At 32.9% G+C, this 70170-nt stretch overlaps 1 protein-coding gene and 1 long non-coding RNA gene across 2 annotated transcripts; one reads left to right on the top strand and one right to left on the bottom strand.

The window, feature by feature from the left end:
* Positions 1-6: 6 nt before the first annotated feature.
* Positions 7-1486, bottom strand: LOC119637627. The gene is made up of 3 exons (XR_005247302.1): positions 1095-1486; positions 827-1035; positions 7-766 (listed from the first exon to the last, which is right to left on the bottom strand). It is a non-coding gene; the product is annotated as an uncharacterized LOC119637627 (long non-coding RNA).
* A 10116-nt stretch (positions 1487-11602) lies between these two features.
* Positions 11603-65184, top strand: LOC119637531 (protein singed). The gene is made up of 7 exons (XM_038033597.1): positions 11603-12079; positions 49711-50153; positions 61509-61929; positions 62037-62132; positions 62205-62678; positions 62752-63000; positions 64312-65184. The coding sequence occupies exons 2-7, from the start codon at positions 49949-49951 to the stop codon at positions 64403-64405; spliced, it is 1539 nt and encodes a 512-aa protein (XP_037889525.1). The 5' UTR covers positions 11603-12079; positions 49711-49948; the 3' UTR covers positions 64406-65184.
* Positions 65185-70170: the final 4986 nt, after the last annotated feature.

Genomic DNA, 70170 nt, shown 5'->3' with positions numbered 1-70170 from the left:
GATAATCTTGTTGTTTTGTGAACCATGATGCATTTTCATAAAATTATGTAAGACGGCAACGGCCTCTTACCATTGCTGCAGCGGGCGTTTTCGAAATTCATGTGGATAGGGCTTAACAGAAGCCTTTGACGAGAGGTCAATGCATCGAATACATTTTCGATTGTCCTTTTTTTTCGGGATAGCCTTTTATAGGAAGTTTCCTTGTGTTGTGCTAATAGAATTCCAGGGTAAGGCCTCATTAGGTTGTCCCGTAGAGGAAATACCGCGTCGCCCCGCACAAGTTCGGTATTAATGTCTGTGATGACTTGAGACGTTTGTTCGTCTACTCTATTTCGGAGTAAGCGCCTCCTGAATTCCGAATGGCATTTAATGTCACGGTCACGATCGGACTTGTATGCCCCAATATCGATTGCAATAAAAGTGTAGTCCGCATCGCACAGATCGCTGACAGAACTATTAAGTGCGTGCTTGAAGGAATGAATATATTATAAAATGCTTGTCATGTTTTAGCGCAGCAACAGATTATCTTTGTAGCTATAATATTGTGAGCCAGAAACAGGAGGACGCACAATACTTATGTGTTTTCTATGTATAGTGCTTACGCAATGTGAAAGATTCCAAATTTTATCGAATTCAGTCCCGACATGTTTGCCAAAACAAATAAAACGGGAACATTGCATAAGATGCGTGATGTTTCCTAAATAAATTAAGGATCGCACTGTAGACGATCTCATCATGAGTGATAAGTATCTGATGAGCTAATTATCTACAAACAATACGAGATAAATGTTTTTTAAAGTGCATTGATAACAAATGAAAAACTTACAGCAGTGCTAGGAACAATCTACAGTTAGCAGATGGTCCATACGAAGATTTCAATAACATCTTCGTGAAATTTAGATCTTAAGATAAGGCATAGTTTTTGTATTGACGGCAACAGAGATAACGCTCCTACACCGTTGCTACTTTTATAATCCAAACAATTAAATTGTCCCTATCCATTTGAGTTTGTCGTTCAAATAGTTTTTTGCAAGCCTATTAAAGATGACCAATTAATTACAAATATTATATTAATAATTGTAGTGTGAAATTACCAGGAACAATTGAAAACGTTTTCTGTTCGAAAAAATATATTTTTTTTTGTGTTTTGCTTCAAGAAAATTTTATTTCAAAAAAATTTTTCACTTTACTAATTTTAAACCTCTTTATAAACGTTTATTTAAACAAACACCAAGACGTTTTTGTAGAAAAGCTGTTTTTAGAGTATTAAATGACTTTTAACGAAAGCCGTTTAACGAAATTATTTTGATTAAAGAAATTTTGTCTGAATTCATTTTTTTATCATTTTATTTTCTGCGACAAATTTAAGTTTTTTATAACGTCTCTGTGGTGTTATTGATCGACGATTTAGTTGCAATTAGAAGTCATTAACACTACACTCGGCAATTTACACTAGTTTTTTTTCTATTAAAATCGTTTCAATTTTTCCGCCTCTCAACCACAAATGCAATTTTATAATTTTAATCCGAAAATGTTCTTCAAATTACAGCTGATTACTATTATGAATTGTTTACATATATAAATAGTAAACAAAAATAATAGAGCTTACGACAAAAATAACAGAGCTTACGGCAAAAATAATAAGCTTGCGACTAAAGATGATGAGAATGATAGCGATTTGGAGGCAGAGTTGGCTGCTATAGCTAGGGATGATGGAAAAGTTAGATCTAAACCGAAGCCTAGATTATTTGATAATTAATAATCGTGTTCGCATTGAACCCATTGCTACTAAACATAGTGAACTGTTAATTCTAGAAAGGAAGAAGAAGAATACGATAAGCCTGTATTTTCTCTTCTACGGTCTTTTTACGTGATCTATCTCTGAAACAATACTCGCCAGTGTGTGGCATTTACGCTTAAAAAACCACATTCGCGATCGCTACATGTTTTTTGTATAACCCAAAAAAAGAAGAAAAAAAGGTTTCGACAAACACAAAAAACGCATAAAGCAGTGATTTTAAACGGCGACTGAAAAAAAGTATTTGTTACACTCTGTTTTCCAAAAAAACATTTGTTTTTGCTTATTATTCATACACTACATCAGGCGAAGTTATAGAAATTTAAACGTATATTGGGTTTATATGGGTGATGCTGCAGTAACGGTATAAAAAAAACGCCTATCCAATATTATAGTACATGAAAATTTCATTTTTTTGCCAAAACTCCGTATTAAGCTCAGAAGCAAGCTTAAAAAATTCTATCAAATAAACACATTGTTACCTTTTGGCAAATTCGGAATGCATCTAAGCATGTCCGTCTGACCTTTTGCAGTAAACATACTTCTGTTCGGAAAAATGAAGATATTACTTGCAAATTTGCGGAAGGATTTGGAAATGAAATTGGTCAAGGGCATGCCTACAACGCCTACACGCCTGTTCTACTGAAAACATTTTTGTGTTCTGAACTTTGTGCGCTTGATTATGTTATACAGTACGAAGGTTTTCTTTTCCCCCTTTGTTTTTGGTCCACTTTAGAACACATTTGAACAATAGTTATGGGCACAAACGAATAAAATTTTCTTGTTACTTTTGGATTAGTACATTTAACTTAATTTGTTTTGGTGTTCTACACTTATTTACGGTTTTATATTATTTATTTTATAAGTTATGTTAACAGTTGAATATCACATCAGAATTTTTATTAAATTGTAATAATTTTTGTTGTTATTTGAATGTGTATTTAATGAATATTCGTTTTTTTTTGGTGATAGGTACAGAGGGCATTGGGAAAGATGTGATATAAAAATAGTGCACGTTAAGAGGAACACTTAATAGATGTGAAGACAAAAAGTCTGCTTCAATTTATATTTATATAGATACAAAACTTATTATCAGTCTTTCGTTGGTGTATGTAGTTATATCCGAACAAATTTAATTTTTTTAAATTGTTAATTTAATTAACTCCCAGGAGATGTATTTAATTTTCATAAGATTCGAAGCGCATGAACACATGCGTTGAAAAAATCACTTAATATATATAATAGATGTTTCAATAAATTCTATATATGTTTTTCTCTGTATAAAATCCAAATTAATTTAAAATGTCTGCAATTGTGGACAAATTCTTACTATAAAGCACATTCTTTCTGACTGCTTTAACTTTTCCTAGAAATATTCCATTTGGATCAACTAATCCTATGGACATTCTAAAATCAGCTACAGAACGCAATATCAATACAATATATTACTTTATCAAAATAATGAGTCTTAATATCTAATGTTCTTTTCTAAAATAGAGCCGATAGCCTGTGTTGCCCAATGCCTTTTTTCTTTTTAGTCTAAGAATTTATTTCATTAGTCTAAAATTATAATAATAATACTTTAAAATGTATCTATATATAAAAAGTATCTGTATATAAAAAGTATAATAATACTTTAAAATGTATCTGTTACAAAGCTTAATAATCAAAACGTCATGTCATTAGCTATGGCGGTTAGTCTTTTATCGGGCAGCTCCCAGATGATCCCGCGGTGGAATCGTCGTGGTTTCGAGATGAAACATTCATTGACACGTTTTGAAATAAGGCAATAATCCGCTTGCAGTGTAAGTTTCCAATTTTCACATCTTGCTGAATGGCTAGGTTCGTTGTTATGAGGCAAAATCCGTTTCGCCATTTTTTACAGTTTTTAGCAGACTACCCTCCAGTACCGTAAACGCTGTGTGTTACAGTTTATGCTTCGACAGCTTATAAAGAACTGAAGCCCATATCATGCAAACACGAATGTTCGATACGTTTTATGAAAGAGTAAATTCCAATCCGCAGAACTTATTAACGTATGTATTAGCATACGTCATAAAGGTGATTATCGAAACTCGTTTATTCATTGGCTATCCCAGCTCTAGGAATGCCTCTAACTGTTCAACTTAAAAAAAGAAATTGGATTTAAATGGTTTCTATTTATTGCGGGTTAAATAACTTTAAAAGTCAATTAGATCCGCATGTTTGAATTCGATCACACTCGGGAAAATTGTTGAAAATTAAAGCTCTACGATTTAATTTTCTGGTTTTCATATTATTTCCACCCTAATCATTTGTGTTACAGAATATAATAATTCTGCGCGGACATTTTATTATATCGACTTAAACTCGCCTACCTGACTGCTTGCGTGTCAGCTCATTTTTGCGTTCGACTTACAGATCACATTTTTTAAGATTATTTCAAGTAAATTGGCGGAAAGTTGCTCAAGGACAAAAGCTATTGTAAATGCATTGAATGAAACAATTTTAACGACAAGTCCTCAAATAATGCCTGAAATTGCAAAACTTTTTATATGAAAAAAGTTTCAAATATCGCAAGTGCCTCGACCGAAACATTCGGCATGTTAAGTTGATTTAAAAATTTGGATTGGTTGACCCGGTTTTTCGAACCTCTTCTCATATAAACGTCCTTACTAAAAATAATGTTTTATATGACAAAACTGTATAATTTTTAATAGTTGACGATGAACATTAACCCATAATAGCAATTTGCTATTGAAAGTAACTGTACCAAATGTAGATCACATAAATCAGTTTTTGGAATACCAGCCCATATAGTCTCTCTTACTAAAAGTAAGCCTTTATATCGAAACAACCTCTAGATTTTAATATTGTATGATGAAAATGTGTGAGGAATAGTAAGACCTTTGACAAGAAAATTAATTTTACGAAATTTGGCACGCGTTAGAATATGTTTTGGACCATTTTCCATAAAAATGTTGCCACTTAGGTTATGTAGTGCAGGTTAGATACGGTCGGTCTAGTCCGTTTATAATATTGTCACTAGCTATAATTAAACAAGAAAGAAAATTAAATTCGGTCGGGACCGAATCATTTATACGTATCACCGTTTACCCCGAAAAATAACAAAAGAAGTTAAACGAGTAAGAAATCTAAATTCGGTGACGACCGAGTCTTTTATAATCATCACTGTTCTCCTAAAAAAGACAAAAGAAGTAAAGAAACATATTGTTCATGCTTTATAGTATGGAGTGGACGCAGCTGGTTTTTCTATTTTCAAAATAAAACTTTTTGTCGTATAGGCGTGTCCTTTGAGAGGTTTATGTCAATTCCAAAAATACTAAAACGTTAAGCAAATAGACAGATGAACAGGCGAACAGGCGGACATGTCTAGGTGCTTTCAAGGGTTGTAACTGGTCAAGAATTTGTATGCTTTATTGGGGTTTTGAAGCGTGTTTCTACATGTTATAAAGGTATCGAAAAAATTTAACTTTGGTACATTATAATATTAGGTCGGCGTGGTCAATTTTTTTCATTTTTGTGTACAGATGCTACAGCATCGGCCATAGAATATGCGTTTAAATTTTTGTACATTTATTTGCTTTAGTTTACGAGCAATGCGCAAAAATGCAATTTTTCTTCTCCTCTGAAAAACAGTGATGTTCTCAGTTTACGTGGTGTTCTGGACGTGTCCTTCGACCGATTTGGCTCATTTTCAATGCCAACTTGCGGACAGACGGATATGCTTAAGTCGATTTAGAATTTGATGCTGATCAAGAATGTATACCCCTTGTGGAGTCTCTGATCCTTCCTTCGGTGAAGGGTATAAAAATAATAAAATAATAAAATTTAGATATTCTCAAAACATTTTCTCTTTCATCGTTGAAAATAAGTGCACAATATAAGTGTCATAATTCTTTAGTTTCAGCTTTCATCAACTGTACCGTATATTTCACGTGTTGAGTAAATAAATACTATACATAAATTGTTCATGCTTGCATAGCAAGTGACGTTTAGTTTAGTGCAAGTCGGGAAAAACCGCAAAACCGACCGGTTTTTAATATCAAAAAATGAATTCAGACCGTATTTGATTTCTTTTCAATCGACTGTTATAAGATTAAACAGAAAAAAAGTTTTAGAAAATTTGTTTTTTTTTTATTCTGTTGACTTTAATATTTTTTAAACGAGGTTTATCAAATTTCTCTTTTTTCGTTCGATAATATGTTAAAACGTCTATTGAAAAAACAGCTCGACAGGTAACAAATAAATTTTTTTCGATGTATGAAATTGAGAAAAAAAAATTTACGAATACCGTTTGTTCTTCGAATAATTTCACATAATTATTGAAGAGGAGACGAAAACAAAAAAGAAATAAAAATCATGAAAATTTATTTTTAAAATTACTGTAATTAGCTAAAATTTGTAAAACTAATTCAAGTTTATAGCGATGTGTATATTTATATATATAAAACATAATGCAATAAATGCCAATTTCTTGCTTGTTGGTTTGGCAAAGAAATGCAAGCCGTAATGCAGAGTTGGCCAGTCAGTCAACCAGCCTGACTGCTAGTCACCAAATGTTCTTAATAAATTTTAAATATTTCTTTAGAGCAGACGAAAATTAAAAAACTAAGAAATAAAAACAACAGACATCACAAAACGCATATAAAAACACGCTCTGATTAACACAATTATAACAGCAACAATAACAACGTATAAAGCATTAAAAGTCAACTCAGCCTAGCTAACTGATCACTTATCAGTCCAACGAGTTTTAGTGCGTGCTGAAAAAAATGAAATACAAAAGAAAAAGAGGTCTCAAGCTGAAAGCTTCATGAAAACTGTAAAACTTTGCCAAGCCACCATCATTGCGGATAATAATAATGATGATAATGCTGATGATGACGGTGATAGTGACTTGCTTAAGCTTACCTAAATGTTATATTCAAAAAAGAAAGAAAGAAGGAAAAACGCTTGACTGCATTAGATATGTTAGTCATGTTAGGCATGTCAGCATATTTAAAAAAGTGTTAATGCTGGTAATGAGAGTGTAAAAAGAGAATAATGCAACATTTGTTATTTTATTTATTTATTTATTTTTTTAATTTTCTTTTCTTCTAAGATGACACGAAACAATGATTTTCACCATTATGCTATAAAAGAAGACTATAAATTTTATTTTAGATCATGTACATAGGATTTTTATGTACAGGTTTCCGGTCACTAGACATTTACAGTTTCTAATTTGGAGTCATGATTAATAATATCTTCTTTCCTTTTTTCTGTTGAAAATTTTTCTCTTTTTGCATATTTGTATATTATTTTATTTTCATATATCCTGTTGCTGCGTTTTAATAAGCGTTGAGGAGGGTTTCGATTGTTTTTCTTTTACACCTAAGTTCTCATTTTATGCCAGCAATCTTAAGAAAATATAGGCAGCTTAAGGCGACTCTTGAACACCTAACACACGAATCAATCTCACAATGTCTGTCGAGAATTCATCATCATCATCAATATGCTTTTATGTATAATAAAATATACGTATATATAAAGATTTGTTTAGTACCTGATTATCCCAAATTAGTACGTAGAACATTGAATCTAAGCTTAATTTTAAATAGAAACGCATCGTTGTCTCTGTTTTCGTAAATGCTTCGGAAAAGTCAACTAGCCAATGCCGAAGTTGTACCCAGTATTGAGATTCCTCGAACGTTTTTGTAAGTCTTGATTTCAATTACTCCTTGACTTCTACAAATCTACTGCATTAATATAATACTTGAAAAATAAATAATGGCTCATATTATATTACGCAATATGAAAATTCATGAAACAATTATTTTTAGCGCTTAAAAAGAAAGGAGCATTGCATTTGCTACATGACGCTAGTGTAATTTTACATCTTAGTCTGTTTGAAATAGGGCAGCGAATCACCTCGTATTTTCGTGCAGCAATAAACGACAAAGGATGAGGGGATCATCTAGGGTTTATCCATTGTAAACTTTGCTCCAATGAGACATTACTTGGCCGATCGCTTTTATTGCTGTTTATGTGAGAGCCACATTGCAAAGAGCGTCAGCCAAATCATTGCGAAACAGGCCAAGATTTGATAATTGGTTGTTTGAGGGCCGTTTACAATAGAATGTTTTTAATAAGTACGAATTTATCACGACAAGGTCCAATAGATGATAAAATAGGCGGAGGTACCAATTGCACTTTTTGGCTTTTATAGGATATCGATCTAAGTAGCTATCCATCTAAACCAATCCTTCCATGTGCATATTATACTTTGTGCTATTTTTGGATAAGAGATATTGAACTTTTGCTTTAATGACTTATCATATTGACAGATATTGTCTACGGGTTGCGAATCAATATAAGTAGACGATTAAGTCACAGCCTAGTTGTCTTTTCATACCGTCGCTGAAGGGTCAACAAATTTATTTCCTCTGAAATTGCCTTAGTCGTCTTTATTAGATCCTTCTTGTCTGCGAGTCTATAATTAGGCGGTCTATTCTGTTGTACAGTTCCGACAGAATGGATCCGCTGTTTCGATAAATAGTATGTCAGCGACAATGGCATTCAAAAAGGATCGAAAAACACTATATAATTCCTCATTTTTAGTGTCAATTTGACATTATTGGTGGATCTTAAATCTAGCTCAACTGCCAGTCTTTTATCTTCTTGTCCACAGTACACTTCGCACAAGACAGTATGCGTATCCCATGAGCCTACATAAAATAATTAGCTTGTAGCTCCATTTAATGGGTTTATTTGGCAAATTCTTTCAGAAAACAACCTATTTTTGTTGAAAACATTTGTGCGTCTATTGAGAGGCATTGGTCTATGGAAATAGATGAAAATATTTCATTTAGATGGGCCGTTACAGGTCAGATCTGGTGTAAGCGATAGTGATTTGGATGATCTCTCGGAAGATGTGTTTCATAATATATATAAAAACGTTAACTCGTAATTAGCTACTGTGAAAATTATTCAGCTAAATTCATAATCACAACATTATTAAAACAATGATGCAATTACTTAAAAAAGATTACAAAAATATGAATTTAGTAATAAATGTTTTACAAAATATCTTTAAGAGTAGAATCGATTTTGCATATTGATGTATTTCTACATCAAAAAAACTAGATTTTTCTTGTATAACTTTATCAGTATATATCAAAATGTAAATATGATTCTTACCTTGTTTCGATTCAAAAACAATTTTTCAAGGAGGAAAATGTTTACTTTTAAGATTTTTGTCCAAATTTTTTTTTGATTGAGTGTATAAGCCACAATCCTTATTGGCTTAATCCGTTAAAATCAATAACCCAAAAAAAGAAAAGAATTTGTAAAAGGCAATTAAAGGTTTCTTAAATATTGATAAATAATTATTTTGTATTAATCAATATATAAATATTAGGCAGAATGCTTCGACACAACATTTTATGGAAGGGGGTCGAATTTCACGATAGATAATTATTTAACACTTTCACTATAAATTTCATATCATTTCTGTTTCATTAATACCTATTTTATTATTTCGTTAATACATTTCATAACAGATGTTGTATACGTACATATTAAGCGTATAAATAATACACATATATAAAAATAAAAAGGTATAAAGTCCAAGTTTGTTAACATAAAGAACTAAAATGATATTCTTTTATATCCAATTAGGGTAGAAAAACAAGGGATTTAATTAAATTCCCCGTCATTATTCTCGAAATCACTTAGGATCCGACCTTTTCCTTTTTCAGCTTCGATACCATGGCATTGAACGACTTACCGTTCTCGAATTTCTCCCTTAATAATTGATTTTAGTCCTTTCATATTGGATGGTTTGTTTTGTGTGTATCAAATGGCGCCTTCCTTTCTTGGTCCTTATTTTTCCAGCTGCACATAACGAAAAGAATGTTAAACTTTTTAAGCAATAAACTCCACACGTGTACTCACCGCGTTTCTCTACTGGTGAAAAGAAAGGCATCATTATCGAAAGATTTGACCGGAGCGTGTAATTTCAGTGTCCCTTTAATCTCCTCGACTGCTGGCTCTACATTTGCTAATAGAGTGACTAATTATTGCGTCGATAATAATTTTTCGGCCTTTGATAGTCACAATTAAATATAAAAAAATGTCGTTGCTTTCTTCTCCTTTTTCATTTACAGATGAAAGATAGTAACGGTTATCAGTTTGGTCCCGAATGAAAGGTAACTTTCAGATACGTGATTACCCCCAGATTCCCTTTAACTACAATCGTCTCTTCAATTGCCGCATTCTATACCCCGATTAGCTTCCTCTTACAGTATATTCAATTCGACATTTACAGACGGTAATTATAACGGCAACTCAGTTCAGTCAACATACGAGCACAAGAATCTAAGTTGAGCTTCTAATTCCGACCACGACGATTTTAGAAATGCTATTAACGAAAAGTCTCACATGGCAAAATTAATTAATAACGAATTTATGCCTGCATATATACTTTACATTTCTTCTCCCTTTTCCTACTGCACACGAAACAACAGTTAAATGATGAATATTTATGACCAAACAAATTCGATTACAACTTACTGTAAGAAATCAAGGGGGAACACAAAAGTTATTATAAAAGAATCTTTACAACTTTAATTTAATTTCCACAAAAATTTTTCTTTTTTGAGTAAAATTAATTTAATGAATTATGTAACAATTTTCCTTAAATTTAACTTTAAATTAAACATTTAAACTTACTCATTTTCCGGTCCACCTTATTTTTTAATTAGGACTTCTCGAAAATCAAGTGTAACGACTTCTTTAAGTAAATTGCTCATTGTTGAGTCAAATAGTGCATTAGGTGGCAATAAATCATTACCTTGTAGTGAAGTAAAACTACTATTATTGAAAATTTTAGGGAAAACTTAGTAATAAATATATAAACGAAATCTGTAATTGAATTCGAAGCTTTACATCTGCCAATTGTTGCAAAAGGTGATAAAAATTGAAAAATTTCTTATACGACCCTTATCTAAATTGGTTCAATGACTCATCTATATTTATAATTTATAATGAATATTTATAATTTTATTTACAATTCAAACAAACGGAAACCTGCTTCTTATGTATTCTGTTAGTCATTCTGAGTCAATGATAACATAGAAAGCCACAGCGAAAGTCTTAAATGAAGGAAGTGGAAAAGAATATCAATTTTCGTTTTCGTTAAAGACGTAAGTAGTTTAAGAAATACGAATAATTTTTTTTAAAGAATTATTAACGTATATTTTAGCCTTACTTTAATTGAAAGAGTCTCATTTGCAGCTAGTTCTATGTTTGCTTCGTTTGTGTCCCAATTCCCCCTTTAAGTGCTTGGTCATATCCAAAATCCCCAATAAAAGATTGAACATCAAATTTCATATTATATACGTTCGACATTAAACCGGCAGACAACATAACAACGCAATATGTTTGATAAGAACACGAATCAAATTAAACCTTGATAAAAATAGAAGCCGGCTTTAGTGGAAAGAAAAGTGCAAGCATGTTCATTGTTTTCTTTCTGGTTGGCAATACTTTGGTTTTGATTAAATTTATTTAGTTATGTACAGCAAGTAAATTTTACTCTCGGAAATTTTATTCTCAGCATTTTTTTACATCTGTATAAGAAATGTACAGTAAAGTAAATTTTACTCTCAGAAATTTGTTCTCAGCATTTTTTTGTGTCTGTATACGAAATGTGCAGAAAATGAAATTTTGCTCTGAGAAACATTGAAAAGTGTTGAATTTGTCTATAAATAAGTGAGTGGTTGTCTACAGTCAATCATTCATTCAAATCATCATTCACTCAAAACTTCAAAACTTTAAACTAGCTTTTAAATAGTGAGTGCGACTAAAGTAAAAAAGTGATTGAGACTTGGAGAAATTATTTAAGAAAAATTCCGAAAAAATATTTTTCCGTAAGCCTTTCTTTTCTTTATCATATCAAAATATATATTTGAATATAATTCAATTCACCTACGCAAAGGGCAAGAAAAATATCAATAATAATAATAATAATAACGATAAGTAAGCATTAATAATAAATAATAACAATAACAAGAAACAAAAGAAAATGGTGTAGCAGAAAACCACACGTAATATATATAAAAGAAACAAGATAAAATAAAGCCGCTACACAATAGTAGAATTAGGGCTGAACGAGCAAGAATAAACAAAAATTGTTAAAAAGGAACACGAACAAAGGATTTTCTTTTAATAAAAGCAAAACAAACCAGGTGGATTTTTTTTTTTAATATTCGACCAAGTGCTCAAGAAGTATTCAAAGTAAGTTATTTGCGACTTTTTCATATGCACATGAACATAAAAAGAATTTATAGACAATTTTAATAAATCATAAATGCACGTATATCTACAAGTGCACATATAGATAGAAATATACATGCGCGTGCAATAAGCATAGTGGCGTAAGTCTATGTACAAAATACATAAAATTACACTCCCAACATAGAGTAGAAAAGTTCAAAATGAACTCATACTTTTACCAACGGAAAATTTTTAGAAATGCAAGTTTTAATGCAAGGAATTGATGATATTATTTTTGAAGTTATAATATAACGTATATATATAACGTAAATATATATATGTATTTATACATATATTATATGTATATATATCTACATATACATATATACATACATATATATATATATAACGTATATATATAACGTATATATATATATATATATATATATATATGTATATATGTATATATATGCATGTTATATATATATATATAGAAAAAGTAATATAATTAAGAAATTAGCTTGCTTTATTCAATTAAGGCTTGTCTACGAAAGAAAATAAATAATCGGAGTTTCATGGTATTATAATGTTTCCGTTTTACGTCTGAAAAATCGTTTTGTTAAAGGAAAAGAGGTGAAAGGAAAAGATGGATTTAAGAAGCATCATAAAGAAAGACGCAGTGTTAAAAAAAGCATTCAGCAATAACACCTTCTGCTTAGCTCGCTTAAGTGTAGGGTTGCCCAGTTTTATATCAAGAAAATGAACCTCAAAGGTTTACATTATTTTTAAGCGCCTGTGTTTGTAATCCAATTACTTTTCTTTCAGTCTTTGCATTCATTCATACAATTTTAGCATTTTTTCTTTTATTACGCCTATTTCTGGCTCTCCTCGCTATATGTACAAAAGGGCGTTCTTATTCGTGTCGATGTGTACGTAATGTTTGTTTATTGCATTCTTTATCGTGTGTATCTATCTGTTGAGAGTCCTTTTATTGTTGTTGTTGTTTTCGTTATCACCGTCATCCTTTCATACCTTCGTCCTTATATTATATATATATATGTATATATACATATATTCATATTTATATATATATATGTATATATACATATATTTATATTTATATATATATGTATATATAATATTTTATAATATATGATATATTATATATATATTTTATATATTATATATATTATATGTATATTATATATTATATATATATGTCTATACATGTTATATTTTCCGATTTACTTTATGCAGGATTTTTCGTGTTTTTGGGGCGTATGCCTGTCGTCGTTGTTGCGTCGCGGTTTTTGTTGTTAATAAACTCCGACAATTTTTCCTTTGTTTGCATTTGCCTAGTAGTTGATAGTTTCGTTAGACTTTCTTTTTTTTCTTTCCAATTTAAAAATCAGTCTATCGTCATTAATGTTATTATCAAAGTGTATTTATACTGTTTGTGTTTAATTTAAGTTATTTAGGTAAGGTGCTAACGCATAACAGTAAGTAGTCAATAATCCATTTGTCGCTTATTCGAGATATAATGCTCGTCCAGAAGACTTATTATATTAGTGTGTGTGCTGGTGAATGGTTATAACCATAGTGAAATTTCAGTGGATGTCATTCGTAGTTATTTCTTTTCTGGGCTGCATGCTGGACATACTTAGTGTCTCGCTTGAAGTCAACTTGACATGATAAAAGAGAATTCATCGCAATCTGCGATATACGCAAAATTTGATTACATGGAAGAAAAAAATTTCTTTTCAATGCATTCACCGTTTTTGTTTTCGGAAAAGAAGAAGTGCCTTGCAAACGCCTATCGCTATGCTTAATTTTTTGAGAAATTAACGTTTAAAGGCAGCCACTTTGACGTGTAAGCTAAAGCATTTTACGGATATATGTTCGGCGTTGTGAACTTGTTTAGCAAAAAAATCTTTTGTAAAATAAAATTTCAATCGTCGGTTTTTAAATACAGGCACACTTATAGAATGGCGAGTATTTGCAATTTGAAAACAACGGAACAACAAATAATTAGAAGTTAGTTGATTTGGTTAGACAAATTTTTCAAGCCGTTGACGTGATTTTAACTGTCAAACAGGCAGATAAAACAATCCCGCTACTCATGTTAAAGCTTAGTGCAGTTACATAGCTCACACATCCCATGTAAAGAGTCAAAAGAAAAAATGTAAATAAACAGTTTAGTTTTTTAAAAGATAGACGCATTTATTTACGCCATTTTTACCGTATAAATCGCGTAAAACCTGCGATAAGAAATCTTTACCAAAAAAAAAAAATGTTAACGAAAGTTTGGCAAATTTTGTGTAGTGAAATTTCCAATGGACATCGGATTTTGTTTTTTCTTTGTACGAAGGAATTTGAAGGATATTTATTCTCTTGACCAGCATGAGATGTGAAGTTGACTTGGCTGTGACCGTCCGTTCACAAGGCTAAGATTGGAAAAGTTTGAGATCGACCAAGAAAACTAACTATTTAAAAAACATGGAGAAGAAAACTTTGAAAAAAAAATGTTAAATATAATAAAAGATTATTCTTGTCAATGACCTTTAACAAACTTAGATGACCCAAACAGCTTCATTAGCCTTTGAAACGTGAACGGTTAGAAATATGGTAGAAATTCGTTTTTCTTTAAATAGAATACTTTGTAACCCCTTTTAAAGTCCTTGCGCATGTGCCGAAATTCAACTTCCTGGCACAACGTTGGTCCCTTAACGGCCTCTTCAAGTCTCTTCACTGCTGAGCTGTTTGTTTAGTGTTTTTACCTCTTGAAGACAAATTGCTCTCCACCCGGAAATCCTTTTAAGATGTATGTGTCTTTCTGCTGCCTACCTTTTATTACTTATTGAATTGTTTAATATATGTGAAAATTAAAATCAAAGCTGAAACATGGCGTATATATTGTTACCTGGTGGCAGAGGCTTAAGTAGATGTCAGAACGCTTATAATAAAAAGAAAATTACAACACTAATTTAACAAATATTTAGCAGGGCCATCTTAAAATTTATTGCATATACAAGCGTGACCAGCTCTTAATCCGCAATAAGCAAAAGTTCTAATATTTGCTGACATTAAGCTTTGGACAAGTCAATCTGAATCGTGACGGCTGATACGCCCACAAATAACAATATACTTTCAAATTTTCCTCAATTGATGTATGATTTATGGATAAAAGTGAGGCGCAAAGATTAGCCCTAAGTCCACTCTAAATTTCTGTGTTTTGTTTAAATTTATCGCGGCGTGCGACAGGACTAATTTTGCAAAGAATTATTTGGAGTCTGCCAAATTTTAGATAGATGATTGCTTTTTATCCACTTAAATTTGGATCGATATTATCTTTGAAAATTTGAGCCATGCTTATTGATAAACTCTGCCTTGTTTAAAAGTTGCTTTATGCTTGTTTGGTTTACCTTTGTCGCCACGGCGTCAGTTATCTAAATGAAGGATTAAGCCACAACACCTATGATCTTCGGTGGTGGGTATAACAACCCCTGATGGAGTTTCATTTAATTGAGATTTAAAAAAAAATTTGCCGAAAACAGCAAATATTCATATTTTGCCAAGCAATAGTATCCTCCAAGAGAGGGTGATATCAATAATCTTAACTTAAACTTACGTTGCACAAAACCACAACTGCGTGCAGAGCTAAATTAAATTAAAAACCTTAATGTATAATACAGGTATATATGCAATAGTATGACATAGGTATGTCATGCTGCCACCCCCTTTAGTTTTTATGAAGTGCTTTATATACTCAATTAAGGGTTGAATAAAAAAAAAATTACTAGAAAAAAGGCAAAAACGCAGTCGAGAGAGCGCAATTACGTCTGGAACAAACACAATAACCACATGAGGAAATCCCTTAAATACTAAAATTAATACTTTCTCTAATATATCTGCACACATGCCGTTCTAAAGATGAACAAAATTTTGGCTTTAAAATACGATTAAGAGCATTTGAAATGCATTCATTTTTGTTGGGTTTAGGATTTAGGGAAATTATTTATTAATACGTATATATACTATGGAAAACTTATAAAAAATGTTATTTTAGAAATTTCCGCTCAATGCCGGAAATCAGAACAATCACACGCAAATGCGTACGAGTCGATACATGTATGTTAATAAATTTATGCAATCATCATCGCGACATCATTACCATCGTCATTGTTATAATCATTTATAATGGGTTTCAGATTATCGACAACTTCGTACCTAGCATTTTGAAGGTTTCTGACGGCTATAATGCATAAGCCTTATGCATGTTATGCATTTTTAATGCATCAAGAAAATGTCAAAGAAGTGTTTTTTATAAAAACAGAAAACATGTTTAAGTATAAACCAGAAATACCATAAAAGTAAATATTATATATTAATATGTATATACATAGCTGTACGCGAATAGCAACACATTTCGTTCATTGTGTGTACTTTAATAAAAAGTGAACAAGTGCGTCTTATAAACAGGCCTGTTTGCTTTCTTGCATTTATGGTATGTCGTCCAAGGGTTTGTACATTCATGTGTGCTGTGTTCAAACGCCCTTGAAAAATGTTTCTATTTTAATATCAACTCCAATTCAAGCACTCATTCAACACCGCAATATTTTATGCTCAGTACAAGCGCGTAAAAGTTTACGATTATTTTTATTTTGTTAGTAACATTCAGAACATTTATGACACATTTATATTTACTGTGTGTCCCATTAATATTCGGATTTTTCGCTCGACAAAAAGCAAAAGTTTGTTAGGCCTAGTCCATTGTCCAAACATAAACATTTTTTTTACTACTTTGTACTACCAGGGAATACATATTAAAATATTAAAAAAAAAAAAGAAACAAAATATTATTCCAGTAGACAAGAAAATTAAGTAACTTCAAAATATTAAACAATAGAAAAAAAAAAATGTTTGACGGGGTTGCCTTTTTGCTTAACAATGTTATTTAAAAGTTTTAGCATATTTTGTATCAATTTTCTTGCATGGGAAACGGATCTCACTCCGTTGGTCTTGTACTCTATTTTTCATATCATGGACGGAAGAAATTGACTGTTTTCGCAAACACGGCCTTCTAATTGATCTCTCATATTTTTGATGGGGTTCATACCTGGTGACTGAGGAAGAAAGTGGAGCACTTTGGGGCAATTATGTAAGAGACATTCCTGCATTAAGCGAGATTTACGTTTGAGGTCGTTATATTCGTAGAGTTTAAAGTTTCCAAAACACGAAGTTTGTCCGCTCTTTCTTTCAGATTTTTCTTCGATATCCCTCTTTGTTTACGATGCCATTCATAAACAGCAATTTTCCGACTTCATTGGCCCAATGTATACCAAACTATAACATGACCATTGCCATGCTTGCCGTAACCCGTTGGTAGAAGAACGTAGTAGGTACCTCGGTCAATAAATCCTGAAACTGAAGACGAAAAATGAATATTTGGTCTTTTGCAATATTCAACTTCATTCACCAACATAGTTTCCTCCAGAGTCATAATTCGAGATGGTTTTTAATTTTCGTTGTGCTATCGTTCGCTTTAATTTTTTTTCAGTTTGTCTGCACATGTGAATGAATAAAAATTACTCGGGACGGTTTTTGTTTCTACAGTATATGTGAAACATTCGACCATATGCTAATGGTAATGTATTTACATATTACATATTTCCACACATTTTCTAATATACGATATACGATAGATATCATTTTATACACTGCCTTGTAGGATGAAATACTAAATTGTTGTGGTCTTTGTAACACAACATCAATAGCCACAGGACCAGGAAAAAGGGATTCTGGATCAGTGGTGTTACTGAAACAGACTAGTCATAATTGGTTGTCAAAAGTATAACAATGAAGACAGCAAAATAAGACCTTCACTACGAATTCTGTTACGAAAATTTTTGGGAACACATAAATTAGTCTACTAGTATGAAGTTCTTGAAATAGATATATTTGTTATCACTGCAAGTAATAGTGTGAACATTTTTAAAACTATTTCGTCTGCAATGAATAGATGAACACTTAATGCTCTGAAATTGTTCCGTCAGCCTGATTTTGTTAAATCAAATGGTAACCATTGTTATAGGATATTTCCCTGTTTGGTTAATACATTAACATTCGATTCCATAACAATATCTCAGTAAAAGCTACCGCAAATGAACTGAAATCACATCATTAAGCCATTTGCTGTGCTTCTGTAAAGGTCTAATCCGGATACTGAGCAAATGGAGATAATGAATATAAAGATAATAAAAAGATAATAAAAAAAGATATAAATGAATTCATTAGAGAATCGGAATAAGTAATCAGGTATATTGTCATTACAATCCTTATCCTTATTTCAATCTAGTCATTTTTATGTGCAAAAAAATTAACAATACGGTCTTATTGAATAACGGAGCTCGGATTGAAAATATATGATATAAGCCTTTATATCTGTATAATATAATATATCTTCCATGAGACCTTTGTTGATATAAAAAAAGTGGAGAATTCGTAATTACTTTTAATTCTGTTATAATCATAAATGGAAAATCATGATTTTTTAAATATATTTTAAGTAAAGTGTATCTAAAATTCGTTCCAAATTGAATATTTCTTACTTTATACACAATGTACATATATGTACCATCTATGCATTAATGGCGCTAATATATCAGCGCAGTAGTAAGTTAATTAATTTACTGTGTCTTATAGTTTTAGTGAAGCGTTCATCGTATGAAACTTTTATAAAACAATTAAGTAGGAAGTTAATTTCAAAAAAATGCATAGTTGGTGGCGTCCTTGGCAGTAAGTGGGGATATAACAGGCAGTTCTGAAAATAACATAAAATGGATATTAAATATCGCGAACAAAAAAATCAAAAATTAATTTAAGAATGCATTGATGGATATAATGTACCAACCGTGCGAAGCATGACACCTGCATTAAACTAAACTGAATTGAAAAGTTTACAAAAAAGGAAAAACATTAAAACTTCTTCAAAAAGCTGTTAGACTTCAAATTGGGAAGATCGAGAAAAAGAAGAAAAACCACTATGAAGTATGCCAAGAAATAAATAGAGCTAAACCGTGGCTCATCAGCAACTAGTAAATCGGGTATACTTACGGGTATATGTCATTCTGATTTGCACATAGATGCTAACATATGTTGCCAACGAACTTAAAGCCAAAGACGATAAAAACCTGCAATAAAAAATTTGTGAAAACAAAAAATTAAAAGCTAAAAATAAAGGGGAAAAAAGCGTGAATAGTGCAATAAAATGAACACAAACAGGCGCCAATGGTTGTTTTCATACTTAAGATCGCTCTGTTGGACATTTTGTATAACGTGTGGCTGTGTACGTAAGCAATATTTATATAGTTGGGTTTCTGCGCTGTTTTTATTGTTTTAGTTGTTGTTTGGCGGAAACATTTGTAATTGTGAGTCATCATCAGAAAACCACAATTTGAAATAAACAAAAGAGAGGGAGTTACGAAGTTAAGAGTTAAATACTTTGTATAAATATAAGCGTGCATATACCATTTTGTACATTATGTACTTGGATGGTATTATATATCGGCAAATCTGTCAAAAAGAGATGCGTGAATTAATAGCAACCAAGTTTATGAAAAGTGACACATGGTGCTTTACTTGGTGCAGCGTATTTTTAAAGTGCTGATGCAACCCTGTTTTTGCCAATAATTGAAATTTGCTCGAATATGTTACTAAAAAGAGAACAATTAATAGTAATAATAATCAAATGAAAGTCTACTTCATGGCTTCTCCGTCTATTTTCTCAATAATACTGAGCATATAGGGCTGAAAAATGTTTACTTCAATAACCAACAACAAAACTTATAGTGTATATATGTGCCCATAATTATGAGAGTGTTTCTCGTTTCGATATATTTAATGAATTACAGTTGAATAAATCAAAAATTATTTTTACATTATGCAACATTTTAATTTAGAATTTTATTAATTGAATATGAATTTGGAAATTTGTACGTATGTGTTGTTTTTAACGCTTGAACTGACTTAGACCATTTTCGAAATTAACTGAATGTCCTACAAATGATTGAAAGAAGTAAAAAACTGTGACTTATTATTATATTAGAAGCAGTAATTTTAATAAAATAATTCACGAACATTTATTTATTGATTATTTTTTAAAAAGCAATCCGTTTTTATCATTTTAGGCTTTTATCATTACCAGTTTTTAGTATTCTTAAAATGTTTCCGAAAAACTGGATGGATGTATGTTAGCAAACACGTGATAGCTTTACGTTTTTTTTCCGTTAGCGCTCTAGTGGCAGAGTATAATGGAAGTAATTTAATATTTCCGTATAATTTTGGTGTTCTTCTTTTAGGTGAAAGATCCAAAACGTAAATTTTCAAATCATCTAAACAAGTTTTGTAGAATACCTTATACCGTTCACTTTTGAAGAATTTCATCCATCGAATTTGCAGTCAAGGGATGGATTCGCTCGCGGTATTTTTTAATCGTCTTGTCGGTGACAGCTCTAGTGATTACGTCGAAATAAAATCTGGCTGCGACATTCGTTTTATCGAAAATGTATTTTTTCTTCTATACTTTTTCATAAATTCATAATAATGCTCAGAGTTATCGATATAATTCGTGTTTTTTGTTGTCATTTCTATTAACCGAAAATCACGATCATTCGACAGAAAAGAATGACCACACAACCAAAAATTTGTTTTTGGCTTGAACAAGCATCAATGTAAGCAATTATGTGTTTTTGAGTAGTTATATCCTCCATATGTATTAAAATTCATGATGCTACATCCTGTGCATCTCTTGAAGCTGTGGTTTCATCTCATATATACATCTTAACATTTTCATCGTTGAAATTATGGAAATTCAAGTTGTATACTTACATATAATATTTCGCTTATAATAAGCTACCGGAACAGAAAGTTTTGGATACAAGAATGCTTTTTGCAAATCAAATGAAACTTCATGATATTCTCTGGGATTTTCGTTTGCTTTTCTCTGGTCCTCTGGAAGACAATTCCTAACTTTTTCGGAATTTTGCAAACGTAAATTATGCCTTTGTCTAAGATGTAATTTCTTTTCTTAAATTAAAGCAAGTATTAAATACTTTCTTGTTGATCCACTACTTAACAAATGGATGGTTATTTTCCTCACATTTCTCTACATATAAGCTATACATTTTACGAATAGCTAAATCAGGACTCAAATATTTTCGACCAGGAGTGTGACGAGCTCTGGTGTGTTTGACTTAGACCACTTTCATAATTAACACCAAACGAATTCCATATCATGTTGAAATTACAACCACTATCTCATGGTTCAGTTTTGACGACATCGTAAAAGTTACATTGAATTAATTTAGTTTAAAATAATGTGATGTGAAATAATTGACACACTCATTTTTTTTAAATTTTGACGCAGACCGCTTCCATAATTATGAGCACATATATAGATAGCAGTTTTTCGTGTGCTTGTATTTGACAGCTGTTATTTCAACCACAAATCATATTAAAATTTTCTCTTGCTTCTAACAATACTCAGGATAAGACCTTAGATTGTATTTTTGGAGACTTAAACGTCAATGCTTCAGGTGGTGAAATTTTACTGCGAAATTTATTAGTAAAGATGTCTCGCCACAGAATTCTTTTGTACATACATCCTTGGTCAGCGTCAAATTCGCTGCCGATTTAGCCAGATTTATCCGTCGTTTTGCCTGTATGGATGTGTAGACGTATTTTGTTGATACTCTCCCGATTATAAAAATTAAAATGTCGACTTCAAATTGGACAGAAAAATCGCAAGTTCTTGCATTTAGGTTGATATTAAAAATTGTGCACGTCCATCGTAAAGCGTAAGCTAATAGAATCTCTGTTTTTTGAAGTAGAAGTTCTGGGGTTTGCCCATTACTCATAAATCATGAAAATAAAAGTCTGAAATTTTCTAAATTTATTTTGTGAACGATCTGTTCATTTTTAGAAATGGAAAAAATCAGCCGTACCCACAGAAATTTGTAAGTTATAAAATATTAATTCCTTTTCTCATTTTTTGGGCATTTTCTGCATATTACTATTATTACTAAAAAGGTAAGCAAGCCGGTATATTGAAAGTAATTTTGTAAATTCTCCACATAAAGATAAATTGTGTATTTTAAAATGAAAAAGATCGGCCACGTTCATTTATTATTTTAAAATACCAAAATGCAATATCTATGTTCAAATAATGATAACGGCATGTAACAGATGATTTATGTATAGCCGTAACATTCATTTCAATTCCCTAAGTCTTATCGACGTGTGTATATACGTAGGTTAATCCTAGGTGTTTCATTCTTAGTTAAGCTAATATACGGTGCTATACACTATCCGATCTTATTAGAAGAAATAAATTTTAACGTTCCTAACAGTTTTTCTAGATATGTTAATCTCATAAAACTTTGTAAGTGCAGATAAGACGTTCAAGGCCCTCTCTGAAAACCTAAATGATGTCTATAATTAAAGCTCCATATCGGATTCTCTCTCTTCTCTTGGCAACTCTCTTTAACATGTTCGTCTTGCCTACGTCATGTCCACATTACCTTCCAATTTTTAAAGTTTGATATGGCGTGTAAGTCGAAATAAATATATTCATTATCGGTTGCCTGCTTTTGCATGTTTGCATTGTTTGAGTGGTTCACTCCCAAACTTGGATCTATACTGGCTGCGAGCGTGTCGCTATGCTAGAAGTGAACGTGCTTATTGTTTTCTTTTTTTTCTTATTCAGTCATAAATGAATTTGATCTTTTCTTTTTTTCTCTATTTTCTTATACATTATAAAAGTTAGTTTTAATGTTTAGTTTAAGATTTATTATTAAGCGTCTGCTCTATTCGGTTAATATTTTATTGCAGCTGAAAGCATATGTAAATAAATATATAAATAAATACATTCATAAAATTTTGTCAAAAAGTCAGTAATTGCATCTCTCTGAGAAGCTGAGGCTAAAGCACATCAACTTAACCTAAGCGGAACGTCCGTTTTGATTAAGGGCGTCGTAATTGATTTATGAAAGTTTTTGAAGCTTGTAGAGCTCCATAATAGTTTGGTGAACTTCGAAAATAAATTAAATGTTATCGTTATTCATCGGCTTTTTCCCAGCTTTTACGAATTATGAATTTACGATCATCTCGAAGAGAAATGTGCTCTCACACAAAAATTCAATTTCAATTAAAGTTAATTTTGTTTGGATTGAATTAAACATAATTTTTCAGCTAAAAAGTGAGGACTCTAATGTATCGTACGGCGTAAGGAAGATCGACCATTTTTATAATTACCACCGAAGGATTGAAACACATTCATTTTGTTGTAACGTTTGCAACTCCCAGAAGGAAGCTTTAGAGATTATAAAGGATATATATTCTTACCGCCATAAAATTTTTAATTGATTTAAACATGTTCGTCGGTCCGTCTCTTCACCTGTACAATGTCTGCGATCAACATTCTCCTGGCCGCAAAAATGAAGTTAAAATGGTTGATATAGGCGCCTACAGTACAACGTAAGCTAAGAACATTTCTGTTTCCAAAACTAAAAAAAAATTGGCGGCTTGCTCATTACTCACAAATCGACGATCTTATACTATATATACAAAAACGTAAAAGATCGCTTACGCAATATCATAGAGTATTAAAACTTAAATTTTTTTTTTTTTAATCTTTCTAACGTGGAGACCGAAGCTTCAGAGACCACATAAAATATATATACTCGCCACCTGTGTCAAATTCGGAATTCATCAAAGCATCTGAGTAATGTCTGTTATAAAAGTGCTCTTCTTCGCAAATATGAAGATATCGAGTCCAAGACTGAGAACCCTTCCGTTTTCTGTTTTTTTTTTTGCTTATTGCTCATAAACCACAATAGATACGCGATAAATATTTCTGCATTTTTTTTGTTTTTATTTTTTTTATAAGTGATCAGTCACTCAGAGGATGTCCCCTATTCGTGGCATACGGTAATCGTCAAAAAGAAGTGATGAAATGGAATGAGATAAGGAATCTGTCGCAGCTTACTGGCAATCGGCTAAGCAGTCAGTACAACTACGATTAAAGTAAACTCTACCGCATTGACATGGTAGCGGGTACGTTATAATTTATTATTAGCTATCCTCTTTTGCAATTCGTTAAGGTAGTTTCAGACTATCAATGCAAATATAATTCATGAATTTGTCAAGACGGAAAGCTTGAAAGCTCTGGGCCTTGACACAGAAATTTATTTAACAAACTGTCGGCTCATATCGTCATAGATGAAAGTTGTTGAATAAATCATAGTACGAACAGACTTTAATAATCTAATATGTGTTTGCATGGATTCTGATCATTTTTTATTTGAAAAGGGATTTATTGAGACAAATTGGTACAATATGTGTTAATCAAAATATTTTCATATTCTACAACTTTTTCCCATCTTTCTGGCATCAACGATGCCACGTCAAAAAAAAACGATATTGGTTTCGTAGTTGCGACTTTTACCTATTCGGCTAGTCCTGCCAATAATTTGAAATAAGAAAAAAGTGAAATATGTATGCTACCAAAAATTGAAGAAATTATCCATGCCCATCCAATATTGTATAACAAGAAAATATAGTTGTTTCGTTTTTTAGCCTTTTTAGAGTAAACGTCGTAGGTGTGTAAAATATTTGGTCTCTATTGTAGACGCTAACTAATAGTTAAGTTGATTGAGAACATTTACCGTACCTTCGATAGGTATTACTTTAGAAGCCGTTCGAGCTTTTGATATTTTTCCTGAAGATTCCATAAAACCACGTTTGAAAAATAATTCAACTCGAATATTTTTTTTAATAATAAGAGTGTTTAAGTTATTAACTTAATATGAGCAGACCCCTTACTAAATGCATTTTCGTTTAGGAACTGCTTGCGCAAGAAAAAGGTCAGTGGCAGTTAGAATAAGTTTATTTGATTTAAAATAAAACGGGATATAGCTAACCTTTCCACCGTAGTTCAATTTAAAACCTGGATCTTTAATTACCTTTCTACTGAAACAGTTGTCTTATTAATTTTTAACTCTGCGTTTGTGAATTATCTCGTTAATGCTATTTTTACTTGAACCTTTTACTAACTCGTGCCTGATTTTAGACTAAACTCCATCAACGGAAATGTATTGAAATTTACATTTTACTTTATACCTAGCACTGAAGGGTGTGGGTTTATTCATTTTATGAAAATGCTTGCAACACCTAAAAGTACGCTTCATAGAGTCTATAAAATGTATATACTCTTGACCAGTATCAAATTCTTAATCTATTTCAGAATGTCTGTCTGTTCCCATAAGTGTTGATTGTGATGAATATTGTCCTGGTCGCAAAAATGAAGATATTATCCTCATATTTAACTGAAAAATTTGGATTTCATTTGTTTATTTATTTATTTATTCCACTTATACAAGAAACTCAACTAAAACAGATTGGCAGTTGGGTTCAATTGACTCTGAAAGTAAATCTTAAACTAATTAATACTAAAACTTAGTATAAGTACAATAAAACAAATAAGAAGAAGAAAAAAAGAAGAAAGCATGTACACAACTAGCATTGAGCCACACCCAATGAACGAACTTAAAAAAATATGTAGGATTAGCAAACAAGGAGGATTTAACAAACTGAAGGTATATGCAATAGTATTGGCGGTTGAGGGAATTAAATTTATGCCTCGCCACTGAGTAAATGAAATAGTCAAAAGAAGAACCACTTTTCGAAAATTTTTTGAAAAGCTTGTTTTTCCTATTCTTGTAATATTTAATTGTTTTATTAAACCACGGGGGACGCTTGTTCCGAGGACGGGATTGCTTGATCGGAACGGATGCAGAAGTAGCTTGATTTTATATATTGTAGAACGACGACAGTAAGCTATCAATACTTCCCACTGAGAAATCAAGCACAATATGAGAAAGGTGTGATTTTAGCATGGAAACATTGATTTTATGGAAATCATAAAATTTATATGAAAAATTTGAATTTGGAACGTTATAGAAATTCACCGAACCAACGTGCTTGTGATGAAAGGAAATACCCAATGCTGGATGATATGGTTCCTCAGGTAAACTAAACGGAAGACCACGATTAACGCAAATCTCAGGAAAATTGGCAAAGCAAAGATCAAGCAATCTACCAATGCAATTAGGGGTACCATTGTATTGAACTAAATTATGATCAAATAATTCATTAAAGAATACAACGGCTCTATCAGATGTTGAGGTGGGAATCAAACAGCCAGAACTGTCGCTGTAACACCAAGTGACTTGAGGCAAATTGAAGTCACCCAACACAATGACTATATCTGTAGGCTTAGAGTAGTTGGCCAATGAGTACTTGGTACTTCGCAAATGAGGGTGGCCTGTTTCTTATATATAGAGATATCCGAATTTGGGGGAATATAGAAGCAGGTCACATATAAGTGTTTATTAGGAAATTTCACTCGAATGGCGATAAATTCAACATCGGGAGTAGTTGGAAATTCAAATGAATAAGAGGGGACTGCCGAAGAAATGGCAATTAAAACATTACCACAATTGCGATACAATCGATCGTTTCTGAAAACTTGAAACGAATTATGGAAGAGTTCCGACGAATGTAGATGCGGCTTTAACCATGTTTCAGTGAAGACCAGACAGGAAAACTCCGTGCTCACTGAATTTAGGAAGGTAGAACGAATTTTTAAATTTAGGCGCCTAACAAATGATAAATGAGATTTTGAGAAAATGAGCCTGAAGAAGTATTTAGCTTTTTGAAGGGGAAAAAGCTACTGAATTAGCATTACGGGGTCGATCCCGAGGGATAAATTCGTTAATTAAGGATCCAACCGGCCACAATGGTTTATTTAACATCAAATCCATATTTTCAGTTGGAACTAGAATTTTAAAACATGAGATAGCTCTAGATTGAGAAGGAGCCAATTTGAAAATACTAACGCGCTTTAAATTGACAGAAGGAGCTTTCGCTGCCAGATAACCTTTTATGTTATCAACAGATGTATCTGGTGCCAGTCTTGACACAAATATTGCCTTTCTGGGAGGAAAGCATATGTCATCTGTACTAGGAGCAGCAGGGTTCACGGATGGGGAGTTATGAGTTGGGGAAAATATAGAAGGGGTAACCACAATTGCAAGAGCAGGTTGTGCGACGTGCCCAGTTTGGCGACCGGATTTCACACTCGAACAGCCAGAAGGAGAGGACGATTTACTATTATCATTATTAATTTTAGGCGATGACGCCTAAGAAGATTGAGTGACATCAATGGGAGATACCCTTGCCCCTTCAGCATAGCTCAAGCCAGAAAGACTTCTCGGCTTCTTTGTAACTTTTATGTTACCGACCGACTGAGCCGTAGCAGAAATGCTAACATTCTTTGTAGACTTTAAGGAATCGTTAACTTGTACCGACGAAACGGACTTAGGAGAACTCAGAGTTGAAACTTTGTTAGCTGGAGAGGAAGATGACTGCGCAATATAACGACACTCATCAAACCTAGTCTTGATTAATTCAAATTTCTGCCACAAGGCGCCGAGAGCAGCACGGCCGATAATAATAGCACACTTTGCATGTCCAAAACGATCACACAGCCAACAAGAAATGAATCGTTAAAGTTCAGGGCCTGTTTTCAAACGACATGGTGTAAATAAGCAATCCATGTCCGTTGAAAACAACAAAAGTAGCTTATGAAGGAAAAAAAGAAGCAGAAAAACTAAAAAATTCCATGGCACAAATTTTCAGCAAATTAAAGCAAATTTCTCACTTCCCTGCCCACTGTAAATATAGAGCGAAAGCTAAAAAAACTGTAAACAGAGATTAACAGGCAAAAAAGAGAGACTTTTACCAAGAGCTCAATTGTTGATTACACTAAACCAAAATGATTTTTTCGCATAAATTGTTAATAAATTCATATACGTTAAATTCACACTTTATTCTTTTAGAGAATTTTTAAAATTAAACACGAATAAAGCAAAAAAGCTAAGAAATACACTAAAAAAATTGAAATATTTGGTGCACAGAATAAAAAGGCGACTACAACACGCACGCAGAATTGCCAAACTTTTGTTTGAAGGTTCATATTTAAAGTCGGCCTAATTGATCGAAAGACACGCCTGCTGAGAAAATTTCCATTTTACAAAAGAATCAGAAAAAAGTAGAATTTTTATTGACAAGAATATGCTTAGTTCAGCTGCTGTCATTCAGTTTTAAGTATTTTATTTAAAAATAGTATAGGACATTGATAATCAAAAACAGCGACCTAAACCTAGACTAATTCTAGCGACAGTAAATGAAAATTAAAAGACTTGTGTAGAAAAAAGACAATGGAAAAATAAGTAAAATAAAAAAAGACTTAAGATCTTGTTACGAGCCGGCGTACGACTTGCAAACGGAAGCGTAAAAAAGCACATCACCAGCCGGAATCTCGACCAAGCACATTAACTATTACTTGAAAGAATATGGTGAAGAAAAGACTTCTGCTAAGAATGCGGTACATATACATTTTTTTTTCTATTTTACTTCTCATTCTTCGTCTTTTAAGTATTGTAATGAAAAAACGGGTATACACATATACAGATGCCTCTCATTTTCTAACCTGCTTTTCTGGGCAAACATTTTTCAAAAGTTACGAGGCCATCAATAAAGGCAGCAACGCAATAACAAAAAACCACTATTTTATGATTTTATAAAATGTGGTCGTGTAAATATATCAAACTTGAACACCTTTGTACCTTCGAATAGATCTCTAAACATGTGTTGCCAATAACAGTTTTTCTATTTGTTCTATATCTCTAAACATTATTTATTTGATCATATGACAAGAGTGAAAAAATGTTGTTCTAGTATATTATTTACTCTCTTTAGGACATCAAAGTTTTGTATTCAGCCATGCTGTAATATCTATCTTCCCATGACTATTTATAGTTACAAGAGAATTATATAAGCTATAAATACTGTAGGCCTGTGCAAATTGTAGGAAATATTTAACTATATCTTTCTTACTCTTCATTTGTTTTTCGTTTCTTGCAATGTATTACTATGTTCAAGAAGTAAAAGAAAAAGTAATGATGAGTGTCAGCAGATTCGTTTTAAACCGAATGCAATGTTCTTTTTGGCATTTGTTTATTGAAAAATATACTTAGAACTAATCATGGCGTTTAGTGCTGCTTCGCTGCATTTCTTATATGAAAGTTGCATGAAAACTAGCTTTACAACAATAAGCATTTTTAACAATTACAATCTGATTGAAATTATTCTTAGATCTGTGCTTAAATTTATATATGTATACACGATGATAGATACTATCGAGGTGCATATATGTATCCAAGAATTTGCTATACACCGTTAAAAAAAAAGAAAAAAACACATTTTAAATTTAGTTTAGTAGTGTATAGTAACTGATATAGAGAAAAGAAAAGAACTGGCAAGCAACTGCATGAATTCAAGAAATTAATTTTATGTATAAGATAATAAATAAGTTACTATTTATAGAAGTAAAGAAAATTTACACATAATTTCTGTTTTTCTAGAAAGCTCTTTGATTAAAACACTTTTAGATTCAAATCTTAACAAAAATTTGAGTAATCACATAAAGGGATCAAGTGGGTTTAGTACATTAACATTAGCAATTCATTGCGGAAAGCAATGTACGGCAACCAACTATTGAGGAAAAACGTTAAGCATAGAACGAACGCAATGCACGTTGATATCGTTATTTTTCAGTGCAATGGCTTTGCGATCTATATTGAAAAATCCGTTCACAAGTATAGAACTGAAAGGTGGTACGTTGTAATTTATTATCAGCTATCTTCTTTTGCAACTCATTAAGGTAATTTCAGACTATCAATGCAAATATAATTCATTAATTTCCCAAAACGGATTTGAAAGGTCTGGACTTTGACATAGAACCTTATTTAACAAATTGTCGACTCAAGTAATTCTTTTAAGAAAACATGAAATAAGATTTTCATGTCGTCATAGATGAAAGTTGTTGATTAATTGATAATACGAACAGACTCTAATAATCTAATAGGTGTTCGCATGGATTCTGATCATTTTTTATTTGAAAAGGGATTTATTGAGACAAATTGGTATAATATGTGTTAATCAAAATATTTTCATATTTTACAACTTTTTCTCATCTTTCTGGCATCAACGATGCCATGCGAAAAAAAAACGATATTGGTTTCGTAGCGATTCAATCATCGATCCATTTTCGCACTTCTTCAGCATATCGCAACTCCTTGTCAGCTGTATCGATCCGAATGGTAATCAAAAGGCGCTATATATTGTGAGTACGCTGGGTGCGACAGAACTTTCCATTCGAGCTGCAATAATGTGTTCTTGACAACCCTTACAACGTGTGGCCTCGCTATTGCTGGTCTTTCTTCCAACAAGACCTGGTTGTTAGATGTCTGCGGTAATAGTCTCATTCGGGTTTAGCAGGTCATATTACATTACACCATGCTGATACCATCATATGTACAACAACTCTTTACGGCATATGCACAGCAACTCATGGTTTTTTGCGGTTGGGATTGTCGTAGTAGATCCATTTCTCATCGCCACTCATTATATGCCACAGAAAACTCATTTTTTTTTTTGCCAAGAAAATAATGTCAAAAATGCAATTTTGAGTTTTCCATGATTAGCGCCTTTATACACTAAATAACATAATAACACTAAATGGAAAATAGTTATTTTATGTAGAGAAAGGGAAAAATCATCGAATTGGACCATTTTCACCAACAGTTGTTGCTGATCAAAATGCATGTAAGCGCCTATTATATATATGGAAACTATATATGCATATAGATAATACAAACTAAAAACAGATTGTGTTATTTTGTTCCAAGTTCCTCTATACTATATATGAGGATTAACAGTTAATACATTCACGTTTCTCGGACAATTAGATGTAAGACTTTTATCCATTTTACCCACTGCGAGGTCTTGTTCAAGACCAATCTCTGTTTAACCCATTAAAAAAGCACTTTTCTCGATGTGTCTCTATGTTTTTTTGCCTACTTAAGACGATCTTCTCGGAATGCGTTTCGAATATATAAGATTAGCCAGAAATAAACCGAAGCAGGTCAATTGTGAAAAGACGTAAGTTGAATTTCTTCTAAAGGACTCCCGAAGGAGCGATGCAGCATGATCGTTTCATCCCAACGGTCAAAAACGCTTAAATAATATGTCTTGTTAACAGTTTAGCGCAGAGGTAAAAACTCATAATGCGCCATACCATGATAATCTAAAAAAACTTTAGGTATTCGAGGTTCGCTTTAAAAGGTATTTACGTAGGAAATAAATATTCCCTCAAAGTTGGGATGCCAACAATCACACCTTTGCTTAAATTTAAGATGGTTGTTGTTATTTTTCTTTGCACAACGGCAGAGCTTTACATTTTTTTCGCATCTGGGAGAAATTAACGAATAATCATTAACGCGAAATATCATAAAAGAAAAAAAAAAACCAAAGAGTGAAGAGTAAATGCATGCCTACAAATAGTTATTGCCTTGAAATACATTTTTATCGGAAGCAATTTTTCAAATTAAAAAAAATGTATTCTAAATTAAGGAACAGCGTACACAATTATAGAAAAATCTGAATTTATGCTAAGCTTAAACCAAGCGTTACATGAATAAATTTTATGGAATACTGAATGAATCATGTACACACGTTTTTTAACGGACTTGCTGATGTTGCTGTTCTTCTTGTTTTCCTGTCTGGAAAATTATACAGTGTGAAGAAGAAGAAAGAAACAAAATGTGCCAAATGCACTTTTAAAATTTGATGTTATTACAGGTTAGAGAAGGTAAGGCATATAATTGCAAGATAGACCGATTTAGCGAAGCAAGATAAAAGCAGTGTAAAGCAATTTAAAGCAATTCGATAGTAGGCAATGAGAGCAACAACATAACACGCGAAGACATAGTACGGCTTATTAGATGTTGCTGCTTTTAAACGCCTCTCTAAACCCAAAAGAAATAAAAGTTTAGAAAAAATACAGAAAAAAGAAAAACGTCAATTCTCTTTTATGGTTGAAAGCTTTATCTCTCTTCACATGTAAACGTGTAATTTTATGCATTCATATATAAAAAAACTCCAGTTATTTCCATTGCATGTGTATGTTTATATATACAAATAACGTTAACTAAAAGCTAGATAAACTTGTCGGTTTTTATGTATGTATCAAAATCTAAGCTCATTTTGTAAATTTCAGGGCATATGTTTCGGGCGTACGTGTAACTACTATTGGCTTTTCGAAAGTAGTTCGTTACAAACTAAAACCCAATTTTTTATTCGTTATGGCAGTATTGATCGACAGCTTGTTTTGAAAGTTGCATTTACGAAGATGATCTTTAATTTTTAATTCAAGCCGAGGTAATTGAAATTCGAAAGGGGCGGATAAAGGACTAATATTATCGAAAGGTAATAAGTAGGTTTTATACTCAATGTATAAATATTCATATATTACAAAACTTTTCGAATTTTTCCTGAAATTTTTGTCGCGCAACGATTTATTTTATATTTGAATCCCGTGAAAAATTTTCATTACAGCTTCTCTCTTTAATTGAATCACAAACCATCAAAGTGCAAATAATGCAATTGATGAGTGTTTGAATGAAAAAGTTCAATTTTGAATTAAGGAAAGAAAAAAGAAGCTTTACTAAGTAATGTTTAAACTAATATATCAAAAATGTCCTATATATATATTTCCCTTTTTCTAGGATATTGTTAACATTTCGAATGAAAAAAACGAATATTCTTGAAGTTGGGGCGCGTATCATTTGCAAAATTCATATTTCGAAAAAAAGTTTAAAGTTTTGAAGTATTTTATATTCTGTTCTCTTATCAAAATAATGTTTTTTTAACTTTCGCCATTGCTTTTTAAACCCAGAATCATAGAACTTCATGTCATGTTTAAATATCGTGCCTTAGTCCGTTTTCGCGAAGATTTAATGTTAAAGATAAGATGGTCGCGGCAGAAGCGCATATTTTACGTTTTGCACGCTATACTCTAGAAGTTTCAAAGCATCTAGAAATATAATAAAATTTAATTTTCTGAGAAATGTATAAAGCTCCCCTCCTTACAAAAGGTGAATACACCTTTTTCTTACATATACTCACCACTAAATTACAGTGAAAATTTACTATTTTTACCGTTTGGTCTTTGAATTTTTAAATATTATAAAATTTCTGGGAAAATTTGATTAGTACGATTGCGCCAACAGTCCAGTGATTGTGGCTTCTCAGCCGTCAGTAACTAAATAAGACGAGTATTAAGCTATAATAAGCAATAATGGAGAATTTTAATTTGGACTTGGTTTTAAATAATTCATAAACTCTTTGTATAAAAGCGTATGTATGGGGAAGTGGGCCCAAAACGCAACCTAATGTAGTACAATTTGATTCCTTATATATGACAGAAACGAAGAATAGGCGTAGATAGTTCAAATTTTGTAGAGTTCATGTGTGTATGAAATTATTATTATGGGTCAATTATGAGTACGGTTAATTTTTTTATATTAAATCGCTATTATTATATAATTTTCATCATGAAGCATTGAAAATGATACCATTTTGTCCTATTATATGAGAGGGTGTTCAAAAATCACACCAACTGGACCAAAGTTTTCATAGCAATTTAAAATATTGAAATACTGCTATTTAGCCACTTTTCCCGAGAAATTTTGAAAATTACATTTTTTTCCATAGAACGACGTTTCAGAGTTGGACGTTATATGGGGAGTGCTCGCAAAAGTGGACCAATCCGAACCATCTTCGAAAGCGTTCGCCCTTTGGTCAAAACACGTCATGTACCAAATTTCATCAAAATATCTTAAGAATTTCGACATATAGCTTGAACACACATTTATATGAGCATATATCAGACAGACAGACAGACAGGCTTAGATCAATTTAGATTACGATTCGAAATCGATCGGTATAATAAAAGGTGGGTCTACCTTAAGCCCTTCTGCGCGTTATATATGTCCGCCCTAACTTAATATACCCTGTATCACAAGTGGTATAGAATATAATGACAAGTGTATGGTAAATACGATGTATTTGTGGCCCATGCAAATTATTTTCATAATTGCATCCAGAATCACAAAATCCAAACAACAAGTATTCTGTGTATTTTAAAGTCCGTGTGCTTTATTGATAGCATTTAAATTCAATTAAGAATCATCCATTACAAAGCTTGACATTGGAAAATTACTAACTAAACGAAATTACTATCTATGTGGTCTTTCCCTCTACGGTTAGCTTATAGACGCTGGCGCGGTAAAAATTTCGTAGTTTCGTCGCATCGATCTGAACCAGTCGTAATCAGAAGGAGACAGGTCTTAAGAATACGCCGCAATTGGCATATTTTCCAGGACAAAGTTGAACATCACTTGTTGGGTTGCTTTTGTTGGAGAATGACATATCAGAATTATGAGAATATGAATATGAGAATTTTACAATTTTTGGCACATAAATCGCAAATCACTTTTCACCTGTAACTGCAGTGTTTTCACTACAAGCCAGTTAAATCATTTCCTTAGATTCAGCTGCCTTTTTTTCCAGTTAAGTCCAGTTAAAAGCAGAAAAAATGCAGCACCCTAAATGACATCTATCACCTTACGTTTTAATATAAACTGAAGGACAGCTTCCAAAAAGAACTGAAACTTATAGCGTACAAACACAAATATCTAAGGTATGTAAACCCAAAGTTTCGAACAAAATGACTGCGTCATGTAGGTTGTATGAAGCAAGCAATTTTAATACACAGACTATGAGTATATTTAATAAAAGCCTTTCTTCTTAAATTATTTTGTTACATGTAGATAACATCACAGATGACAACAACAGTGATTGGATCTAAGGCGACTTAATAAACCAACTTAGCCTTGCATGTATACAGTTAGGCAGTTGTTAATTGTGGGCATATTGTTAAACCAATCAAGACTGATCATGGCTATTTCAATTTGTTGTTCATTATGGGCGGTTTTTAACATTATCTTTTTGATCGAGTCGTGAATATATGTGCCAACTTTTCTCAGTATGCTATTTTCATATAATTCCACGAAAAAGTTAGTCGATTTGACTTGCTTCGATAGAAATAGATGTATAGGAAAGCACGATACTAGACGGTTGTAGTTCTAGCTAAAAAAAAAAAAAAAATCAGGAAGAGAGGACACCTATAAACTTTTAAAACGGATTAATGGCTGTAACTTGCAAGTCAAAACAGATGTTGGACTGAAAGGTGGTGTAAATATTTTCCAGAGATAGTACTTTATAAATTTTATATGCATGCGAATTTGCGGTGATGGGTATGAAAAACTTGTCCCACTAATTTTTGTCATATACGTTTTCGTAAATTTTATCATCCCCAAGGTACTATGAGGAAGAAACAAAGCGAAAAAAAACGGATTACATTTTTGTAGTCTTTGGCAGGTATACAGGCTGCACTTTTCTCGTCTCACCGCCCCCTTCCCTCAGTCAATTTACTTTCAAATAATTATGTGCAATTACATGACATTAAATATTAAAACATGTTTAACAGTTTAATTTCTTGGCTTTTCTTATCTTATATTTATTATTTATCTTTGACAAAATGCCATTATGGGTGTGTGTTTATGGAAAATTTGAAATACCTATTATTCAGGTAAAACAACTTCTTAAAATAAGTGAATTGTCTTCATGAGCGTATAACAGCAAATTAACAGCATAAAGGCATACAGACGTAACGACTTCCATTTCCCAAAACGATACAGTTTAAAATTTAATATTAAATTTGAAATGGCACAGTGACTAAGTTACTCTCTCACTCAGCAACTGAAAGCAAATAAAAACGTTACAGTCGGGCAAAACTGACGCTGATTTTTTTGCACCTTTGCACAATGGCCATGGAAATTTTTATTGCGTGTTATTATTATATATGTTATCTTCGGCCTATTTTCAAAACTAAATTTGAAAGGGATATTTTTATCTCCGTTTGGATGGGCAAACGGACAGACAGGTTTTAGATGGTTCCACTGCCATAATAAAAGATAAAACTATTTCAATTGTTCCTGTTTGCTGCATACATCCATACGAGCTTAGTATACCCTCAGCGCAAATGGTGAAGGATTTCAAAAGTTTTAAGTTATCACCAAAACAAACTGACCAGCTTTATTAAGTAATTTTTTAACGCTTACAATTGAAAAATATGTGGGTATACTAGATTAGCTCTCACGTGTAGAGATGACAGACGCAGAAAACAGGCATTCTGAGTCAGTCCTCATGTCATTTAAATATTGTTGGGACACTGCCGCTGAAGATATAAAATCAAAACTTGACACATACAATTTTATTTAAACGTAAGCTTTAATAACAAATTTTTAACCACGTTATATATGCTTAGTTGACCACATTGTTAATTCTAAATTGACTAATGGTCACAGGTAAAGTTTGCAAATGGCCTTACGGTAGTCACAAACTGTAATTTGGAATTTGTAGCAACTACATTCGAAGGTTGAAGTAAATACCCGACTACTTAAGCTTCAGTGTAAGAAGAGGTGTTACAATACCGCAAGAGCGTCCATTATAAATTATAAAAGTTCAACTTGGCATTGGGTCGACATTGAAATGAAATATTCCCACTTCTAATCTAAAATTCCTTTTTCATCTTTTCAGCAGATTTTTGTACGATATTGGGCAACGTCACTCGAAATTGATTCATACTACAGAATGAATTAAGACAGCTTTGAATAATATAACATTTAGCTTTAGCTTTACTTATCGGGATTTTCGGTAAGGTATAATTAATGTAATTAATGTAATTAAAAGGCGAATCTAAGTGCACGTTATTTATACAAACGATCGGTCCGTCTTCTGACGAAATAGATTACCTAAAATTTCCCAAAATTATAATAGGCGTCAAAATCGAGTAGACCTTGTTGAAGATTTCGAAAAATGTCGTTTCAATAAATGTCATGAGAGAGTATAGCGGTGTTGTTCACGCGGACCGATTAGATGTATATGAATTGAACATGCTTTTATTCAGCTTTATAATTCGAACAAGTGAGCGGGACATATTATGCTCTTTCTGAAAACCAAATTTTTGGGAAGATGTTGCATTGCCTGCGTCATGGAAGATTGCTAGTTTATCTTTTATGACTCTCTGAAATTTTACTTGGAAGTGACAGCAAAATAATTAGTCCATAGAAAGCTGGAAAAGATGGATCCTTATTGCGGGTTTTTATCGCAATAACTTTAGCTCTTTTTGAGCAATAGAGGAAATAACATTATCTTAAATAGCTATTTATTATTATTGCCAACACATGCACAGCGCTGTTAGATTCATTTTTTGAAAGTGTTGTTACTTATACCAGCTGATTTCTTCATTTTTAAGTTTTTGATGATGAAATTTATGAAATTATCTGGAATATGTATTTCGTTGCGACCGAAAGCAATAAATAAATTAAAAGTTGGGCCGAGAGTTTTCAGGTTTTCCGTAAATGTGAGATTCTGTTTAAACGTGTTTGTGGTAATGTGTATTTGGTAATGCTTAGAATTATAAAAGAAACGGGCTTATTGAAACACATGAAGCTAAACTTTCCCTTCTTACATCATTGTAAATCTAATTAGAGGAAACTACATATAAGGTGTTGATATATGCTATAACAGGCAGGTGATCCTAACTTGATCCGTTGATTTTTGAAGAAATGTTTGCTAAAAACAAGGTTGGTAACTATTCTTGATGGGAATGTAAGTTGGGTTATTGGAAAGTTTTGAGAAGCGTGTTATTCAGAATGGTAACTTAAACGAGCGTAGCCCTCAAGAGGGTATTTGCAATTGAAGTCACACTTAATATAAAATGGTTTGTGTAGCGGCTAAGCTTTAATATCGACTGAAGAAATTGTGTTTGTACCCACTACCAAAAGATAAGGATATATTCATTTTGTCATTTGTTTGCAACTTCCAGTATATAGAAATTTCTCATTCTTATGAAATTCTCTATTGATTTAACCGTGTTCGTCTGTATACTGTTTGTTTTAAACACTTTTTTGGTCGAAAGCATCAGCTTCATATTTGACAAAAAGATTTGGAAGTTTCTGTACATAGTTCATTTTCGTTTGTGGAATTCCTATTTAACTTGCATTTGTTCTATTATGGATTAATTTTGTCTTACCACCTTTAAAATAGTAGACTGTTTTTATGTTATGCCACATAAAAAATATTAAAAATTTTTTTCAGTTTTTTGGAACACTAACATGCAGACAATTCAATTCTATAATTATTCCATTCTGAAAATATTTCACACCGCGCTTGCCTAGTCCAAAAAGAAGGAATGTCTTCGTTCAGAGTGTAGGTGAAATATTCATATTTGTTTTTTAGACTTTTAATAATTTTGTATAGATCTTCTCTACAATGCAGATAATTTTAAGGCCAATTTCTATGGTATGTTTCTAGTTATTTAGCCCTTAATATTATTTCTATTACATAATTTATGTTATCATTCACTTTTTTTACTCCTATTGGAGCATTTTTAACTTCATTGGCAAGAGTTTGCTACGGTTTTGTTTTAGAACAGGAGAATAGGTCCCATTATTAGAATTTTTTTCATTTTACGTCGCTCTTCCCAAACAATGGAAAAGCTGCAGTGGGAAGCTTAATTAGTAGTGATAACGAAAAAAAAAACAACTCGAAATTTTTTTTTTTTAAATAGAAGGCAAGGTGGTAAAATAATAAATTTTCACGAACCTTTTTGAGCGAATATTTATGCAAGAAAAAAATTGTTTGGGGAAAATATTGAAAAATTTTAACGTCCTAACTTTCGTCTGGAGACATCTTCAGCTTATGAGGTTGTGCGCCAAGCAATGTAACTAAGATTTTTTTGGAAATGGTAATTTTATTGTAACTGGAAAGTTGCAAGTGATGAAGCTAAAACTTCTACCCATTTTAATAAAAAATGTTTAGATAAGGTTTTTGTGAAAAATTCGACGGAAAAAAATGAAAATTGTTCGAGCTTTATTTATTGATTTATTTTTGCCAAGTACAAAGTATACTTATCAGTTAACCTTAAGAATGAAATTAGCAAAAATTAATAGAGAAGCGGTCTTAAAACAAATGCATTGCACAAAAACCAATATTTATTTAATTTTCTTTAAAGTTTAGATCGGCTCAATATATTTTTTTCTATTCCATTATAGGAAGAAAACAACGAGTCCAATGTGTTTTAATTCTCATTTAAAATTACACATAAGACACGGAATGGATTATACAAAAGGTAATAAGTCCAACAGTGTGCTAGACGCACAGACCGTAGAGCAAACATTGAAACAAAAATTATCCAATAATGCTGGGGCGAAAATAATGCCTTCATTAATTTAACTATAAATAACATGACCAAAATTTTCCCCCCTTTTCCGAAGTGACGGTAAATTAATAAGTTTCAACCATTGTCGTATGGCCGTAGCGCCACTGGCGGATCCCAAGCCAAGCTGGGCATCGCAAAAAGTAGAAATGAACAATAAGTTCCTTGGTATCCACACCACAACTGAATAATATAGGACTGATCTAATTAAGGTCTTATACGAACGTATTGTTCGTCGAAATATACGGATCATCAAACTTTTTTAAACAGAAGTTTCAATATGAATGTTAAAGTCAAGGATGATTTCTCAGTCGTTAAAGCACGATATAGTCTCCAGAACGATAATGATAATAAAATCATAATTTCTTACATTTTTTTAAATTTTACGAAATGCAATTAACTTCCGACTTAAGGTAACTCTGTAACCTTGAAACTATGTTATCAGCGAAGCCTAGATATTTTAATTTAAAGATCAATAAATTATGATCTATGAAAATCAAAGTTTTTTCGAAAAATCTATGTAAATTACATCAGTCTGTTTATATTCCTCCAACGCTTTGAAATCAACCCTTAGCAAGTACAAAAAAGTTGTTAGTCGTGGATTTTACCCTCTAAAACCAACGTAACTGAGGCCCTAAACAGATTTAGCCGTGCATTAAGCTTGGCAAATTCTTTGTAATTTTAGATAGTATTCGTTGTGCCACTCATATGAATAGGAATAAAATAGCAAGACTTGCATGAGGATGGATAGTACCCTCTCCTTACGCTGCTATTAAATATACCTGTTAATGCTACATAGAGTAAGTCAGCACGTCATTGGACTACGCAGGACTGAATACCATCTGGTCTTGGGAGGCGAGAACCCTTAAGACCAGAAAAAACTTCAAACGTCTCATATTCCGAGACAGCAAATGATGAAAAAATATTAAATTCGCTGATCGCATATGGATAAGCTTCCATGAAGCAATTCAAGGATGAGTAAAATTTTTCGAAATAGTCCACAAAAAGGTCTGAATTTACCGCCCCCTTCTTTATCGTCGAATATCATAACAGCTGGGGCACCCGCCACCTTACGCTTCATGTTTATAAATTACGTAGAGTTCGCAATCAATATTACGTATATAATTAGAGTAGCAAGTCTTGTCGAAATTATTAAACTTTCGCCTTGTTTTACAATACACTAAGTAGTCAACGAGTGAGCTCCTATGTTTGAATTTTTTGAACAGTCTACTTCTTTAGCTCCGCATCCCAGGTGCTTGTTAAACCAGTGCATACAATCGAAACAATCTGGGAAATTGCATGGATCATAAACAAAAGATACCGACGCGTCAGCGTGTTCGCAATGAAGATTCCAAACAATTTTGGATAGTAGCCCTCTTAGTTCGTCAAAATTGATTTTACTAAACATAAAAAACCTTGTTCTAATGGCTTTCTAACATGCATCATTCGCCAACTTCCTATTCAACGTTATCAACAACGTAAGGTGATAATAATTCTCCCGTAAAATGAATAGGGTTTCCCGGAAGTTCGTATCGTTCAGGAATACTAAGTCCAGAATTTGCTCTTGCACATTATAAATATGGTGACATTACATAAGGTCAAATTCAAGGATCCCATTTTCGTCTTTTACGCTTTGCGCACTACTAAACGAAGTACAAAAGATAAGAAAAGTTTATAAGTCAATTGGCGAATTTATATTGAACTCAAAAAACTTCATACCGAAGTTCTAATCTCTTGGCAAAGGAGTGCTCTTTTGCCTCATGTCTACTTAGAGTGCTGTTTTTTTACCCCTTCATGACAAAAGTGTCTAATCTATGACAGTGATTGATCGTAAAAAGTAACTGTACAAAATTTGAAATATATGGGTTCCTTTCTTTTACTCTATTTTTTACTGCAGTCTTTATGAAATAAGTCTTTGTTCAACAGCAAGCTCTAATTTATAGTTTTTTATCGTGGCAATAGATAAAGAATAATAAAATCTTTAACAAGAAAGTTTGGATCAAATTAGTTTCCGGTTTGATTACCCTCCAATATATGGGCTCGCGTAAAAGGTGTGCGTTTACATGGAAATAAAGTACGATTTATGGCATGTCAGGGAAGTAAGTAAAGAATTTTAATATGCAGTATTCAATAGTCGGCCTTACCTGACCATAATGTTTTCACATTTTTTTAAAATATTTTTTTGACTTCAACGTAAATGAAGATATTGACTTCAAATATGGCAAAAAAAATTACAAGTTCTTGCACGCCGCTGGGTATTAAAAATGAGCCTATTGAGTTAAAGAAAACGGTCATATTGCAACATAAATTGAGAGCATAACTGCTTTTAGAATAGGAACACGGTAAAATTTCTATGTATATTCCACAACAATGCAAAAAAAAAAACAGCCACTTCCACTCAATGTTACAAAACGTGGGTATAAAGGCGGAGGTTATAGAAGATTCGGTTATATTCGTTTATGTTTTTCTTCCTTACTATACTTGCTAACGTTATAGTAATAAAAACCTTATGACAAATTTTTTAGTGTCGTGTTACCAGTTTTGCCTTTTATATTAACAACGATAATTCAATCATTTTAGCAAAACAATATGTCGTGGACAGAAAACAATATCGACATAAATGCTTAAGTAACATTAAAAATAATAAAAAACTATTAAGAGTAACAAATAAATATGAATATATGCTACCTTTGTGCTTTATGGATTATAACTAGACAGAGTTATACGCCTTTTTTGTATTTCGTATCAGTGTGGACTTGCTTGGATTACTTTTTGAAAAATGTAAGAAGCAAAAAGAAAAATACGTAGAAGAAAAAGACGGTCAGTTTCCGCAACGACGAAAGATAATCGATAAAGGAAAAGCGAATTGCAAACTATACTGATTTGATAAAAAAATATACTCTAGTGAGTTTATATAACAAAGTTACGAATAGCTGGACCAATGTTGCCATATACACTTCATATACACTTCTATACCGCCTTATCTTCATGTAAAGACATACTTTCCACGGAAGATCTTATAATCTTGTACCAGCAGACCAGAACCGAGAAATGGCATGTTCTAAATTTAGTAAAATTCATTTTCTTGTCAAAGATATTATTATTCATTTATTTTCACCACAAAGTATTAACAATTAGACACAGCTATATAAAATTTTATTTTTCCCAAAAATCCTTGTACGAGGAATCCAAATAATATATATTCCAACTTTGTTGCAGTTAATGTTTATGTCAAATTGATCATAGGAATGCATTCAAAAACTTAGGCTAACTAACATTTTTCATACCAATCTACTATGCTACACCACAATACTACTGAATGGTCTTTGCCGGCAACTTGCGAAAATTGCAAATATTTTTTATAGAATGACTTTTACAAGGCGACAAACGATAGAATATTTCAAATATTGCAACTTATACATTGAATAGGCAGACTGACCGACGGACAAAAAATCTCAAATTAATTCAAAAAACGATTCTGAATCGATTGATACATACATCAAGTGTACTGCGATGTAGGGTATAATTATCGAAAATTTTTATAAGTTGGTAAAAAATGGCTAACACATACACAGATATACACAGAAATAAATGTTCCATAGATAACCGCATACCAGGGTGCACCTATCATCATTAGAATGGGCATATCGCAATAGTACACCTCACACTACGGTTCATTCCTTGTCTTCGTGTTGTGCGAAAAAAAATTTTCTTTAGAAAATTGTGTTTTAAATAATTTTTGAAAATATCATGATATAAGATTTTTGTCGTCAATGCTTATGCGTGGATCACCCGAAATGATGAAATAATTTAACTAAATCTCAATCAGCAAAGGCATCACTACTTATAAGGATAAACGTTTTATCAGCTAGCAAACTTTACATTCAAGAATACCCAGTTTTCATTATTTATCGGAAATAAATTACGAAAAAAAAAACAAGTAAGAAATTTTCCGGCGGGGCCGAATCTCGCATATCCACCACTATATATACTTTTCGCATTTTACTTTCCAAGTTCTCTCATTTGATACCCATATCGCTGGTATTATGAAGAAAAAACCAATCGCGATGTCTACCATATCCATTTTAAAACTAACTCATTTTTAGGTAGATAATCTATATCTTCATTTGAGGAGTATACAAAATAGTTTTAAACCTTCTGTCTTGTTTGGCTTATGATAAATAAGCATAAGACCTCAAAAAAGTGAAAAAAATAAAATTTAATTGCTTGTAACTTTTTGTGGGCATGGCCGATTGTTTTGATTTTTGGACGTAAAGAGTAAAGTAATTGTGGAAATTATCATCATTATCAGGAAAATTCAAAAATTTTTGTTAAAAAATGTAAATTGGGTTCAGTTAACGCTCCACTGCCGGCTTCTGCTCTCACCAATTTGGCCCATGTTCAATACCAACTTGCGTGCAGAAGGTTCCAATGTTTCTAATAAATTTGAAGTCGTTATACTAATTTTTGCTACCAGGAGAGTGCCAACTATACACACACCACACAGACGGACAGATATGGCTAAATGAACTTAGAATTTCACGATGATCAAGAATATATATACTTTATGCAGTCTCTGAAGCTCCCCAGACATTAACAGCAACAGCAGGAGCAGCAGTAACACTTGCAATGGAAGCAGAAGCGGCAACGAGAACCAGCTTATGACGACTTACAAGTCATTACATGAGTGCACACACACAAAAGGAAAGTAGAATAATGCCTAATACTGATATATTGGCACTGAAATAAAAAGGATATTTATTTTCCTTTTTTCACTTTGTTCTCGTAAAAGTTTTTTTTAGGACTGACTGGTTGTCTTTCCATTTGAGCGGGGGTGTGGAAAAAAGTCAACAAATATGAGATCCGATTGACCGCATGAACCGTCACTTTTTGCTTTCTAAACACAGACGTCTTAATGTTATGTTCGCTGCATTTTGCTTTTTCCCTTTTTTGTACATATACATATGCTGGGGTTTGCATACAAATTAAAAACCTCACAACGACCTTTATTAACGAAGTAAAGGAACATTCGACAGTACATAGCGCAGTAAATATCATTAGCTGAATTTTATTTTAAAATGGTAGTCGTTTGCATTGTTCGGTACAACCACCAACAAATGATGGACCTACATTTCTTTTGTCGCATTTTAGGAAGAAATTTTAGCGATTCCAAAGAGTATATATTCTTCTGCTAAATGCGGAACCGATTTAAATATGTTCGTTTACCTATCTGTCCATTTGCCAATCTATAGTAAACGTTATCTCTGCCGCAAAATGGAAGATATCACTTTGAAAGTTGCAAGTTCTTGCACGTAGGTTGGTATTAAACGTGGGACGCGTGGGACACGTGGGATTGTTACATAAACTAAGAGCTCCTCTGCTTTCACGAATATTTCATAGAACCGGAAAAAAATGAGTAACGTCCGCCCAGTAGTATAGAGTATCGAAATTAATTTTTTTGCTCGTTTTCTCTTTTCTTCTTTACAATAAAAGTGGCGAGTGTATAAAAGACGCGCTCAGAGCCGTATATAGTTCTCTCATTATTTATTCGTTTATCTTGCTCAACGCAATCAACTCTATTTGTCTTTGTTTACTTATTTGCAAGAAACAAAGGCGTTGTCGCCTAAAAGTTTTTCAATAAAATATTGTGTAGCTTAGGAAATGGATGAGTAAAATTATTAAAAACGATATATAAGATTTCGGTGTTGTTCTAAGAATTCTGTCTTTTGGCTTGTAACATGTCTGGAAAAATGTGATGGCTTAAACTTCTTTTCTTTGGTATATAGTGAAAAAAGTAAAACAAAAGAAACTCGCTCTAAAGAAAACTAGTGTACAACTGCCAACAACGCATTGAGCAATGTTCATTATCGCCCGATTATGCTTGATGTACAAATATATGGAGGACTTTTCTGGATTGTGAAATACTGTGATACTAATGACCGCTGGATAAATTGCTGATGATAAGATACAAGGCATTAGTTGAATCAATGCAATCTTAAATAATATAAAAGAGATCCAAAAAGCAGGAAAGCTCCTTATAACCGTTCTTCATAAATTTAAATAAAGACTTAAGTGTACGGGAAGCGTAAATCCTTGCTTATATTGTTTTCTTAGCTTCACTGCAATAGTTCCTACATAATCACACCCAGGATTAGTTTCAATTAGCCTATATTGCCGCGTGCTGCTGGAATTTTTTAATAATCAGTTTGTGCTGCCATTTCGTGAATAGTTTGAACCCGAATTCACAACATCAATTAAACTGTTAATGACAAAACCTGTTATATTTTCAGATTTAATATATATATAAAGCAACTTAAAATGGATTGTATGTTTATAGCGGATCGCAACAGGCATCAGAAATCACTTGCATTATATATGTAGTTACAATGCGGGCAAGGAATCAATTTAATCAGTTTAATCGTTTCGCTTCTCTATATATTAGAGTATTAAAATAACGATCACGATTACAATGGATATATGGATGTCGACATGGATAGAATGTCGTGCTTTCTCCTCCTCGTCTTATATTCAACACCGCCAGACATTCGCATTGTTTGCAATATTCAGAAGCGCGCTTGCATGTTCCTACAGATTGGTTATTCTTTAGACGTATCTGCCTGTACGGGTGTATGCATATTTGATGAACACTCTATAAGTCGTGAAAATTAAAAGACCAGCTTTAAATTTCGCAAAAACATTGAAAGTTATTGCTGTCAGACTGGTATAAAAAATACGCCAAATCGTTTACAAAACACACGCCTGTAGTATTATATAAACTCAACTCTGTTTTCCGAATGGAAACAAAGATAAAAAATGAATTTTTGCTCGTTACATATAAACTACAACGCACACAATAACAAAAATTTCCATCCTCACTCGGCCGGCTAATGTTATAAGATATCGAACTTTCATTTTTTCCTTTTGTTCTATTTTTATTTTTTTTATGAATACATAATCTATTGGGCTAAGGCCGACTCAGCGTAAGTGCTAAAGTGGCCTTAAAAAAGTATTGACAATTAACAAAAATCTACATATAGGTGCGGGTTAGCATTATTTTGGGAGTTTCGCTGTACGTTACTGATATTTTTAACAGAAGAGATAAATGGATGAGCGGATAAACGCCCGTTAATTTGAAATTGTATGTATATTCAAGATATATATATATATATATATATATGTATATATATACATACATTCATCAGTGCGTCTCTGGCATATTGTTCTTAGTGTTACAAAGGGAAGATTGCATCTAGATTATAGCTAGCGGTTCGATATAAATATCACAATTGCAAACCATTGCTGGGAAGGAAATTCCAAATAGATCCGTTGACAAATATACCTTTCTTACTTTTTAACGAAACATATTTTCTTCAATGTCAATCAAAGTGAAACAGGACATGGGCATTTGATTTAAGTTAATTTTATAATTTTTATCCTATTTTCTTTTGAATAATATATTTCATGGTTCCTTTTTTTTAATAACGTTGATTATACATAGAGAAAAATTTAGTTATTTACTTGACCTTTCTACACACCAACTGTCTGCACATTATCGATACGTCTAATAGAATTAACTACATTTGGAACGCCAAAACTCTTAACTCTCTTCGTTTTTTTATACCCACCACTAAAGGATAGGGAATACACTTATTTTGTCATAATGCTTGCAACACCCAAAAGAAAACTTTGGAGACCATATAAAGTATATGTGGAGCAGCTATTCCGAGTTTTAACTGATTAAGCCATGTCTGTCCGTCCGTAGGGTCTGGTGTTGTTGACATTCTCCAGGTCGCAAATTTGGTAGCAACATTGGAAGTTTTTGCACACTTTGGAGTTAAAAATGGACGAAATTGGTCAGAGCACACGCCCCCAGTAAAGCGTAAACTGAACGCAGCTTCGTTTTTGTAAACAAAAATTTGTGGTTTTTTGCTCATTATTCAGAAATTATAAAAAACAAAATGCTGAAATTTTCCATATTTACTTTACTAAAAACTCTACTATTTGTGTACAAAAATGGAAAATTTGGCCATGCCCACATAAAGTTAAAACCGATTAAATTTTCTTTTTTTCACTTTTTTGAGGTTTTATACTTATTAATCATAAGGTAACTAAGATAGAATGTTTTTCAATTAAAAACAAAAATCGAATCTTGTATAAATTGTTAATTAACCCTTTGCACTCCGTGGGCGGTGCTATTGCGCCATTGCATTCAATGACTAGCGAATTTTGAATTTTATTTTATATTAGATAGATTTACCCTTGAGAAAACATGGAAGAAGGAGATTATTGGGAAAGTTTTGATGTCAGTGAAAATCAAACAACTGTTACTAAAAGAAAAGGAAATATAACACAGTTAGCTTGGAAGGATGAATGGGTTGTAACTTTATTGAGTACCTGGAATAATAGTGGAATGACATCTACCAAGAGATATATTCGAGGTGGGACAGAAGTAATAGTCAGTAAACCTAACGTTGTGTTCGACTACACACATTCAATGGGTGGTGTAGATCGGGCTGATCAATGTGGATCAATTTATTGCTTCCTAAGAAAATCTCTCAAGTGATGGCGAAAGTTATTTTTTTGGGGGATGGAAATATGTATAATCAATGCGTATATCCTCTATAAAACCATTAAAAAACAGAATGGGCAAAAACTAAAAACACACTTAAAATTTGTGAAACAGTTGGCCGACGAACTAATAGACGGTTTCCGGGTGAAACGCACAAAAAAAGTTGCAGCAGCATTTCCGAAGACAGGTTAAATGGAAAACTTCATGCAATGCGAGGGGGTACAAAAAAGGACTGTATAGTATGTTCCAAGCGCAAAAGCAATTCTGGAATACGGGAAACAACCGAATATTGTGACACATGTTCAAATAAGCCACGGATGCATATGGGAGCTTGTTTTCACAATTATCACGCTAAGTTGAATTACAAACTATAAATATCGAATTGTATTTCTTTTATCACAAACTACATGAGTTAAATAAATAAATTTATAACTACAGATCAACAGAAGTTCATTTTTCAGATGCTCCAACGCAAAAATGTCACGGAGTTGTCGCGCTTTTGAGTAAAAAAACACTCAGAGTGCAAAGGTTTAAATAAAATAGTTTTGATATACGGGAAAAAAAGAAAGGGAAAAACAGAGAAAGGGCGAAGAAGAAACCGCTCTGCTCCCACATCCACTTTACATATGAAGAAGATAATATATCTTTTTGCTAAGGCTTTGCGTATATGTTTGAGTATGAAATATAAACTTAATCTACGGCATGCAAAATGTGTATTTTTGTTGGGTTGCTTTGTCGTTAAAACAAGAACAATACCAAACTACACATATGTTCACAGCTGTAGATACGTAATTTCTCTAATACTAAGTATGCGGAAGGTGAAGACAATAAGTCGGTCAGTCGATCGGTGCTTAGGTTTATCGAGTGAAAAGTAGTAGAGCCAGTTAAGCAAATGAACGGTTGCTTGGTTAGCCGACATACTGAATGAAATTCTAACAGGGTGGTAAGCATGGATTTTTCCATGGATTTTTAGTATATCTTGCGGTTTGTTTTTTATTTTTATTTTTTACCTAAAAAAAATAATTGCAAAATAAAAAAACCTGGCTTACACAGTTTCTTTTTTAAGTTTTTCTTTTTCTTATAATGTTGGAAAACTGCACGTATGTATATTGAGAAGAAAATCTATCAAACTGCCTACGTTTACTTAGTTTTTTATATAAGATGTCTTGATTAAGAAGATGTTTAAATTGTTCTGTTTAAAAGAAGGTGTTAATCAAATAACAATTTTCAAAAGTTTCTCAGTAATTTGTATAAATCATTTACCGTATATTAGAATTATGACCACCAGATCGTTGGTCATAGGGTTTTTTTTATTTCATATATTCAGCCAGTCACAGAGATTATAATTAGTTTGGTTAAGGTTCTGGTTAAAGTGAAAAACGAATTATGTATGTTGTATACTCGTCTGTCCGTCAGTTTGCGTTGTAATTATTCCCTTAAATGTTCGTCAAGAACATTTTTGTCTCCTTCTCTTCTGAAATAAGAAATAAATATCGGAAAAATTGTTTTAAACGTTTAAACGAGTCATCGATTATTGGGATACCAGTTGCATATCAAAATATAAATATAATAACATTACATAAAACATTTACATAAAAAATTTAGAATAATGTCTTTCCTTTAACCAACTTAACTCATATCTGTTTGCATTGTGATTGTTTTACTTGCACTTCTGCACATTTATATAAAACTTTATTTGTTTGCTTGTCATTTTAGGTTCGTACGGAACGGAAGAGCATTTCTTGTAAACTTAACCTCCAAGTGATAGCCACTCAAGTATTATCTTCCTTATTGAGTGGCTTTCTCGTTTATAAGCACCCTCACTGCTCCAAAAGATTAATATTGCTAGGCGTGTGAATTCGCATTAAGTTTTGAATTCTCTGCGTGTTGGGTGTTAAAAAGAAAAGTCGTCATCATTGCTCCAACACCGATTATTAATTCCTTAGAGAACACCATGAACGGCCAGACCTATGAGTTAAATCATACAAATGGCGATATTATATCACAGAATCAACAAAAGGGTTGGTGGACCATTGGCCTGATTAACGGTCAACATAGGTATATGACAGCCGAAACGTTCGGTTATAAATTGAATGCGAACGGAGCTAGTTTAAAAAAGAAACAACTTTGGACATTGGAGCCATCTAATACCGGTGAAAGTAAGTAAAAAAAAGTGTCCTTAATGACATAAAACTTAGAGAAACACGTATACATATCCAAATGGATGACGAAAACCTTGGCGTTTACATTCCTTTTTCAAACTTATTTAGGCTGCAACTTTTTATTTCACATTGCACTTTCGCGACGAAAATCAAATATAAAAAACGAAATCTAACAAATATTTTTAAGAATATTATATTTTTATGAAACTTAGGTTATTTTTTGACAATATTAGTGAATATATTAAGTTTGAATACAATGCCTCAAAGCCGGTAATATTCATTGGATAGTTTTTTCAACTGGCTAAAAGTCGAACCAAAGCGAAAAATTGAAACAAAGATTCGGTCGTCTAAAATATCACATAGCGTGTTAAATGAATAAAATTTCGTGCATCGTGTGTGCATCGAAAGATAAAAGTTGTGCTGATATTTTACGAAAGTGTGGATACCAAATTTTAATTATATTTTAAAGTAAAAGACGACAACGGATATCTTAGACGCGTCTTGTATGTTTTTATTTTCGAAAATTGAAAACCGCTTTCATGTCCAAAAGTTAGCCAAATCTATATTGATGTCATTAGGCTAAGACTTCAATCCACCAACAATTAACTATTCACTATACTAGTGAAACATTATTTCACTATTAATCGATTAACTGTTTTGCGGCTTTTGCGGAAGTTTAGACTGGTAAATAAATCTGTGCAAACTGTGCATTTATAAACAGTATTAGCATATTCGACTTGAATATGCATTATATAAAGTAAGTTTACAACAATCATTCCGAACATTATTAATCCGCAACACACTTGGAAACTTAGTCTACGCAATATCCATAGATATTGAAATAGAAATTTTCATTTTTTTTTTTTTGCGCTAATGTTATCACTTACCATAGGTGCGTTTGCGGATTCATTCACACCATTTTGAAAAATTGTCTATGTTTCAAGAACATATCTGCCATCAGTGTGGCCAAATATTAGTCGGACAAGGGACTTATTAAGTGATGTGTTATCAATGAGTTCGATTAATAAACTATATGCACTTGATGAAGTCATTAGTAAGTAGAAACTGCGAGAAGTCACAATTGGATATGTGGCAAAGTTAGTGTAGTCACTCCCGATGAAGAAATGGCTTACTAATTTAATATTCCGTTAATTACGTCATAACGCAGCGTTAGATGTGCAAAATCCGCTCAAAATTAAACGCAGTAAAATTTTCGTTTGTTTTCTTTTTCTCCAATTTTGGCACCTTAGGCTGACCTGTATTGTCGTTTGTGTTTGTGAATTCCATTGTATTGTTATTTGCTTTCCGATCAATAAGCTATTAAGGATAATAACAATATGATAAGAAATTTTATACTTTATATATAAAAGGTAAACGAAAATAAAATAATTAAAAAGGCTGTTATGTACATGAGTCGAATCATGGCTTTAAACTACTCGAGAGAATTGATACTCGACTTCAATTTCAAGTCCGTGTTCGCTATAGATGCTCATTATATAAAATTCAATGTTTCAAAAATTAATAAATTTTTAGTTACCGGAAACGCGTTTGTATATGAAGTAATTATTGCCATTTTCGTACATGACTTCTCGTTGTTTACGTGTTTAAGGGTTTACTCATCATTTTACAAGCTATTGAAATGTCATTTATGCTTATAGATGCGTACGGCATAGAAAAAATGTTTAGTTGTCGTTATTATTGATATATATTTAAGCCAATATATATACATTCGTATATATCCGTGTATGTAAATATGTCCATAATATATGTATACATTTATTATATATGTATATGTATTTATATATGTATATATATTTTTACACAGGCTTACACACATATATATATATATATATATATATAATACATCCGTATGTCCGTATATGTACATAAACATACGCAACATATATGCAACAATGTTACATAAATAGTGCACAACAATAGTACATGCATTCATAGACACATATATACATATATATGTAGGGATGAACAATACTTTTAAGATTGATGGTAATTGTTAAGATATATTTATAAAGTAAAAAAGTTGGCAGTCTTGTAATATGTTGGCAAACCTCAAATTAATTAATAAATTTGCGGAGTAAAGATTCGAGTTTCGTACTAAAAAAAATTGCGGTCGGTTATGTTTGTGTTACGGAATATTTTTATTATTGTGGGTGTTTTTTGCGTCATTATTTCTGAATACCAACGAATTAACGGCACTATAGATGTGCCAATATATACAATATGATATATATGCACTACTTCTATATACTATGTTTATACTGTTATTGCTACTTTAAGCAAAATTTTGCGTATTGCAACAAGCAAGTACACGCCGTTTACAGAGGCGTCTTGATCGTTACATCTAATTGACGTGCGTCCATAAAATAAAATTAATGCAAAAAATCTTAAATTTAAATCCAAAAGCATGGCAATTATAGATGACTTTAAGAGAGATGCGCATATAATAGTATATTCTCTATTGTGAAAGTGTTTTTTTTTTTATAATTCTTTTTTTTTTTGCGGTCATTAATTTGAATGTTTATTTAGCATAATACATGTTGCGCATCTACGTATTCGATTACTTCGTACATTGGCAATTGACTTATGCAAAAATCGCTATTGAGTTGTGTTGCCATCCTCTTATCTCGCAAAGTTTATAAAATGCTCGATTTTATTATAACTTCGTCTCTCTTTTCGTAGAATGATTGGAATTTCGTGTGTGGATAAGATTCATAATTTCTTTTTTAGTATATAAGTAACAAAAATAAATGGGTAAATAATTTTCTATGAAGTATAAAGAATTTTTGAAAAAGCGTGTTATTGGTAACATTAGCTTACAAAAGAAAGAAAAACACAAAAGATCCTTGCATTTTGCGTTGCTAAGTAAAGGTAACGAATAAAACAGTTAAAAACTATTAATGCAGAGTTATTTTTTTACACGGGAGTGTTTTCATTGTAGATTAAAACGCGTCTTTTGCCATATCCTTTTTGGCTTACTTGTAATTGACATTTTGGCTATTGGCTGTTCTATCCTTTTCGCATGGTTTTTTGATCGTTTTTTGTATCTCTAATTCAAAGCCCGGTTACTATAGAGTATTAGGTCAGACTTGCAAGTCATGCAAAAGCCTATGGTTTGATTTTCTGATGTTTGAAATAAAAAGATCTTGTATGCAGCATAAAATTGTGAAACTATAACGAAAAACTTCTCAATATTGCAACCTGAACTCTTTTAACGACATTTATTTAAAAAGCATAATGTAGTGAGTTGTGTAAACCTTAGGGCAGACGTTTTCTATGGAGATATTACTATACTTCTCCGACAATCTAAAAACTTTTTCTTCACTTTACTTATTCTTTCTTTCCGGGTTTCTTTTCACAACCAAAGTTTTATATGGTTTTTCCACCAATGGATGAGAATTTGCTTTGTTAGTGATCCTTCTACAATCTCAACCCAAGTTTAAATCGTAAATTTAAATAGTTAAAAAATAGAAGTGAACGGACGTGTTATCGGTGTGGGCGCAGTATTATACAAATCTATTTGTTTCGCTCAAAATTGGTGGTAAGCGAAATTTTATTTATTATTGAGATGGTTGAGACAATTTCTGAGCTGCTGTTTAGTTTCCGGCGTCATTTGTTGCAGAGTAGACAAAGGTGCGCAACCTATTTTTTGACAAATTATTGGGTTGAGTATCATTATTTTCTTATATATTTGTTTATACATACATAATTTAATTATATACAACCTAAATTCACTTCGTCTTATCTATTATACGAAGTGTACTGAACGAGATATTCGAATATATCTCACAACCAGTGCACAGACATCGGTAAGAGTAAAAAGAAGAACCCAGGCTTAAAGAGTGTTGTGGAAGTATCATCCGATACAGAAATCGCGTCCTCCGACGATGATGTGTTGGCAGCGAAGGATGGCCAAGAGACTGGTTCATTTAAAGGCAGTGATGGAAAACGCGACCGCAGTTCGTCCAGAGTATCGCATAACGGCACTGTGGTTGATTTCAATATGCGTCGGAGCGATTCGATGTTTCCGCTAGTCGCTCGGGCACTATGAAGAAGCGGGACAGTAAAGCCGGATCTGCAGTTGCATCCGTCACCTCCGTTCCTGTAGCTGACGTGGCAGTTTGAGCGTGTAGCAGGCCAGTGCGTGCGAAGGAACTGAGTGCTGTAGCCGGGTCGGTGGACACCACTCGCCTTCAGAAGTGCGCCCTCTCACCACACAATGTCTGATTTGGGGCTGCCAGCGATCTCTTGTCCTTGGGCGGCCAATACAATGCTATCTTTTTCGTGTTGATGGCTGAATATGCGCGCCTTAGAGGCCGAATAGAACAGTTAGAAAAGGGCGTTAGCTGTTTTATATCTGCCTCTTGGGTGGGATACCCCTAAAAAGGTCCATTCCACTTCACGTTGCTGAAGCTGCACGAAATGTTGTATCGCCGAAACCATCGGAAATCTAGTCTGAGGTAATAAAAATACTGCGGACACACCTACGGAGACGGTTAAGAAGATCGTAGATCAGAAGGGACCGACTTTGGGCCTTTCTGAAGTCAACTGAGGGGCGATCCTTCGTCTTATCGTGGTGTCAGACTCCTGCCAGTGCTCGAAAAAGTTCTAAAGAGAGTAATGATAGAAAGCATTTAGATGATTCCTATTCTTAGTCTGTCTAATAGACAGTTCGGCTTCCGCAAGGTCCTCCGTGCTGAAGATGCCTGGGCACATGTACAAACATGTGTTAAGGATTGTGACCAGAAATAAGTGTCAGGCATATTTAGCGGCCTTAAGGCTGCGTTTGAGCATTTTAATTGCAACAACATACTTGTCAGACTGGGAGAGGTCAATTGCCTGGATATTAAACTCTGAACAACCTATTTCTCTCTAAGGCGTGCTTGTGTTGTCAATAGAAGCGACGTTGTCTACAGGGATGTGGTTACAGCTTGCCCACAAGGGTCCAGTGCTGGACCATTTATATGGAACATTGTGATGGATCGTTTATTAAGGTAGCTAGAAAGCATGTGCGGAGAAGTTAATACTTGACTTAACTGATAAGTCTCTGAATGGACTTTTGCATGAAAGAGGCCGTTTGGAAACTAGCGCTTGCCTAAGTGGGGGTCTGCTCTATGATTTTGAACATGTGTTGCTAGTGTGCCCTGAGTACTCTGCATTTAAAGACTTAGAGGCGGTGGGAGTCAAGGTAGCTCACAGTGGAATCGATTGTAGTCTGGCTCTTTCTACTCCTGAGACGACAGTTGAATTGGCCGCGTTTGCATCTGGTGTTTTTCTCAAGCGTCGGCTTATTTGACGAAATTTGGGCAACTCTGTTCAAGCTCTGCTTCGACTGGCTTATCTATAGTTTATTTGACTGCCATTGAGTGACTGGCAGGTGAGTCGCATAGAGCCCTATAAGTCTTGCCATAGACTATTCCTCGTTCTCGTTTGGCATTGTGATGAAAACTAATTTCCGCGTTTCTTTGTATTACTATTGTCCTTTGAACTCGGTTTAAGCTTTGCTCTCACATTCTCACATTGCCTTCTAGGGTATCGTTACCCTTATTAAGCAAGCGAGGTAGTGGTACGCCTCGTCCGCCCAGTGAGAATACAATGTCTATGCGCACTGTATTGACTGGTTCTTCATCTCTGCAGCTTCTCTGCAGATTTTATCCCATACTGAGTTTCAGGTCGTATGGGAGCTGATGCAAAGCCTGAAGGGAAGCTTTTATCATTTCTTCTTTCATCAGTTTTTCTTCCTTTAAATCTGGTACCACAGGCGTCAGGAACCCCCGAAGCAATCTTCCAGATTTGGTCTGACAACAGAAACGGCCCATTGCGGAAATTTCGAGGTGACTGCGGTTGGCCCAAATCGCGTAAAGAGCCTCGGCTATGTGTGGAGTTCCATTGCAACTAGGTGTCTGACTCAAAGAAAGGTAGAGGTTTTATTCGGGAACTTACTATCCTCGCGGCGCTGAGCGTGATGGTTCACGGTTCATGTGCCATCGGGTACCGTGGGGTTAAGCTTTCACGGCAGGTATCCACACTAACCACCTAAAGACATCTGTACAAATAGACCAAATCAATCAGAGAACAAGTTGACATTACAATTCATTACTTTTTTAAAAAAATTTTTGCTTGTTAGTCATAGTCATCAAGGTATACAACTATGAAAATATCTGCTTTGTACCATAGATGGCCCTGCGGTGTTTATACGAAAAAGAAAAAAATAAAGTTTCTATATGGATATATACGTTTTTTGAAGACATATATATATAGGCATGTCTATCTTTCCTTCCCTCTTTCCCGTGTGTCTATGTTCATTTAGGCCGTAATCAAAACTGTGGTGTCAACCTGAAATATGGTCAAAGCATTCGAATCTATTTCAAATGAGTTAATACTGAAAACGAACGAAATCCGTCGCAGGCTAAACTTGCGGACATACAATATAGACTGAGAAAGTAACAAACAAATTGCTTATAAAAATCGGCCACGATCGGCTAATACTATAGAAAAGCGAAATTTCATTTCTTGTCTCTCTTTCTATTTTTCGTTTAAAAAGAAGTTATTGGATGTAAAAGACTCTGTCACACTCGAATCAAATTTTCTTATTTAATTGCTAGAATTTTGTAGAACAGATGTTTTTATAAATAATCTTCAGGACGTTGACTTCTAAAAGAGCGAAAATTATCATACAACTTAAAGCATTTTTATAACGACGACTTTTTAATGTTTCCTTTGAGATTGCACCTGGATATATAGCCTGTTTTTTGTTTATAAAATAGTTACCTATTATTGAAATTTTCATCAAATTTTCGGTTTAGGTATAACAAGTTTAAATGTCTTATCTAGAAACGTGGCAATAAGCATTTAATTAAGCGTTTTATAAAAAGATTCTAATGCCAAAAAATGATTAGGCGTTTTACAGAAATTATCTATTAAACGTCATATTCAGAAACTGTGCACTGTCGCCAAGGAATTTAATCAAACTCCGTTATTGAAAACGAATACGGTGAGCCGTTAATAAATTACCTTGAGCAAATCTAGTGTCTTGAGTCGGCCGGGGTAATATTATACTCATCCACTTTGTTCCGGAAATTGTAGTTATTTCATATTTCTGGTATGGTATAGTTAGCTTCCGCCTAAAATACTTTTTGCGAAATGCGTTTCATTTGATTGAAACCAAATAGAAATAAACGGGTTATTAATTTGAATCAAGGATGTCTATTTTTTGGATACCGCTGCATAAATGGACCCTCAGGAAAAAATAAATCACGAAAGAAAACAAACCAGTCTACTTTTTTTAACCTTTTATGACGAAATGTAATAATAATAGTAACTTAACAGTTCTAGGATAGAATATGTTTTCAGTTTAAACATTTTTTTTTTTTTGAAATTTCGGTCTTTTCTCGAAAATCACTGCGCTTGGAAGTTACAGCCTCTTGTAGATTTTAAAATTTTAATCGCGTTTTTTTAATTCCTTACTAAGTTCAGCTATTAAATTTTGTTCAATTAATTATGTTTACATCTCCTAATGATTGCAATGCAATCAATTGTAACCTGCGTTAACTCGAACAAGCGTCCAACAGAGAAGAAACGTTGACCAGCATGTGCATTTGCTTACTCAGGTAACATATAAAACTGATAGTAAATACCCCAACTTTATTCTTATTTTCATTCTTCGATAGTAGTTGCGCATTGGTACAAAATAGATTTTATAGAAATCTAAACGCATATATCTATATACAGGTACGCATTCAACAAATAGCCAACAAGCCAAAGCAAAAACAAAAAAAACCGTAGCAACACCATTCAACTTTTCAGATGAATAGTTTTTATATTAGAGTAAGGAGACGAGAGTTTTTATACTATACACTACTTGTGGTACTTGTGGTATATTAAGTTAGCGCGCTCATATGTAACATGCAGAGGGGCTTAAAATAGACTCAACTATTGTTATACCGATGAATTCAGACTATGATTCTAAGCCTCTCTGATGTCTGCTCATGTAAATTTGTGTTCAAGCTGCAGGTCGCAGTTTTTGAGATATTTTGATAAAATTTGATACGTTGATGTGTTTTGATCCAAAGACGAACCCTGTTGAAGCTGGTTCGGATCGGTCCACATTTGAGACCACTGCCCATATGACACCTTATTATGGAACGTCGTTATATGGAAAAAAATTGTAATTTTCAAAATTTTTCAGGAAAACTGACTAAATAGTACCATTTCCGCATTCTAAATTGGTAAGAAAACCGGGCTGGGACAATTTTTGAGCGTCCTCTCATATAACGAAAAATGAAATTCATGTAACAAAAAAGTATAATTTTCAATGCTTCATGATGAAAATTATGTCATAATAGTAATTTAACGTAAAAAAATTAATTATACAAAATTTTGACTATCTACGCATATATTTGGTAACTGCCCTATGTAAGAATTAAACTTGTATTACATTAGATTGCGGTTTCGGTCCGCTTCCCCATAAATACGCACATGAAAAATATGCTTTTATATAGGAACAAGGTATAATTTTTGCGTTCTGTGATAATAATAAGAATCGTGTTAGACAATGTGGTGGAGGGTAGTTAATGGTCGGCTTAGCATGACTATAATGTTCTTACTTGGTTTGTATGCAAATGAAAGCAATAAGAGAGAAAACACGTTTAAATGTGAGTGAACGTAATATCATCGCTTTAATGACACAGAGACAAGTTTTCTTCCAATTTTCAATTTAATCAACTCTAACAAGCCCATATAAATACACTATGTAGATTTCTGTGTGTGGTTAAATATACTGCCTCTTCGGCACATAGACTTCCATAAACGCATAAGTTTTCATTGTTAATGTGTATGGAAACAACTCATTTGATCAAATGGAATTTTAACTAATTCCTTAAATGTAACTTAAAATTATTAATAACAATTCGCAAAGAATGAATGTACGTTTCCATCATTAGTAACAGTTTACTATTGACATCGAACAAATCCTGTTATCAAATATATATTAAACTATATAAATAGTAGTGAGTATTTGGCAATTTGTGAGTGAGGTGTCTTTAGATCAAAGAGGTATGCCACTGCAACAGTCTAAGAAAAGAGGTTTTCTGAAAATTTTTTTTTATGATGGAAGTAGAAATAGAACAATAATAATATTTGATGAGGTTATTAGGGCTACTTTCAAGCATTAGGAAAAAATTTTTTTTGAATAATATTAAAAAATGACAACACCGCAGCTATTCTCTGGAGACATGTTTAGCTCAAACAACTCTGCAGCAAGCAGTGTAATTGGTATAAATTTAAATTTAGAAAAAAACATTTAATCTACATATTTATAGTTACAGAAGGAATACTTGGAGTGTTTTAGAAATATTATTCTTTATGAAATCGTTTAAATTAATCAATCGAAAATATTTTACATATTACACTGTGGGACTTTGTTTTAAAGATATTGTTGGAAAATGGACAAAACAAATGCAAGCTGTTAGAGTTAACTTGCATGCCATGTTTCGCGAAAAACAAGCTCAAAATTTTGAAATGCGTTATAGATATCTCTTTTTATTTCAATAAATGTTTTTCTATCCATTAATGGGTAATTCCAGGACCATTAAACTGTCCTTGCATGTTCAATGATTTGTTCCCTTTCTGCGAAGTTTCTGTCAAAGACAGAATCTGATATTTTACATTTTTCATTTTGCGGAATGATAATGCAAACAAAAGAAAAATGTATAATTCAATAGTTGAGCTCACAATCAACTCCGTAAACTTCATTCCCAACTATTAATTTTTAGCCCAAGTTTTGACAACTTTCAAATCGCACTCAGGTTTACATCTATTCCACAGTCTTGTTAATGAAATTGTGCTAACGTATTCTTATTTGGAAATGCTTTTAGTTATAACTTCCCGTAGCGATTGATTTGACACAAGTAATGTTTTCAGAGTGTTCGAAGAAAAGCTTAAAATTTCAAAATGAAAGCCTCTTTCTGGAAATGATTTTCTTTCACATAATCTAAAAAGCAATAAAAAATTTTTGTTCTGATAAATTTTCGGTAATTTATCTTCTTGAAAACTATATATACCGTTTATGCTATGTAACAATCTATGCAGCGCTTTTTCTCTAGATAAGGTGTACACCTTTTTTAGCCAGCAGAGAATAACTCGCCAGGTTGCTGCTTTTCTTTGCAGCTTATAGTACCATTGTTTTTATTCAACTGCAGCCGTATTTGTTGCTTTTGATCATAGTTCACATATTTTTTATATATTATCCTTCAAAACCGCTGAAATTTGCGTGATTAAGGCAGATGTATGTTACTGACGACAGCACAGCTTCGACCCTAATATATTAGTTGAATACCCACCCGCATTTATTATGTTCTTCCAAAACGACGAAGCTCATAACAAAATTTACTTTGACGCTACTGCGGACCTTGTCATAAAAATCGTGTACCTTCCCGTCGCTTTCAACGCAGTTTATTTTGCTCTTTGCTTTCTTAATTTAGCGATTTATACCTGTTTCTTGTTAACCACTGCAGGAATGGTTCGGATTCGCAAATAAAAATTTGTTTGAATAGTCTTTTGTTTTGATTCCTTAGACCAAACGTTGGTCATCTTTTTTAGTACACTTTCTTTCTATTCAAGAAAACTGAGTCGCCTTTTGATTTTTGATTTTGATTAGGTATTCCGCTCATAAAATGCACAAAATAATTAATGGACTTAAATATTCATTTTCATTTATATTCATATTTCATTTAGCTGTCGTACGGCATCAGGGTGCTCGTCTTCTGATTGAACCGTGATTCAATTGGATAGTATCTATGATTTTTAAACGAAAGATATACACAACAATCTACAGGTCACTTGATTATATAGACAATATTGAAACGGTAGCTTCCTAATATAAAAAAAGAGAAAAAAAATGAATTTAAGTCGAAAATTGAAGATGTTTAGACAAATTTTTGAAGTTGTAATGATGATGTCGGCAAAACATTTCCGTTGTATTACATAGCACACAAAATTCATCCGCCATCTATGAAATGATGAATGTGATGATCATAATATGTGTCATATAAAAAACAGATACAATCAGCGAAAGAAAAGACAGCTGCTTTTAACCAATTAACCCAGGAAATTAAAATGTTACTCATATTATTAAAAAAAGATGTATATCAAAACAAATATGGAGAAGTCATTAACTCTAATTAAAAAGAAAGTTGCAACTCCTATCTTTGTCTCTATGATATGATTTATATCAATTATTTATTAATTTATTCCTTTTTAAAGATTTAAAAGTTAACAATAATTTTTCACTTTATTATATTTATTTCCTTTTTCTTGGATTGCATTTGCGTTCAGGTATTATTTATTTGCGATCTCATCTTAATAAATATCTGTCAGTGGATACATTTGGTAACGTTCTATGTGAAAGCGATGAACGCGACGCTGGCAGTCGGTTTCAGATAAGCATTGCCGAGGACGGTTCTGGTCGTTGGGCACTAAAAAATGAATCGCGTGGTTACTTTTTGGGCGGTACGCCCGACAAATTGGTTTGTACTGCTAAAACTCCCAGTGCAAGTGAATTTTGGACAGTACATTTGGCGGCAAGACCGCAAGTGAATTTACGCTCGATAGGTCGGAAGCGTTTCGCTCATTTATCAGAATCGCAAGATGAAATCCATGTGGATGCCAATATACCATGGGGTGAGGATACATTATTTACATTGGAGTTTCGTCAAGAGGAAGGTGGACGTTACGCTTTACATACATGCAATAATAAGTAAGTGTATATGTTGCCGATCTTTAGCTACGAAGATGAAGAGTGAATACTGACTTTCACCTTATGGTGCTATAAATTTTATTTTCATTCCCGTTTTCATTCTTCAGATATTTAAATGCTAGCGGTAAATTGCAAACGGTTTGCAATGAAGACTGCTTGTTTAGTGCCGAATATCATGGTGGCCATTTGGCTTTGCGTGATAAGTATGACACGTATATAATAATTTGCTAGAGAGAATTAATATAATCAATCGGTTTTTAAAATCTCTCTAACAGACAAGGTCAATATCTTTCACCTATCGGTTCCAAGGCTGTGCTAAAGTCTCGCTCCACTACGGTCACCCGTGATGAATTGTTCTCTTTGGAGGATTCCTTGCCTCAGGCTTCATTTATAGCTGGTATGAATTTGCGTTACGTTTCCGTGAAACAAGGCGTTGATGTTACGGCTAATCAAGACGAGGTGGGAGAAAATGAAACTTTCCAATTGGAATATGATTGGTCGGCTCATCGTTGGGCCTTGCGCACTACTCAGGATCGTTATTGGAGTTTGTCTACTGGCGGTGGCATACAAGCCACCGGTAACCGCCGTTGTGCTGACGCTTTGTTCGAACTTATCTGGCATGGTGATGGGTCGTTATCGATGCGTGCCAATAATGGTAGATTTTTGGCTACTAAACGCTCAGGTCATTTGTTTGCCACGTCAGAAACTATTGAAGACATTACTAAATTCTACTTTTATTTAATAAATAGGTGAGAATTTGATATTATCTTAATATGAATAGAGATCTTTAACTGTAATTTTTATATATGCGTGCGTTTGTAGACCAATTTTGGTACTTAAATGCGAGCAAGGATTTGTTGGATATCGTCAGCCTGGTAATACGAAATTGGAATGTAATAAAGCTACCTATGAAACAATATTAGTGGAGAGAGCCCAAAAAGGTTTGGTTTATCTAAGAGGACATAGCGGCAAATATTGGCGTATAGATGGCGAAGGCATTTCAGTGGATGCCGATACACCGGTCGATGGTTTCTATTTGGAATTGCGTGAGCCAACTAGAATTTCCATAAGGTAAATGTTTTAATTTATTACTATATTCAGAAGTTATGAAATTTATTCATTATGTCCAGCGCTTAGAAGGCGTAAGAAGAAACCTAGAGCGTTCTATAAAATTCATAGATTGTAAAGTAATGATCCAGTTTTAATTTAAGTCTACAATATTAGGGGGGGCATTTTTATCGTTGCATCCGTTTTAGTTTCTGAGCAATGAGAAAAAAACGTTTCATTTACTGCCTTAAAAACCGATATGCATTCGCCATAAGTGTTGAGGCCCTTCAAAGAGGATTAGTTCTCTTTTGATTTAACTCTAAAGATCGATTAGCCTTCTTAAAAAAATCTTTGTTATTAAGTTTGTTAGTACATTTGCCGCATCCAGGCGGAAAAAGCCGTATAGAGTAACATATACGTACTCTTAATCAGTATTAAATTCGAAGTCGATCTAGATACATTTTCCATCTTGTCCTTCGTGTGTTTTTCTGCGATTAGTGAACTTTTTTCCACAATTTTTCTGCAACACTATGCAACAGTTTACAATTTTATTGTTGTTTATCGATAAGATGGACAAAGGAAATGAATGCATGGCATGGAACAAAACCTTTAAAATAAAAAACGTGTATCGCTCATATTATCTTAACACACCATCTTTCAACGCCAAGTTACTCAACAGACTCAAATCTGTATTGGCCATAGTAGTATAGATTATACTCAGCACTCGGAAGAGAAAGGCTATTGCTCATCCGTTAAGAAATTCAATGCTCTCTAAGTACTGGCTTGCTCGCAAAATTTACAGCGCTTCTGGAACGCTTTGCTTTACTAAGTATTTTAATATGATCGCTAGCAATTGCCTCGCGAAGTCATTTTTTTGACCAGTTAAAATATATATAAATAGAAGATCTTAAACCCTCGTCTGCCACTACCTCGTTTCTATTTGTGCCAGTCTGTACGGGATCTTATGCTTCTTTAGGGATAAGAAGAAATTAACATCACTTAAAGGAGTTGACGCTCCGTTCGCTATTTTAGAAGACATTGAAGAGTCTTAAATTGCTTTCAAAAACTATATATGAGGAGTACAGGACCTATTTTTTGGCCCAAAACCAAAAAAATCTCATAGCAAAAGCTGACAGACAGTTGTACAAACAATGAGATGTTTATAACACACAAAGGCGCAGCACTTGTTAAATAGTTTATTAACAAAAATATAGAAAAGTCCTCGCAGGAAAGCTGTCAAATTATTCAGATAAAATGTTCATTTTATTTTTGTGTTTTTAAGTGGCTTCATATTATATTGTAAAAAATTAATTAAAGTTAAGCTCATATATATAGGTCGCAGAATGGTAAATACTTGGGTGCCACTAAAAATGGGGCTTTTAAACTTTTGGAAGATGGTTCCGATTCGGCAACACAATGGGAATTCTAAGCCTATAATATTTACAATAGGTGCAATGTTCTACGTAGCCTAACTTTTATATACTTATAGAAGCTTAAGAAAATATAACTGAACTCAAATGAATTGAATTTTCGGGCTCTTTTTATCCATTGAATTAATAAACAAAAGCATACACATAAAAGAGGGCGGGCGAACGTACTCTCTCTTATACACATTTTTTAAATATGTAATACAAACATACACATATACATGAAAATCATTCTGAATAAAAATTGCGGAATTTTTGCTGAATTCAATTTAGTTTAAGTAAAATTTTCTCTTTAAAAAAAAAATAAAAAAAGAATTCAGGTAAAACGCACAACTTATACAGAACCGAATAATTATAACTTTTTTACATCAAATCCAATAAAAACTACATTTTATACACAACAAGAAATAAGTATTTTTACTCGATTGTAAACTTAAACGTAATTAAAAGAGAACAGATTGTGCAAAAGAAAGACAAAAGCAAGAAAGAAAACAGGCCAAATTTAATAAGCGATTCCTTCCGTTTGCTTAAATTAATATATAAATTTAAAAAGCGTATGATAAAAATTGAAGTACTGAATGAAATTCGAATCTTGCGTGTATTTTATAAAAAAAGAAAAAATCAAGAAGAGATAATTTTTAATACATTTTTATATAACACCAGCTTTTTACCTTATTTTAAAAAAATCTTAACTGAAAACCGTTATTTAGAAAGCAAAACAAAGTCAACTACATTTTTTAGTTGATAAACGAAAATGTTATAAAAAAAATAAATAAATAAAAAAAGAATATAGAAAAAGTGAAAAAAAAATTTTTTTACATCTTTTTTACCAATTCCTATATATATACTTATATAAACACATATACGTTATATAAATCGATATATGTATTCATTACAAAACAATCAATATATAAAAGCAAAAAAAAAGAAAACGTATTTTATATAATACCAGTAAAACGCAAATTACAAAAAAAGAAAAAAAACGCTCTCATATGTCGTTTTTAAGATTTTATCTCACGGCATAGAATTTTTATAATTTGATGCTTTATGTTTCTCTCATGTTTTCTTTTATTAAGCGCGTCATAAACAAGGAGAACAGTCACGGTTTTCATTGCCACCTGCACATGCCACATTCTCTTCTCCTTGCATAAGAGAAGAAAACTGATTTATTAAAACATAATTTCATTTTTCATAATTTTTTTTTTTAAAGTATTATTATTATGATTATTTTATCTTCTATATAACATATTTATAATTAATACCGTTCTAACTGCTTATAATTTCATAAGCATAACACATTCTTTCGATTTAATAAGTGGATCTATGTGAAACTATAAAATGATATCATTACTGCAGCATTAATTCATTAATTATAAAAAGAATAACTGCTATAAATAAAATATATAAATAATCTATTATTGTATTCGTAACCCAAAACTAAATTATGTTTTTTCATTTAATTGCATCAATGATGCTCACCGTTATTAACAAAGAAAAAATTTATGCCTTCGTTAGTGTCAATTGCAGTATCAATTGTCTTAAGGTTTCCTTTGATTTGCTTCTAGGCTTTATACGCTTCTGTTGTCTACTTTTTAATCAGCTCGGAGGAGAAGTGGTAAATCATGTTTATCAAATGTACCTATATATGTATATATATATGTATGGATCAGGGAGGATGCTGTCATCGGAGTGAATCTACATTCTTTAAAGATTACAAAACTTACAGGTACCACTAAATTCTTCGTTGCAGATGAATTACGTAAACAAACCATTGAGGATCGAACACGTGCCAACGATAAGAGACCGAGATTTTTCTTTCTTCAATTCTACTTTTAAGATCACGCAGACTGGCAATGCAAGAGTGCAAAATTGGTCAGACGACACGCCTCTAGCGTAAACTGCACGCACCTCCGTTTTTCTTAATGAAAATTTGTGGATTTTTGCTCGTTACTCAGAAATAGAAGTTAGAAGGTTGATAATTCCCACATTTACTTTAGGAAACAATCTACTCTTTAAATGCAAAAATGGAAAAAATCAGCCATGCCTACACGAAGTTACAAGTGGTTAAACTTTTTTTTCTTCACTTTTTTGAGATTTTATGCTTATTTTTCGTAAGGCAAACAAAGCAGTACGTGTTTAAAACTATTTTGCACATTTCTCAAATGAAGATATTATCTGCCTAAGAATGGATTAATTCTAAAATGAATATAATAGACATCGCGACGTGGTGGATTAGTTTTTTCTTAATAATACCAGCGATACGGGTATCAAATAAAACAACTTTGAGAGTAGAATGCGAATAGCTAACTGTGCTAGTTCCAAATATATCTCACACGTTACAACGTAATGAACTAATTTTTTTTGTTGCAAAACTGTTGAAATGATTAAAACATAAAAGGACTTGGCGAGTAGAATGCGAGAAGCTAAGTATGTTAATTCTAAATTAATTCTGGTGGACGTCACGACTTAGTAGATAAATGTTGTCTTAAAAAAAATCCTTCGATGTAGGTGCCGAATAAAACGAGTTAGAGAGGCCCCCGCCGGATACAACCTTCCTAATTGTTTAACATTGCAAAAATTCGTTTTAGACTTTGTAATTTGATTTTCAAGCATTTCAAAAAAGAATTAGTAAGCCTTATCGAAAGGGAGATGTTGTCACCAAGGCAATAGACCAAAGTCTGTTTACAATCTTGTACCTTCAGAAGATAATTAAGCGTATTTTTTATTTCGTTTGTATTCCTCATAAACACACACTTTTTGTCCAGTTGTCGTCCAACATAAATTTCATATATGTGCGCATATTATATAGTATTTTACTTTATTTTCCGTTTCAATGTGCTACCCAGTAGCAAATTGGTAATTCAGACATTTTTCATTTGATAGTAACAAAAGTGCGTACTTCGTGGATTGCCGTCGACTCCATACATTTATTTGATAATTGAGAGCTATAAACCCAAAATTGCGATCGAATTCACTCGATATCAAGAACCATAAACCAACGTCTTACAACTGTTCCTTTTTGTTAACTCTGACAAATTCAAGTATTTGGCATCCCAAATATGCAAAAGTTGACGTTTGTTTCGAAAGTCGCTCTGGAGCCAATTTTTTGAACTCGCTGCAGATAGTTTAATGATTTTCACAAAAAATTGCCAAATCTTAGGATTTCACTTTCTTTGGATAGGTTTTCTTTTAAATGTTGTTCAAAGATATGCAATCGTTTTTTAATATAGGTTAAATTTACGTTATGGTGTGTGCTATGAAGATGTTAGCGTATTTAGAAATATCTTCTCAATATATTAGTTTGGGGAAAAAGAAATCCATTATTTTTATATGAACTTCAGGACTTTATTTAACATGCTTCGGATTGTCCGATTTGGGTCAAATATGCACCGTTTTGTTGTATGATTTGTTGCCATTTTAAAGGTAACTTCAAAATGCCTCTCACATAGAAGTCCTGGTCTCTATTTGCAAAAAACTCTAGTAGTCGATTTTCACAACCCTCCCTAGATTCCAATTTTTTATCATTAAAGAAATTTTGCAATGCAAGAAAAAGATGATAATCGCTTGGTGCCAACTCCGGACTGTATGGCGGATGCATTAAAACTTCCCTACCAAGCTCCCGAAGTTTCTGGCGAGTCACTGTAGATGTGTGTGGCCTAGCGTTGTCCTGGTGGAACACGACACCTCTCCTGTTGGCCAATTCTGGCCGTTTCTGGTCAATCGCTATCTTCAAACGGTCCAGTTGTTGACAGTAGAGATCAGAATTTAGCGTTTGGCCATATGGAAGCAACTCACAATAAATAATCCCCTTCCAGTCCCACCAAATGCATAGCAAAACCTTCCTGGCCGTTTGAGGTGCTTCACCACTCTTTGACCACGATCGTTTTCGCACAGGGTTATCGTATGTGATCCATTTCTCATCTCCAGTCACCATCCGTTTAAGAAATGGGCCAAGGCTTCGCAGATGGAAATTCGATCCATCATGTTTTTTTCTGTTAATTGGTGTGGCACCCAAACATCGAGCTTCTTTTTGAATTCAGCTTTGTGTAAATGGTTTTAAAACTGTTTTATGGTCGATTTTTAGCTCCTGGGCGATGTTACGACTGCTAACATGCCGGTCAACTTCGATCATTTCTCCGATTTTATCGTCATTTTCGACGACCGGCCTACCTGTGCGAGGTGCATCTTTAACATCAAAAATTCCTGAACGGAATCTACGAAACCAACATTGCACATAATTGGCTGTTACAGTATCGAAACCATAAACACCATTCACAATTTTAGCCGCCTGGCTTGCATTTTCGCCTTTGTCAAAGAAAAACTGTAAAATGTACCGAATTTTCTCTTTGTTCACTTCCATTTTTAACACGCTGTAACTCACAACTGAATGCACCAAACAAAAAACAGCAAAAGATTTTTTTTAACGGCGAAATGTCACCTTTCCAACGAGCATAAATATGAAATTGTTTGATCGATACTTTACGAGAAATCTATCAGTGCAGCCATCTACCGAAAAAATAATGGATTTCTTTTTCCCCAAACTAATATTATGAGAAAGCACTAAATGTGTAGAGCATCTAAAAACTTTTCTAAATAAAAGTTATTAAATCACAACGACTGGTGATGTTCGTGTTATCAATAATCACACTAGTACCATTTTTAATTAGCAGCCATTCAATTGCTTGCTCTAGCATTCTCATTGATTGTCAGGGCTAGTATTCTGTTAATGGTTTGTTGTTTGTTGTTGTTTGGAAAGCATATAAAATTTTGTTTTAAGTGAATATGCATTCCACCGACATCACCACTTGGAAAAACATGACATCTAGCAAATGGCAGCTGATAAATTTTTTCTGACTTGTCTTTTCTGTTAGTGGAAAAAAAGACAGGAATTTAAAAAAAGGCATAAAAATAAGAAAAAAAACAAACAAAAGAATTTTTTGAAAATAAACTAAAATAAAAAACATTAATTGAAAACATTAGTGAATTCGTTTTCAAATGAAAAATTATTCATTTAATTGCAATTTTGAAAACGCCTTTTTTTTAAATATATATCCAATATTTTTGTTTTTCGCCCGGAAATTTGGTAAGTGTCCCTCGGGATAACAGCTAAAACAACATTAGCCTATCTCCCTATGTAGACAGAGTCTGACGTAATTATTGTAGGTAGAGATGAATTTGAAGATTTTTATACGAATGCCGCTGAGAATAATAAGAGATCGAGATCGATGGTTGGGGATGAAGTTGATTTACCTTCCAAAGGAGAAGCTAAAGCTAATGATTCAATAGTGCTAAGTAACCAGGTGCTTAATAAGTCTTTCGAATTGGGAGCCAAAGCCATTCCAAATCATCAAATTATTTTGTATGACTGTATTTCGTAATGCAATTTCTTCGTTTTTGTTGAAACTTGTGTAAATGCCGAAGGGATACGTACATCAATTCGGATTTTTTCTTTTATGATTATCTTAAATGTTTCAACGTAAACGGTTTAAAAGAACTAAAGGTGGTTAGCAAACGTAGAGCCAAATTGCTGTCCAGCTCTGCGTTTAATGCTAACAACTTTGTTAAAAACAATGTTTTAAAAAAAAAAAAAAAATTAAAAGCGTATATTAAGAGATCTTTCAAGAAACGAAAGATTCGCAGTTATTCGCAATGTCCCTATTGAATATGATGTAAGTAACAATTGACAAAGCAGTGGCCGATATTCCCATTAAGTGTGCTGTTAGGCTTCGAAGAAGAAATTCTAACAACAAGGACGATCTTATTCCCA

The sequence above is a fragment of the Glossina fuscipes genome, unplaced genomic scaffold, assembly GCF_014805625.2.
Source record: "Glossina fuscipes isolate IAEA_lab_2018 unplaced genomic scaffold, Yale_Gfus_2 60, whole genome shotgun sequence".
Lineage (NCBI taxonomy): Eukaryota > Metazoa > Arthropoda > Insecta > Diptera > Glossinidae > Glossina > Glossina fuscipes.
Note: the sequence above shows the minus strand (reverse complement) of the source record. Positions and strands in the feature narration are given on the sequence as shown.

Excerpts from the sequence above, each read along its gene's own strand:
- LOC119637531 (XM_038033597.1), top strand. The coding sequence starts at position 49,949 with ATGAACGGCCAGACCTATGAGTTAAATCATACAAATGGCGATATTATA. Across the intron at positions 50,154-61,508 it reads GCCATCTAATACCGGTGAAA|GTATTATTTATTTGCGATCT; the intron begins GTAAGTAAAAAA and ends ATTTGCGTTCAG. Across the intron at positions 62,679-62,751 it reads TACTTTTATTTAATAAATAG|ACCAATTTTGGTACTTAAAT; the intron begins GTGAGAATTTGA and ends GTGCGTTTGTAG.